At 40.9% G+C, this 69949-nt stretch overlaps 2 long non-coding RNA genes across 2 annotated transcripts in view; both read right to left on the minus strand.

The window, feature by feature from the left end:
* The window catches only part of LOC104149722 (uncharacterized), a 9386-nt gene extending 183 nt beyond the window's left edge, over window positions 1–9203 (minus strand). Inside the window, exons 1-4 of the long non-coding RNA XR_695387.2 lie at window positions 9147–9203; window positions 8705–8810; window positions 5560–5612; window positions 1–2216 (exon numbers count right to left, since the gene is read on the minus strand). The exon at window positions 1–2216 is cut by the window's left edge and continues 183 nt beyond it. This is a non-coding gene — a long non-coding RNA (uncharacterized lncRNA). The remainder of the gene's footprint in view (window positions 2217–5559; window positions 5613–8704; window positions 8811–9146) is intronic.
* A 14993-nt stretch (window positions 9204–24196) lies between these two features.
* On the minus strand, window positions 24197–59126 carry LOC104149721 (uncharacterized). Its single transcript, XR_695386.2, has 3 exons — window positions 58824–59126; window positions 38424–38555; window positions 24197–24697 (listed from the first exon to the last, which is right to left on the minus strand). It is a non-coding gene; the product is annotated as an uncharacterized lncRNA (long non-coding RNA).
* Between the last annotated feature and the right edge of the window lie 10823 nt (window positions 59127–69949).

A 69949-nucleotide genomic window follows, 5' to 3' on the forward strand; every position in this document is an offset into this window, starting at 1 on the left:
GGCTCTCTGCGCAAGAGGCAGAGTGAGAATAGCCAGGCAGAGCACATTTGTCGCGGGCAGCCAGGGTGGACAGACAGGCTCAGAAACGCTTACGATCAACGAGCGCTGTTAGGAACTGCCTAGGAAGCGGTTTCCTCCGCAGCCTTGTCAGAGTAGCTGAAGAACTTCAGGTTTTGTTGCTTTCAGAGTAGCTCTTTCACAGCGGCTTTCGTGGTCTAAATCCCCAAGTCCCCTTTTCCAAACGGAGTTCAGAATTGGGGGATTTGCGTGATGTCAGATTGCAGGTGGTGGAGCGTGATGCCAACCCCCCGAGCTAGCACGGAGCAGAGCAGGACCCCGGGCTGGCACCCACTGCTGCAGCACAGGACAGCTGAGGTGGCACAGCGCTGTGCTGGAGGTAAATCCCTCGTTTACTGGTACCTCTTGGACAGGGCTTTGTCAGCACACGTCTTTAGGCTCTTAAATCATTTGGGCATATCTGAAACTTCTACCTGTCAAGTTTCCTGCTCCAGGTGAGAAACTGTTGAAGGTTTTATGAAAGGGAAAAAAAACAAAAAATAAAAAAAAAACCAACCTGCCAACCTCTTTTGAACAGTTTGAAGTGAACTGTGTTAGATGCCCTCTTCCCCCATCCTTGCCCCTGGGCTTCAGGCAGTGGCCAGGGGTCTCCAGTGGGCTGCTCGCAGTGGCTGCACTGAGCTCACTTGGTGGATGGCCCCGTGTGCAGTGCCTGGCACCGGGCACCACGTGAAGTCAGAGCCAGCCCCGAGTGACAATTAGAGGAGGTGGCTTTGACTTTCAGGAGGTGACAGCGCTCTCTGAGCTTGTTTCATGCCAGCAAGGAGGAACATGGCTGCAGCAACAGCCTGCCCATACCAGTGTGTCCCCAATCCCAGCTGAGCTCTCCCTGTGCCATAAAGCTGTTTCCTCCTCGATTAGGACAACTCTACAGTCCCTTTGCTCCACATCATCTTTGAAAAATTCAGTCTGTTGGGAAAGAGGGTCTGGCGTAGATTTACATTTGAAAAGAGAACCAAGGAATGCAGGATTGCTAATGAGATATGTGACACAATGAACCAATTAGCAATTAACTCCCTCCACAACTCTTGCTTGGGTTTCTACGGAAATTTGCCAATAAGTTGTCATGTCTTCTCTGCGGTGAGCTGTATTAGCATGATCAAAACAGATTACATCCTTGCCTTCTCTGCCTCCTAGTACAGTTTAACAGCAATTTATTATGCATTGTCCTGTGTTTTGAGCCTTGATACTTGATGAATTTGCATCTTTCAGAGATACTTATTTTAAGAGGCCTTTGCTATAATTTTTAGGAGACAGTGCTTCTGAGCTGGAACACTGGTAACCAGAAAAAAAAAACTTTTGTAATGGAAGATGTTTTGTTATAAGCCATAACCATAAAAGTCAAATTAGAAGAGTTTGGGTGAAGGAAAAGAGGAAAAAAACCCACCTTTCATTTGTTTGGGAAAATTCAAAGTGCATTTACAGGACAAAGGAGTACACAACTGGAATTCGATTCATCTCTGGGTGAGAGGTGTTCCTTGGTAATCAGAAGCACACAGGTGAGCGGCATACTTTGTCTCTTATGCTTCACCCCCCCCAGAACAGATTCAGGTGCATGCATAATGCATGAGGCAAGTACCAGAACTGATGCAGAATAATCCATAAAATATGAAGCTGATGTTATGAATAATTAAATCACAAACACACTCAAACACCTGCATTCAGCTAATCGAATGGGTTGGACTTGGCTTCTAAGAGAGACAGAGAGGCAGGTTTGAAGCAGTCACTCCATCTGCTTTGGTGTATCTGTTGCTGCGCCCCCAGCGAGGCACACGTGGTCCTCCGTGCCAGCCCAGGACCTCTCTGGACTTCCAGACAGTAAACGCTGTGACTTTTCGTCTGTCACAGCTGCAGAGAGGATGTGTTATTTATTTTCTTCTGAGGGAAATTACCAGCATGTGTCCTTGCTACAATATTGAAAAGGCTGAACTTTCAGCCTCCTGGTAGGTAAATGCCAGTTTTGTTTAGAGACAGTGAAGAAAGATTAAATATTTAACTTTTATCAATAATGTACCCTCTAAGTAACCGTGCCAACATCAACACATAATCTGTGACAAACTTTCACAGATCCCCTGATGGATTTGAGTGAAGCTCAATTTTTTTACATGTAGGAGATGAATAACTTCTTCTGAAGGTCCCTGCAGAGAAGAGAGAGAAGGGTGAGAACTGAGCTAACGGTATCGGCAGAAGAGGTCATATAAATTACTGCTGTTTGTGTGGCTTGTATGCCACCCCACTCGTGTGGTGCTAGTGTTCTTATTTAATATTTTTCTTCTTTTAGTGGAGATCTTGGGTCTGTTATGCTAGACATTGATCATAGGTGGGAAGAGAACATCCTTGTCCTAAAAAGTTTATATTTTAAATGAGGAGAGATCAAATGACGGGAAGAGAGATTTTAAATTTTAAAGATATAAAAATGCATTTTTCTATAGTTAAATGAACGTTTTTTAAAGTTGAGTAAAGGATAGAGTTGTTAGGGAAAATATAAATATTCAGGGCAGAGATTGGTCTCATTTTTACCTGAAATGCAGAGAAAGAAGAGCTATCACTTAAGTAGCTTCCAAAATGTTTTCTAATTCATGTTTCTGTGGGACTAAATTGAATGTAATGAAAAACTTTTCTCTGGGCTATGGTTTATTTTTTAAGACATTCTCCACATACGAAACTGGGAAGTTTTTTTTATGCTGCTGCTCTTGTATCAGTATTCTGGCCGTGTGCACAGCAGCCTTAGATCTTTGTTATTTAAAATATGTTCTGTGGTTTGATCTGCTGGATCCTACGGAAAGTCTGCCCGTACTCTGATTTCATGGAGAGAGACTATGTTACTGAAAGCACGTAGCTTTAAAGCTTACAAAATCACAGTGCTGCTGCTGAATCGTGCAGAGACTGGGCTGAGTGCTCAGGGGATTAGATGGATATGGTCTAGATGAAACAGGAAAAGCTGGACCCGTGGGCTTGTGAGTCTGAATCGGTTAAAGAGAGACAGCTCCAAGAGTCCATCCTCACAAACACTGTCCTTTCAGGGACAGTGTGGCTGGCTTATCTGTTTACAGGTGGGACAGTTTTCCTGAGGTTTGAATACTGTGATTCAATTTCTGGTTTTGCCATAGACTTACTATATAATACTGTGGAATTCACTTACCTTTTCTGTTCTTCAAGTGATACACCTGAGGTATCTTCCTATTTAAATCAGGCTATAGGCATGGAACAAAAGGAGCCATTTTTCAATGAATTCCAAAACTAGAACAACAGTCCCTTCAGAAAATGCTACCTTTACCAAAAGCTACTTCAATAAGCCTGGCAAAGCCTGAAATGGTTATGTATGATTCTCCAGATTATTTTACAGCTTATTTTGGGGAACTAAAAAGTTCTTAAATACTTCCTTTAGCTTTCTATCTAGGGTCAGGCATCAACAAGTCATCGCTTGTGTATCTTCTCTTGGAGTATGACTGAACACTAAAGTTTTTTAGCATGATTTATAGCATGGAAATAGCAAATGACTCTTTCCTGCTGTGCATTTAGAAGCTGCTAGATTCTGGAACACTATGGAGTTGCACACTCTGTGGAGTATGTAGCCATACACCATAGACCTCAGTCTTTGATAAGCTAGACCTTCAGAGCTGTAGTAAGCCTACACGTACCGATGAGTATGCTGTTTAAAGGAAAAAACAACAACAAATCAAAAAATGTGCTTCCTTATATATTACTATGGAGGGGGTTGAACTATTTGGAAATTCCTGCCTTGATTCTTCAATTCAGTCATAGTTCTCACTGGGAAATAAATGTTCTTAACTTTCTTGGTACTTATCCCTATATTAGGAGCTAAGGAGCTGCAGTGCCAGTGAAGCATGGGTTGGGCTAATTATACATCCAGCTCCTTTCAGAGGTTGTGGCTTCTTCCTTTACCACTGGCAGATTAAGGTCTGGCTTTTGTTTTCAAGCACTTCCCTGTTTTACGTATTATCTTGTTAGGGAACAAAAGTGTCTTGAGGTTTTAGGCTACTAGAAAGTCACTCCTTTGTCACAGACGCCTGAGAACATCTCAGGCTTCCAATGAGCTGAGCTGAGAGATAAGATGTTCTTCACATAAGGGCTATGTTTTTTTTTATGATAACTGTGGAGTACTTTAGGTAGTAAATGACTGTAAACAAAACCATGAAATATAGCCACAGTTATCCAGTCACAGCAAATGCTAGTACACAAGTAATATGTCCTGACAAGAATAGGGTTGTTAAAAATTATTTTTCTGAAACTATTTTAGTCTTAAAGTTTGTTTTTAATGATGGCTTTGGTGGTTTCACATCCATTTCAATAACTGTTTTCTCCAAAACTACTTTAAAAAGAACTGATACGTACTGATGAATTTTGCTTTGAGCACTTTAATATTAGAAAAGTAATTGCTGTACATACAGAGCAGCTGCTGGAAGGGCAGATAAAATGAGCACGTTTGTGAATTATTTTGTCTTCTTCCAAAAAGGAATTGAAAAATGACATGTTGGAGTTCTGTGACCACGCAGCATGTTTCTGCATGCAAAGAAAAGCAATGCTTATTTTAGCTGTCACAACTGCAGTACTCACAACTCTTTAATCTAATCTGTAGCATCAGACTGTTCATACATTGCATTGATATTCTAACGATTTTTCACATTATGTCGTCTCCATGGAGTGACTTCAAAGTCACTGGAAGCACCACTTTTTTATTAACATCTGAGATCTAATGGGTGGGTCTCTTGGTGAGTCATTTTGTTTGAAGGACCGATGAACCTGCTGCAGTAGGAATGAAAGGCTCTTATATAATGTTCTGATATTAATACTGTGCACATGGTTCCAAAAGAGACCTTGCCAGATCATTAGAAGGATTCTGTAGCGCACTGAATTTTAATTGCTCTGGGGATACTGAGAGAGAATAGCACTGAGTGGCTAACTTTATATAAGTTTATTAAGAGTTGTTAATCTAGTATCAAATTGCAGGAGCTTATTTCACTTTTTGCAGGATATTTCTGTGATTTTATTAATGCTATTTTAGAAATCATTTTTCTAATGATTTACATGCAACAAAAAAATTAAAAATATTGTCTTGAACTGGAATGTTTTCTGTCTATAGCCAATTTTTCAAACATGATGTTTTGACAGACTGCTAAATTCAGAGTTGAGCACCAGAGCAAGTCACTGTCGGATACAGAAGTTTTGAAAGGAGTGAGCTTGGCTACTCATGGAAAAGGTGAGTTTGCTTTGCATAAGAGGTAGGCTCAGGAAGCTGTGGGTGATATGGGTACTTTTTTTTTGTTGTGGTAAGCCTTTGGCTGTACAAATATCTTTGTAGATGAAGGTAAGTTAGTGCAATATAGGGTAGCCTGAAGAAGAGGAGGTTAAAGCAGAACAGACGTGGAGTCATGTTGAGGTGGTAGAAGGATCTGAGTGTAAGATCTCAAGGGACAGTTGCAAAAGTACTTTGAAAGAACAAATTTATAGCAAAATTACCTCATTTCCTGCAGAACCTCTGCATGAATCTCAGGCACATACAGATTCTTCTCCTGTGAAAATGTGAATTTTAACATCGGTGTCAGCAGATGAGGATTTATCATCACACTAACTGTGTGTGTCTCTGTGCGTGTCTGTAGGGCTGAGGTTCAGGAGTGGGACAGAGCAGACTAGAGAACACTCTGAAGATTTCCTTTTTTCACACGTGCCCTAAATCAGAAGGTCAGTTAGCTTTCAATTTCATTCACAAATGGACTCCACAGACTAAGGGAACATATCTTTCTCTAGGAAGAGAAAGAGCTAATCAGGTAGTATAATAGAGTATATCTTTTGGCCTTGGAATTTTTCTATTGAAGATTTTAATATTACTGGGCATTCTTGGAATATAAGTGACTACTGTGATGCCTATGTCATGGATAGTCACTATGTTACACTACATCTGCCATCACTTTTTAATGAAAAGGTATGAAACAATATACATTTCAGACGATGTTCCTGAGAGGATATTTTCATGAGACAACTGTAGTAAAGAACAGTGAAATGTCAGGGAGAGTGAATTTAAAGAGGCATTATAAAGCTACAGAGAACCACCACTGGCTAGACAGAGAGGGAGAAAGGACATACTTTGCATTGCCTATGGCATGAGTAAAGTGTTAGGTTAAATTCCAGGTGACAAAAAGGTGGAGAGCCATTGAGTGTTATCATGAGAGCACATAGATTTAAGATGAGTACCAAATAAACAATTGCATATGCCAGTCATTTCATTAATAGAGCTAGCTAATGGTACAGATTTTTCATAATTCATATACAGCAGTAATCCTTGGCATGAAGCATTTAGTCTATAAATAATCAAATAAGAGATTTAACAGTATTAAGAAATGCATTTCAGGTAGAGAATGGTGGTCAACACATGAAAACCGAAAACTCAAAGTTTCTGAAATGTTTCAGTTTATTTGCGCTCAGCTGTCTCATTGTGTCTCTTAACACTCTTGTAAATGCACAGGAAAATCCCCTGGTCAAACATTTTGGTAATCAGGGCATTCATTTAAGATTCACGAAAGAAGTGTTTGGGAAATAGTGTATTACTTGCAGACCAAGTATTTAGAAACTCGTTGAGTTTACTTAAATGTATCAATGAATGCAACTTACTTGTAAACCTGCTGGAAGTTTGCAATATCAGTTAAAAGCGATTACAGACCCTGCTTGAAGAAGTAAGTTCTAAAACTGTATCAACAAAATTCTGTGCAAGTTTATTCAATTAAATATCCCTAAGGAAATATGTAAGAAACCCAGCTGTGCATGCTACTAGTATCTAGGAAGGCGTTGTCTCACAAAAAGGCTTATTCAGATTCATCACGGCAGCAGCCACCATCCTCTGCCTGCCTTGGTGTGGCATTCAATTCCAAAACCTTTCTAGTTTGTCTCCACTCAGATATGTCCCTGATGACCAGACATGCTAAGGTTTGGAAATCAGTCTTGGACAAAAATAAAACAAATGTAGAAGACCCAGCAACAGCAAACTGAGTCGTGCAGTTCCTGCCATGCGAGACCGATTCCACTAGCGGTTCCAAAGGAACTTTTAAATTGTATTTGTATGCAGCAGTTGTAGTTATTATCTTTAATAGCTTTTTCTCTGATCTTTTAAGCCATCAGAGCTTTTTGATCCCAGACTTCGAAGCGATACTACCAGGCAGAAAATTTGGTCTCTTGCTTAATTAATAAAAGTTGATTAAAGCCTGCGTTGCAAGAACAGTGATTGATAGTGTCATGTGAGAAAAGATGTTATTTACTTCATATCAGCATCATGGGCAAATAGGCAATATAAAAAATACAAGGATATCTTCCGTCATCTGCAGATCGGTAAGAAGAAAAAAAAAAAAAAGGCTGTTAGCAGATTACAGTTAGGGCTGAATATATCTCTGTGCATTTGTATTAAATATTCTAAAAAGACTGTGTCAATAAAATACTTCAAATTAGTGTCTATTTTTATGGTTCACAAGTCTCACCCCCTTCCCCCAAGAGAGTAAATGTGTTTTTCAAAACAGGGGTGTCATAGCTACTTAGCACCAATTTTCATTTTTGTCGAAAAAGATGAGTTTAGCAGTACTGATTTCATATACTGCATTGCTAACATTTAGGAAGTTTTAATCATAGGCTATAAAACCCCTCTTAACTCTTGACTCCTATTAATTTTGGATACACAGTGTACAATATCTGCTCCAAATACTCCTGCACAGAGTAATGAGGCAGAACTGACAGAGTTTGCAAGATGATTTTGATAGTTTAGTATACAGCATCTTCCCCCCCCCCCCCCAAAAAAAAAGGGAGGGGGGAGGGCTCTGCAAAACTCATGAGATGAATGATATGAAATCAATTTTGTAAATGTCAAGAGCTGAGAGGGGAATTTTCCAAGGAGCCTAAGGGCATTAGTAGCTTGAATCCCATAGAAAATCCTAGCCTAAACGCTCTGTTTAGACATGGTACGGGAACAAAAGTTCTGTAAAAACTGCTGCCCTGACAGTGGGCAAGTAGTCCTCAGGCCATGCCTTTGAATTAAGGTCACCTAGATTTGGGTTGCCCAGAGGGGAACGCACAGCTCTCCAAAGTGACGGAGGTTTGTTTTTTGCATCCCTTGTGGGGAAGGTTGGGTGTAGCCAGTGATATTCCCATTCCCCACAAATCTGCGGTTGCAGATTCCCCAAAATGCAGTTGCAGCCGCTGTCTACCTTCCAGGCCGTCAGGTTTGAAGCGTAAGTAGAGTGAGAAAGATGTAATTGACCCTATATTTGAATCCTGGGCAGATAGCCAGGATAAATATGAAAATATGTGACTAAAATGAACAAGTGTCATCCTTCAGCAGACGCTCATCAGTGTTCTCTCGAAGCAACTGAGCAGCCAGAGGATGTACACGCAGACCGTCTATCTTGCAGCATTTTATCAGGCAGGAGCTTCTTAGCCGCGATACCACCTCTCTATCCCTCTGTAGCGTTGAGAGTGTGATCTGAACAAAACTCCAGGATTTTCTTTTCCGCTAGAATTTACATGAAAATAACAGGAGATTTTTTTTTCCCCCAAAATCACTCAAAAATGTTTTCAGGTTTCATGTGTTGACAAATGATGAGATTTTGAAATGCTGCTGTTTTACCAGAGGGCAATGAACTGCAGGTGTTTCCAGCTCCAGTCTCTCCTATAGGCCAGGCTTCCCCCTTTCACGGCATCTCATGGTTCGTTACAGTCTCTGCTGCGCGATGCTGGAGACAGTATGGACACACTTGAATAGTGTGCTTAGTGTAATTGGTGTAAAAAAAAATACTAGTATTTCTGCTCCCTCTCCCAATCACTTGGGAATTTTAGAAATGAGCAGGTTTACTCTTTAGATGCATCTCTATATACTAAGTGGCAACGTAGCTTTGCTCAAATTCTTCAAGCCTTTAAGATGTACTAAAACAAAAGCACGTCAGCACTTTAGTTATATTTGAATAATATCCAGATTTCAGGCCATGTATGGTAGACTTTAATTACACTTCACTGATTACTGCTGAGAAAGAATAATTGCAAGCTGCTAGAAAAGAAAGTTTTAGTCTTACCTTGCAATTTAAAGATCAGTCCGATAAGTGCAGTGCTATCTTCCTGCATGGAGAATATTGCTGTAAGAAATGTTTAATTGTTTTCACTTCTTTAGTTTTGTTCTTTTCTTTAAATTTTTTTCTTTCTCAGGACAAGAGGCTTGAACCTGTAATTCAGTGAAATGCATCCACTGAGGCTGACTGCATGTCAATGACAGCTATATTTGATGCATATTCCTCTTATTAATAAAATCAGGTGCCTGGATGTGTGCCAAAGAAATATTTTATGCAATTTGTTTAGTGGTTCCACAATGAAATTCTGTGTATACAGGTTTATACAGGTTCTTCATTCACCTCCTCACCATAGCATCTGAGAGATGATTGGAGTATGGCCCTTATGATTTGTGGTGCAAATAAATACATATATATATATTATATGAACTATATATACTCTGCCTCCCATTCACAGAGTGATAAATTACATTTTTTGGTTTAAAAGTATTATAGGATTAATGTTCTTAATACTTTTGTTGCAATGAGCAACTTTTTTTTTTTTTAGATTTAGAAAACAAATGGCACTGAAACATTTAACATGAAAAAGGAGCTTTTTCCTGAAGTTTGTATTACTGTTGCTTCCTTCAGATCACAATCTGTTCTGAAGCAAATTTACTGTAAGGTAAGATCCTATGTGTGCTAAGTAATGAAGAGAGAAAAATGCTGTTTGTATGTACTGAATGTTTTATAAAAGACATTAAATGCAATGAGTAAAGGCAGAGTACAGTGGTAGCTGTACTGTAAAAATATTAGCAAATGGTATAACTGTCAAATTCATTAAATTCAGCATTATATAAATCAACGTGTAGTTGTAGGCAAAATAGGACTTCAGGCGTTTAGCTGCTGAGTTTTAACTAGTATATCCAACTGATATGCAGCCACTGTTTCAGCCTATAGAGCATCTTTGGTATCTGCTGTAATCTCAGTGAAGTTAACAACTGTTATTCTGTTCCTGGGAATTCAGCCTCAGTTGCCTATATAAATAAAAAATACCTTCCCTTCATAATATAACTCTTGTTCTGGATCTGCAGCTTCTGTAAATCAGTGGAACCCTGTGGAGATCACTATATATCCTAAGAAAAGAGCGTTGGATCTGAGGAATGCAGACAGACAGTATCTAGCACTGGAAAAGACGTTCCAGGGGATGAGTATATGAACATGTGAGAGGTACAAATGGGGAGAATTAACAGCAATGACAGGATGATTAAGTATTGACAATGTTGTGTTGGAGGTTCAAGAAATTTAAGTTATCTCTGTACTTACTAATTCCTGGGTGGAGATGGCTGTCAAATTGCCCTTGGAAAGTTTTGTCTTTTGAAGCTCAGATGTTTTATGATTTTGGAATGCATATCAGTTGTGTTTTTTAATACACAGGATAAAAACGGAGGTGATTCAGGACACAGCTCTGTAGTGCTCCCAAATGCTTAAAAAGAAGTTTTGAGCAGGGAAACAGGCTAACTATTTGCAAAGCACATAAAAGTCAATAAGAGCTTGAGTAAAAGTCAACATAGATTTCCTCAGAACAAAGGGTCTTCAAACCCCTTTAGCTTCCTACTGTAACAAGGAGGCAGGAAACGTCACATACCTTGATTTAAAATTTTTGACACTGTCACATGTGATACTTGTAAGCAAGACAGGGAAATCTGGTTTGATAAAAATATGATTAGGTGGGTTCAAACTTATTGGAAAATGAGTTTCAGAGAACAGTTATCAATGATTCACTGTCAAAATGGAAAGGCTGTAACAAGTGAGTTCTGCAGTGGTCTGCCCAGGGCCTGGTGGTACTCAATATTTTCATTAGAGGCTTAAAATAAGAAATATAGAGTTTCTATTAAATCTGCAGGTTATATTAAGTATGAGGGCTTGTAGGAAGAGGCTTTAGAGTTCAAAATAAGCTTGATGAGTGGGAGAAATAGTTTGCAATTCTGTAAGGACAAATAAAAAGAGCTAGAGTTAGGTATGAACAATCATCTGTGCAGCAGGTTGGGGAAGAGCTAGGTGGGCAGCTCCCCTGACGAGGGGGGGCATGAAGATCATGGAGAGAATTGCAGTTGACAGTTGACCAGTCTTACCAGCAAACCTTAGAGTGGGATAGTCAAACAGGAAATCACACATGTGAAATCACCCTTCCTTCTCCAGCCGGTGCTAATAAGATCGTGGTGCTCGACTACTCATAGCATTTTGGGTTCTCTGCTACCAAAAGATACAGACTAACTACAATGTTTAAAGCAGCTCAAGAGATGGATAAAAGTCTAGAAAACATGATGTGCAAGGAGAATTTGAAGGAAACTGTTGAATCCAGGAGACGAAAGGCTGAATGGAGATCTGATAATAGTCAGCGATATCTGCAAGATACTTGAGGAAGAGAAAGGCAAACAAGGATATCACATATTGTTCTCTAAATTCACCAGGGATAGGACAAAAAAAAACCTTGCTTGAAGCGCATTAAGAGAAATTTAGTGTAGTCCCAAAGAAAACTTTCTAACAGTAATAGGTGATGGAATACAGTGCTAGGGAGGCCATACAATTTCTCTTCAGTTAAGTTTTTTGGGCACATGTTAAACAACCCTTTGCCTGGGTTGATGTAAAAATAGTAAGTTGGCCTGGGGCACAGAGATGTATTAGATGTAGAAGTTTGCAGATTACGTGGTCAGGCTGGTTGTCTAGTGCTTGTTTTTTTTTTCTTTTTTTCTTTTTTTTCCTAAAAGATCTTTGAAGTCATGAAAAGAGTGCATTTGTAAAAGGGATTGTATGTTCATGTCCAGATTTCTACCGAATACTGCCTTAAACTTCATTTATCAACTGTTTTGTAAAAGACTTTCGCAATGACCTAGCCTGCCAGGAAAGAGAAGCTGAGAGTTTTAAGCTATGATGTGTTACGCATTCAAGAATATGCTACTGAGGTTTCACAGAGATATTAGGAGCCTCATATTTCAGTATGACTCAGTTTTCTAAATCAAAGAGACTTAAGGCTCCTATCCTATCTACCCAGGACACCTAAATAAGACAAGCATTGGTAAAATTTACCATTGCATGGGCACAGCCTTACATGGCTGAGAATCAGCCTTGTTCTTTATCTTACAGTCTCCAGGTTCATTTCTGAACCTTGCTTGCGCTCAGCTGAGGAACTGAGCATTATTTTTACTTCATTACTTCGTATTAACAATTCTTTGCTTGAACTGATGATTTCATTATTCAGTTTTGTTCGTAATAGAAATTATAACAGGCTTTACCTAGGGCTTAAAATAATATTTTAACAGTTTTTTTGCATGAAACTAGCTTTCTTTTCAAGACTTTGGTAAGACTCACTGATGCTGGAGAGTCGAAAGTATGCTCAAGCCATATGGCTGTTTTCAGAGGTGTTCCTAAGTCCACCAAAGTGTGGGCACAACTGCGTTCCTCAAAGGTAACATCAAAACAAAGTTATATCTCTGCCCACAGTAGACTTTCAGGGTTTGTCCCCCACAGGTCTTTCTGCACTATGCTGTAAAACACACGCGTGCTCCCTGCCTGCCTTCATCAGCTGGATGACAAGTGGTCTGTGTCCACAGGGAAGTACTTGCTTGGGAACGCAGGAATTTGGATCTGGGGCTCTGAAAGAGCCAGCCATTTTCTGACAGAGAACATACTTTAAGTATATTTGAACTCACTGTGACTTTAACTATGGAGTTGTAACCTACACCTCAAGGATAGCCCCCTGTGCAATCTCTGTTCGTGCAGAATAATACTGATTTCTGGGAGTTGTCAGGTAGAGCTGAACAGTCAGTTAAACATCTCAAGCCAGTAGAAACATGACCCTAAAAGCTGAAATAATTCAATAGTCAGCGATACTGCCGTGGGAATGAGTTGGCTAAGCAGAGCTACAGGAATTGTGGCTGGTGTGTCACTGCAAGGGTCACTGAGCATATTTTTATTTGTGTTGTCTGGCTGGGGTTTGGATTGGGCTCTTTGGGCTAGATGCACAAATGGGTCAGTGATGGGGGCGTCAATTGCTGCAATTTTTTAATTTTTATCTCTTTATAAATAAGGTTAGTCTTTATAGGACAAAATAAGGTTTCCTGAGGAACTACCTTAGAATGCAGGACTTGGCTCTAATTTAACACTACGATCTTATTCATTCTGTGTGCGGTGTTTGTTGCTTGCCATTGACAATTTTGGAAAGGAAAAACATAGTTAAGTGCAAAGGAACCAGGAGATTCCTCCAAATATTTGTAGAAGCTGAGTTGTTTGCAGGTGGTAGTTGAGGGCCCTGTTTGAAGCTGTGGCAAGATGATCATGGTTAGCCCAGTTTAATCTATCTGTTTTCACACGTCATGCACCAACCACAGACTCTGTCTGCTGACCTTCTCTTCTTTATATGACAGAATCAAAAAAAGAAAAAAATCTGGGAATACTGTCCAGCAGAAATAATATAGTAGCAGAAAAGGTGGGCCTCCTCCTATCTCTGCCACTTGCCTGGTGAGCAGCCTTGGGTAAACGAGCTGCTTTTTCTGAGCTCTGTGTATTCCCTCCTGATAGCTGGCTCTTTAAACTGGCAGCATCCAAGAAGCAGGGACTGTGCGTGCTTCTCTAACAGCGGACCCTGTGAAGCCTACCTCTGAGTTTTGCTCTGGAATGACATACATGAGAATAATCCACTGTCCACTCTTTCTTTGCAAACTGAAATGTAGCTCAGTAAAGCTACAGTAGTTATTAAAACTGGGAGATAAATATAGAAGTAAACACTTCTATTTCTCAAAAAAAAAAAACTAGGTAAAATATAGTATTCCATTCTGAGTTTATAGTTTATAATATATATTGCCGCATGAGAGTAAATTTATGGTTGACAAAAATGTAGACTTTTAAATATGGTGCTAAATATTTCAATAAGAACTCTAAATTGGGGCTGTATAAATTTAAATTGAACTTGCTTATCTTCTCTTTCATGGTCTGGTGAACTTCATAGCCTGACGTTTCTTCCAAAATACTGGAGCTGCAGCCAGCAACAGCACAGTGCTGCTTCGAATAAAAACTATCATCACTCTCCAATGAGATTTTGTTGTCAGGAGGCTCTGAAAGAGAAAACTCAAGAAAAGATAGAGAGAGAAAATGATTGCAAATGAGAAAAAATTGAAACAAGGGAAGTAGTGTTGTTGCCAAAAATTAATTCAGTCATTATAAGTAACAGAAGCAGAACACCTTCAACACTGTTGAAAGATTTTCCTGCTTAATGGTTCATTATTTTATCATTGTTTGTTTTGATTGTCAGTGCCGCAAGGTGTATGGGAGCTCCAAATCCACTGGGTGAGGTACGTTATATAAGCAGTTCACCTATATTCCTGAAGCAGCAGCTGCCCGCTTGTGCAGAAGAATTCAAAGCTAAGCCCCAATGGCTGACGTTTAGAACAATTTCGCTTTGTGACTGATCTGTAAACCACTATTTATCCTTGGCAAATGTACACACGTGCAGCCAAATGCAAATCTGCCAGAGTCAATAGAAGAAAATCCCTTTGCCTTTGATTGACTTTGGATTCAGGATAGAATTAATTTTAATGTATTATTATTGAAAAGACTCAAGACTACAAGATAATCGGGATTCTGGCTTTGATCAGCAAATGTTCCTGCGACTGGTGCTTCTTGCTCTGGTCAGCTGTCTGGGCTTCGAGCTGCGACTGCAACCCCTAGGGGCTCCCCAGAGCTGCAGATTTGGCCCAAAGCCTCCTGCTTAGCGTCTCCTGAGCTCAGCCCTGTGGCTCAGTGGGGCTCAGTGCCCAGCTGTGAAGGAAATGGGAGGCTAAAGCTCAGAGCTCTTCTACGTGCATTCAGATTTGTATTAAAAAAAAAAAACTAAAAGGTAATTGATTGGAACATCTTGATGTGGACAAGATGATTTTATCAATATAATGCCCAGAAGAAACTATGAATTGTTTGTTGTATACATTAGGGGATGACTGGTGGTAAATGCCCCCTGCAAGTCTGTAAGGGAAATAACAACGTTGTCTGCTTTTCTGGCCAGAGAGCAAATTACTTTTCTTGGATCATGTATAAAGTTTCAAGAGAGAGAGGATGAAGAGAGCCTAGGCATTACATGCATATAGGCCCATAAATGCTACTAGTCTTTGTAGTGTCATCACGTTGCTGATGGGTGGATAATGTCACCACAAGAGTCCTAGAATGACTCTAAAGTCAGATGCTGGAGAGCCGAAGCACTGGGGAACAGGGGAGACTCAGCTACGCAGATTCGAATGAATACTTTGTAGAAGACAGCAGTTCAGGAACACTAACATTTTCAGTCAGAGAGAAATTTTCTCTTCTGGACTATCATGCACCTCATCCTAAGATACATGTATAAAATGGGGAAAGAATTATTTACCAGAAACACCTATTTTTCTCTAATGACTTCAAAAACTACACAGGCGGTTGACCTTGTAGGACTCAGTGTTATGAACCCCATCTCCCGTTCTGAGTGGGCTTGGGGACACTGGCTACGAATCCCCTGGGGCTAGCAACGGGGGGCACAGTGCTCACCTGGTTGTGCTCTTGGGAGTTAGTGGAGCTGGAGACGGTCACGGAAGTAATACAGCTGAGATGCTAAAATGAATGGACAGCATCTGTTTGAAAACTGGATTTAGGTTTAGAATGTATTATGCTGCATTTTTTTCTTTTCCTTTCTTTTTTTTTTTTTTTGAGATTAGGAGCAGATTTTAGAGCAAAGTAATTGGTAATCATAGTAGATGTAATGCATTACTAGCACTAAGCTTGGCACCCCTTTTCTACACCCCTAGCTGCAGGAACATTTTGGTGAGTAGGTGGAATTTCCTGTAATATGTTTTGATCACTTGTTTTTTTTCCATTTTTGTAGCTGGAAATGAGACTAATACACAGATTTGGCAGATAGAAATCTATTAAGGCCATTGCTATTTTAGGCCCTTAAAAATTACCACTTAAAAGTAAAACCACAAATTAAATACACGTCTTCTCATTTGGAAAATGTATAAGGTTCAAAGACATACAAATGCATAGCACTTGTCCATGTGGATTTTGTAAGGCTTGTGCATATTTTGCTAGCAAAAGGAAAATTTAGGAAAGAAACTGTATGTTTAAGTGATGTCTGTCTGGGAGGCTCCATAGGAAGTTGTTTGCATTAAGCAGTTTCTATTTCTGAGAATTCAAAAAAAAAAACTTAAACTTTTAGGTTTGAGAAATACATTCAATTTGTTTTCTGATGGATTTTGATCCTTTTTTTCTGCTGATTGAATAGCCATGAGCATGTTAGTTTCAAAAAAAATGATTTTTTTAGTCAAATGTTTTCAAGCAATGCATTTCTGGCTTAATTCCTTGTGTAGAAAGAGCCAAAATTCTAACTCTGCTGTCTAAATGCTATTGATTTCAAAAGGTTATGCTGAAGTGTCTCAACTGAGGTTCAGGTTAAAAACTGAATGATTACAATTATTTAAAAATATGGCTGTTCATTTTTATTTCTTTATTGGATGCTACAGCATTTTTAGTGAAAAACATTGCATGTGGAAATGTGAAATCTAGTCTATGTGAGCTGCCATTGATTCAACTGCTACTTTTCATTTCCACAAAAATTGCTGTCAATGAAATTACATTTTCGAATATTCAAATGAAGGCTGCATACAGGCCAGACTCTCTTAATTCTGTAGCTGAACAAGTTTTTTTTTCTCTATTTCAGTTACTTACAGAAGAGGTTAAAGGAAGAACTAAATATTCCGATGCTTCCTGATATTTTTCCAACAAAATATGTGCGATTTTCTTATTTTCAGTATTTGTTATAGTTCTAATGAGCAGTGGAAGAAGGAGTAGTCAGGATATTGCCCTCAAGATGTATGCTAGCTTTATGCTTACAAACACTTGTTAAAAATAAGCTTAGGAACAGTCTTGTGAAACATGCAGGTACTGTGCGATGTTTCGATTGCGTTGACTCTTTCTTATTCTGTGGGATATAAACTTTCTGAGACCTATCAATTACCCATATTTGTCAGAAACTGATGCTCACTGTACATCAAAAGAGGTATATACTGAAATAAATTTGCCTCTTCTAAAGTCGGGGAAGGGAGCCCACATTGCACCGGTTCTCAGGGGACTGAAGCAGCGATCAGTTGTTCAGACGACGATGCAGAGCCAGCTGCCATGGGTACCTGAGGGTTCCTCCTCACCGGGAATCCCCAACAGGGAAATAGAAGGTAAAAATAGCTTTTCACCAACAGCTGCTTTCCACCTTCATGTTAATGCTGCATGATGGATCTTGGGAAGAGACACATGTGAGAATAGGGTTGTGCTCTTTTAGAGACATGTCTGATGTTCAGCTGTGGAGCCGTCACCTAGGACCCCTCTACCTAGAGAAAAGGCTGATCTGAATTTAAGAGGCATTTTACCCCATAGAAGTGCCAGAGTAGAGGGATACATATACTACGAATGTGCAGCTAAGCCTGGGACCTAGCTCATTGCGGTATCTTGGTGTTGTTTGGAAATACTACAGCGGTAAATCAGGCCCTTTAGTTTTTAATTGTTATGTTTCCAGCTTGAGCTGCCATTCCTCTACAAGAAGTACAAATCTAGCTGAGCCAGTCAAAAAAAACCCTCAGGCTGCTGGTAACTGTAAATAGCTGCCACTTAATGTAGAACGCTGCTGTTGAATGCTTGCTAGCATTTGTACGCAACTCGTGTGTTTAATTAATGACATAATAAAAACAACAAGGAATTCAAAGTTCTATTTTAAATATACGGTGATAAATAGAAGCATATGAGCATTGAATAACAGAGCTATTTGTGGACTGCTCAACAGGCTTTCCTTTCAAATCTGCTAAGACTTATTGTTCATTATTTCTGCTTTCCTCTATTCAACTGGCATCTCCTTGTTTTTGGCTTTAAACAGGTACCATATGCTCAAAGGGCTGATGGGCTTCACTGTGCTTGTCTCTGATGTTATTGGTTCACATAATTTTAAAAGAGCAATGCTTGAAGCACCAACTTGCATAAACTTAGTGGATTTTAATTTTAGATAGCGGTAGTTCTAGCGTAGTTGTTAATTTGTAACAGTATCAATACCTATTGGAGACAAAAATATGCAGGGATAATATTAATTTTGATACTGAAAAGTTTGAGTCAGTAAGATTAAAAAAAAAAAAAGAATAAAATAGTCACGCAATTATTGACATTATTATTGCTAAGGTAGGAGCTGTGTGCCCCAGCTCTTGCGTGAGCCCTTGTCCCAGCCCTGCTCATGGCCTCTTCCCACGGCCATTCCCATGGGAAGAGCAGTCCCAACTGGGGCCCGATGCTGGGAGCTGGAGGGGCAGTCGAGATGCTGAGGGGTGACCCTGTGGCTATGTTGGACTTGTCCCCAGAGGCTCGCCGTTTCCTGGGGTAGAGGTGGCTAAGAGGACACCTAAGGGAATGTCCTGACCTGGTGGAAACCGGCACGTCTGTGAGCCTGAGGTGGAGGTGCGCCAGGGAGGCCTCTGCCGGGAGGAGCACGGCTCCTCCTCCTCCAAGGCTGGGCCGCGGTTACAGCCGGAGCAGGATGGGCATTTGCACCAGCTCCAGCACTGAGCTTGGCTCGGCATCCGCTCCTGCTCTTGTTGTTGTGCCAGGACACCTGTTTGCAGGGCCACATGGTGCATGAGGATGGAGAGCAGATCCGGGATAAAAATAGGCCTGATCTGGCTCATCAGGCAGTAATCGTGTGGGTTGGGATGGGAATAAGAGGCTAGAGGCAGGGGCGAAGGTAGAAGCTGCTTATGATAGCACTGCCACTGACAGAAAAATCCATTATCAGGTCTCAGCAGAAAGGTGACCTGCACTGGGGAGCCAGCTGCCTGCTGCACATGAGCCCTCTCGGAGAACAGATCCACACGGACACAGGCGTCCACTCTCCCTCTGCAGCAGAAATGAACAATTCTTAACAAAATATACTGACTTGGACCATATACTGAAAATGGCCCTCTACAATACTTGCACTTTTTTCTTTCCACACAGATTGAGAGGATTAAGCTGGAAGCACCTCAACAGCTGAAGGGTGAGGGATTGACTTTGCGAGACATTAGGGCACTCTGTAACTTTGAGGCCCTTCCTCTGAATTATATTGCATAATCCTGCAGGCCAGATATGAGAGGGTCGCTTTCTCTTAGGGGCTCAGTATTGTTAGCATTCATAACAGCTCTACTAGTAATCACAGAAAGCAGCTAAAGAAAATGAGCAGGAGGAGAATTTGCATTTTGAGATAGTTTAGGTTGCCCTCACTGAATTAGCATTTAAGAAGTAACATTGGGATAACTCATGTGGTAGCCAATTTCAATGTCTTACTCCTGTGGCAGTGCAAATCCTAGTAAATTAATTTCTAATACTGCTGGAGACATTTTTCAGGCATTTCCTTTCTCATTCATATTTAATGAACTGTGAAAATTTACATTAGGATATCTATGTAACTTTCTCAGGAGTTTAGTGGTGGGCCAAGGCACTTGGCTATCTAATGTTTAAGCAGAAGCTACAAAAACATTAATGGCACTTTGTCAACTAGATTTTTAATGTAACTGACAGACCTCTTTTCCCCGAATGGATTCTATCCGCTTCTGTTTTCAAAAAATCTACTGTTCCACCGGAGGTGAATGTTCATAGCCAAATAATCTAAATCTTGAGGGGGCATATATTTTGAGAAATACTTTGATGTAGTGATGGCTCTTAGTTTGCTTTCTTTGTGATTTAGCAGATCAGGAATTTTGCAGAGATATAAGTTAGAAGAAACTCATCTTCTGAATTCTCTTCACACCCTCTTAGTACAGGAACCTGCAGTCTAGGGCTGGACGTAGCCAGGATAGCAAGAGGAAAAGAGGGAATTCAAAGACATACAAGGGAATGTGTTGCGTACATGGGTGCACATGAATAGGTGCACATGCAGTACCATAAGTGGTATATTCTACTTACACCCCATTCGTCTTATAAATTTGCCCATGAAGTGCCAGTAAAGAGGCAGTAATAATGTAAGAGAATTACCCAGTGAATTTGCATCCAGTATCTCTCCACATTGATTTTTGATACTTACATTTCAATCTCACAGCTCAGGCAAAGGGCAGAGCTATGCTTTTGCATCACCCTGACCTTACCAGCACTCAGACAAAATTAACAAAATATCAAAAAGAATTTTGGGGTAAAATATCAAACTACGTGGATGTAAATTATCTGTAAAGAAGATGGAGTAACTGAAAGTGGAAGGCTTTAGGATGAATGTTTACAAATTAAAAAAATTTCCGTCTCTTGCAAAGTCATAAACTCTGTATTTTCCTTTCTTAACTTCATTTATGCAAGTATTGTAGCTGGTAACTGCTAAAATCTGCAGAGAAACATTAAAACTTCATCTCAGATTCATTCCTGTGCAACGCTATTAAACACTGACATACCCTGAATGTGAGAATTGCACAGCGTTTTTCTGCAGAGAATGACCAAACCTCTTGAGATAAGAGTAATTTCTACTGATAAACAAAGCTCCAAAGTGCTCCATCTTCACAAGATTATAGTCTTTATTTTTTCATTTATTTTATCGAGAAAAATATGGATAACAGTCATTCTACACACATGCCCCTATAAACTCCCCCAGGAAAGATGTCAGAGGGAGCTGATGTCTCTCCAGGGGTGCAGTAGAGAAAAGCATATGAGCAAGAGAAAGCAAAGCGAGAGGGAAGGCATGGAATAAAGAGAGAGTGGGAGAAGGCTTTGATGGCGATTGGTTAGCAGGAGGAAAGACGGCTTGCTTTGGGGAAAGGAGGGGAAAATTGGTTCACGTAGGAGAGAAGTTTGAAGCTGATGGGAACAGGGTAGGAGAGGTGGAGCAGTGATCTTATTGAGCAGGATTGGACTGAGGACATTTAGGGAGAAGGAAAAATAAATAATCAAAGGGATTTCAGGGGGAGAAATGGGAAAGAAGGGGGACAACTGTAGCTGTCAATGAATGAATTTGTAAGCAGAAAGGAAAACAAATCACAACAAGAAGTAAGCCTTGGAAAGCGCTTAGGTATATTTTTTCCATCCTGAAGTAGATCAAAAATTATTTTTTTTAATGAAAAGTTAGTTGTAATTTTGACTTTTATGCTCTAAAAATTGAGACATCATTTAATGAATTTCCAAAAAGGATGATAGACTAAATAGTTCATCTAATTTGTCAGTAATTGTCAGGTACTATAGATACTACACACTGAGAGCAACAAGCCCTTAGAGATGTAAGAAACTCTTTACCTATCATGTTCTGGTTAGAGAGGCTGGCATCTCTGACTCTCCTCTATCAGTTGCCTCAATCAAAGCCCAGGCAAGGAAAAACAAGCATGGGCAGGCATTTCTGAAGACTGAATATTCACTGAAGATTGTCTGCATGCGTTGCAATTTACATACTCTTAGTCAGAAAGCTCACCAGAGGGGACTACTTATATTCTATTCAAAGAGTAGTATAATAAAGCACTGTCATCTTTGTAATGCACCTTTTGAAATGTGTTGTCAAAAAGAATAATTGTTTGGCAAACCTGCTGAAAAGATAATATTCTCAAAAATGTCACTTTCTGCAGAGAGTTTAATGAAACTCTTGATATTTGCCTTTATTGACCCAATTTAATCAAACTTTGTACTCCCCCCTTTTATTGATTCAATTTTCAATAGAAAACCTTACAGCTGGTGATCAATGGTTGTAATTTAGAAGCGAACTCTTCCCAAGATACATAACTGAAAGCTGTCACTGCCATGCATACTGTCACTGTCCACCTGGAATGGTGCTTAACCAAATGTAACATTGTCAAAAGCAACTTTAGAAAAACTGTGGTTGCTTTGTAAATGGGGAGGAGATTGTCAGGCCCCTGAGGACACTAATGGGCCTTAACAGCCTTGCCTGGCCCCTCCTACCCATTGCTCCAGGAGCCCCAGTCAACCCAGCTGTGTGTGGGGCTGTCGCTGGGCCCACCTTGGCCTTGGCTGTTCCCTGACAGAGGTGACCTGCTGGCAAAAAGTGCCTTCCAGAATGGCTTGGCAAGTGTTTGTAGGTGGAAAGCGGAAGAAAAAGAGTCTAGGTCCTAACCTCATAGATAGGGTATACAAAGAAGCTAAAGGGAAATGGGAGGAGCTGGAGATATTCAGCATGAGGTAAAAGCAAATGGGAAGAAGCAGCAACTGATAACCCAAGGAAAGAGTTTTCTAAGGATTGATATGGAGCACTGTGGCTAGGATTCAAAATGGAGATAGGAGGAGGACTGGAAGTTCATGAAGAAGTAGCAGTAACTGTGTATTGCAGTACTTCATGAGATTGTGTGGAAACAGAGCAGAGAGTGATGTGCATAAAGCCTAGAGAAGGATGCTAGAAATAATTCCCAGTAGGTTTTGTGAGGGATAAAATCCAAGTCCTGGGGTGAGGGGTGATGCTCAAGAAGTTATGAAGTAGATACTTAGCCAAAACAAATCCTATCACCTTGAGTAAGAGCACAGTGAGCACATGCTATACATGGCTAGATATCAGTCTATATGAAGGCATCAAGCACAGATCATTAGAGATACAAGAGATAAAATGAGAAAAAGGAGAAGATTAGAAGAAAAAAGTGAGTGTTAGGGAGAAGGGGAAGACTCGAGAACAGAAAGAGAAGCAGGCAGACATACAGCTTGTGCAGAAGGACAGACTGTAGGACTGTTGTAGCACAAAAGTCTTTGCTTGTGTGACTCACTTGGGTCTTTCTTTGCAGGTAGGTTATGCTTTAATTATATTTTTGTAAGTCAAATAGTGGTGAGCTGTGCATATATGAAAGATGCTATATATCAACTAAAAGCACGTAATTAGGTCACAGTGTCCTACAAACAGCCATCCCTTTTTGTCTGCTTCCCAGTGTGGTATCTGGTGTACCTAGAATGACTCTCGGTCCTTGTTTTCGGTCCTAGTGACCAGGCAACAGTGAAGTGCTGGCCATGGCGTTTCACAGTCGCAGCATTTCCAGAAAACCCTTTCTCTCTTCCGTTGTATTATAGAAAAAAATACTGACCAAAACCTTAACCTGCACTGTTAACTTAGGCTTAATAGACTTAATCCCTGTCACTGTACATTCAATGAAACATCTCTTATTGGCTTCAACTACTTGTTTCTCGTTATATTTTCATGCACCTTTATTTCAAACAAAGACATCATTTGAGGGGGGGAAAGAAAAGAGTAAAAAAAAAAAAAAAAAAGTGATGGATTTTCCCTGCCAAAGCTCAGGTACTGCACGACCAGCTCTGGCAAGACAAACCTCTGTGGCTGATTTCTCAAAGTGTGTGTTGGATACTACCAGATGTAAGGGGAAAGGCTATTATATTTGCTGAAACATCACATTAATTGTCTGGTATAAATCATTCAAAGATCCATGTGTGAAGGTCTTTAAGTAGGACTCATGTCAAAGGAAAATATTGAAAAAAAGATTGATTGCAAGTTTCTAATTAATGTTTTATTTATGCACACAAATCTTGAAATATTAATAGAAAATTCATAAATAATTGATGGGATACATATAATTTTTCATTATCTTAGTGTTAAAATCAGCAGGAAAGTCCTTTGGCACATTATAAACCTCAAAAAGGTTGGAAGTTAAGCCTAGAAATAGCCTAGTTGCTAGTAGTGACTGAGAAACTCTTACTTACATTTTGAAAGAAACTAGCATTGTCCACTGCAATGACTTTTATTGAGTCTTATGGGTTCTTTCCTAGTCTGAGCTACACTAATTTCAAATGACAGGTCAGTTTCTCATCTCCTGTTTAAGAGAATAAACTTGAAGATATGATTTCTAAGCAGCCTGACAGCTGAAGGTGAATAAAAATCCATTAATATGTGGTATTTAAAAAGTTGGATAGTTTTTAATGCCTGACTCATGTTTTCCCAAGTGCTGGGGTTTACAGTACTGGCAATACTTGTCTGCACTGTGAAACAGACTCTCCGAAGTGTGCGGGAAATGGTATGTCTTAGCAAAGCAGGTAGCAGTGTATTGAACCCTGAATGCATGAATAAAGGGTTTCTCTTTTTTTTTTTTTTTTTGGCTTCTAGGTTAATAATTGTTTTAGAAAAGGAAAAAAGAACAGAAAAGGTGTGAAAATGTAGAATTGTTAGGAATACAGTCTTAATTCTGCTCCTTTCTAATTCGGTTGACTTTTGGAAGGGAGTCAAGTCAAAGCAAACTATCCTGCCTGTGCCACGTTTGTTTTCCTCTGGTTTTTTGAGGACATTGGTGATGATGGTATCAAGACCCTCTCAGCTGTGAGCATCTTCTTTGTATCAGTTTTCAAAAAAGTGTTTCTGTTCCTATACTTACTGGACTGGCAAAGAGAGAGACAACAGCAAGTAGAGAGAATTTTCCTGGGATATATCTTCCTAGGCAGTAACAAATCACTTCATGCTCTGCTGCCTTCTCTTTAGCTTTTTTGCATTGTTGTCAGTGCCCATTCTGGCACTGATCAATCTATACGACTCTTCTCCTCAGTCCAGATGTCCCCCCTTCTGGATGGGATCCCAGCTTCTCTATTTCCAGCTGAAAGAGAGCAAGAAATCCGTTTAATTCTCCTGCAGGCTACAGTCCCTGTCAACCTTTCCAGTTTTTGAATGTTTAGCTGATCCTATTCTCTGATGCTGGGTATGAATAATTAAAAGACTGGGGAGGAGGGAACACAAGAAAATCTATGTGTTGATTTTAAATATCACTGCTTATTTGATGATAACTTTTAAAATTTGCATTTCTTGTGGGTTTGAGTTCTTTTGTTTCTTAAACTATTTCATAGACAGGATAATTAGGACGGTGAAATGGTGCTCAGGAATTTCACTTCTTTCCAGTGTCATATCAGCCTGCTGGTATGATCTTGACTAGTCGGTCAATACCTCATTTACCTTGTTGATAAAACTGTCTAGCAATACCGTACCAGACCTTACCATGAGTGGCCTGGAGGAGCTATGATATTAGAAGCTGTATCCTCTCGATAACACTCTTAATAGTGACTTATGTGAGGCCACAGGTCTCACACTTCTCGTGACGGCAGCATCAGCAGCCTCTGCTGGCTTCCTTCCCCAAAGTGCTGTGCCAGTCTAACTCTGAAGGCAATTTGTTTAAAATACAGGTATTTATTTCAGAATACCTCTTCAGTCAGTGGAGGCAGACAAGCATTTCCTGAAGGCAATTCATCCCAATTAATCCCTGACAGTGATTAGTTTGTTTAGGCTAAACATACAGTGTTTTTAAACATTTAGAGTTGGTTGAGATTTGTTTCTGTTTACAGTCCTGGCATGAAATTAAAGTACGACATTGAGATATTGACCCTATCCTTCTTTCCTTCACTCTATCCTGAATGTGCATGCTCTCCTGGGCTTGAGTGGAGAGTGCACCAAAATGTGTAGCTGAAAATGGCACCCTAGTATTTTGAAAGTTGTCTCCCAGAAGGAGATAGTCAACCACTTCTGAACAGGGTAGCTCTTCTTCTGCTTCCACCCTTGCTCTTGTCGGGAGTGAAGTGAAATGACAGCAGCAGCTTCTTTCTTCCCGCAGTGTCATGTCATATACTTGAGAGGACATCCCACCAAGCAGATGGCAAGCCTCCATCACCCATCCTTTTCAGGTAAACTACACTTCAATTTGAGCAGCTGAGGAAAAATTGCTGTTAATTCCCCAGTAGCCTTTAATATAACTGTGAGAGCTTTCTTTTGCTTAGTTCCTTGGCTAGTTCCTTCAAGCTTAAATTCCTTCTCTCTCAATCTTGTTCCCTCTATCTTGCTTTAAGTTATTAAGATTGTTATGTCTCTCTTGCATGTGAACTAGATCAAGAATCCCTCCAAATTCAAAGGTCTCATATGGTATTTTACTCTCTAGGGACGTTGCCCAATTGGCCCTAAATCTGCACTATTTAATTGGACTACTTAAAAGGCTAACCATTTTGTAAGATAGGTCACCTCTGTGGATCACTTTTTCCTCAGCTGGGGGTTGGGGCTGTCTCCACAGCACGTTGCGCTATGGAGCTAGAAGCGAGCTCTGCTTCTACCTGCTGATTCTTTGGAGTACTCTGCATCCAGTGGAAATGCTGACTTAAAATTGTGTTTAAAAACATGCGAATTCTGGCCCAGCAGAGCTAATAGGATTTTTTCTATTGACTTAAGTGGTCTCAAGATTGTAGCCCTTTATTTCAGAGAATGTTAGACCGGATGCAAAGTGATTTTACATCCTGGGCTAGTTAGCAGATTCAAAAGCAACTCTTTTCCAGGCCGGACTGACCTCACAGGCACCTTTGCACAATACTGTGTAAATACAATAAACTATTTGATTAGAAAATTGTTTTAATAAACAGAGCATTTTAGTAAAACTAGTGGGCTGCCCTCTGAATCCTGACTAACAAAAAAGTAAATCTTCATTACCCTCTCCCTTGGCCTTTCCTTCCTTTTCTTGGTAGAAGAAGAATTTTTTTCAAAAGGGGCATTAAAGATTCAGCTTTTACTTGGAGTCATTCTTGTCCATTCCAAATTTAATAGACTTGATGCACAGCATTTTCCTTAGAATAAAAGCCAAATGCCTTTATTCAGCTTACATAATCTGTTCCTGAAAGAGCCCTTTATACAGCTCGTGTCATGTCAGCAGTAATCACGGCCTGAGTGATGGTGCATGCAAATCAGTCAGCAGCTGCTATTTAATTGGGCTGGAAGAGTCAAATAATGAATTTGCAAGTTAAGTGCAAGGGCAGATCATATTTAATGCTCACGGTCTTTCAGGGTATTTGAGTTGCTCAAGCCTTTGGGTGCTGTTGGCGACGACAGACCTTGCTGTGTGAATCTGTTATCGTTGCTTTCCTTGCCTTGTCCGGCCACCTCTGGGCTGTCCCATCTCTGTTGCGCCGCAGGGGCACGCTCCTGTCCTGTCCAGGAGCGCGTGACAGGTGTCGATGGTCTGGGAGATTTCTGGCAGGTGGTTTGGGAAGTAGAAGGAGAGTTCTGCTCTTTCCCCAATATTCACACATTCCCCAAAGCTGCAGCCTGGGAAAGGAGGGAGCTGGCTGGCCATGCTAGTGTAGCTATGTGTCTGACTCATCTCTTTCTCTTAACCCCTACATTTTGTATCACATCACTAAGGAAATTAAGCTAATTAATGATGCTCTGGTAGTTCTGGTTTTTGTGTTCTTCCCTCTCCTTGCAATTTTTGTGGAAGCCATGTTAACAGCAAGCACTTAGATACGATGAGAAGCAGGTTAGAAATGCAGACCAAGACATTCAAGCTGACCCACATCTGGCTCAATCCTGATATCCTGATAAAGCTGGTGTCTTTGGGAAGGGCGGGGAGATAGCTGTAGTGTGACACACTTCTGTTTTAATTGTAGATACAAATCTGGTTTCATGAGTGGATAAAAGTCACCATTCCTCCTGCATACCGTCCAGCTTCATGCTAGTGAGGAATCGCTGTGTTCATCTTCTTTTAAAGAAGCAAGGGATACTTAAAGAAACTGTTTTATCAGTCTCTATACTTTGATAATTTTTGAGCTGCTTGTCTGTGCTTCTCTCTTTTTACTGGGAGATTCTGTCATGTCCTCACAATGCAGGTTTCCAGAACAGGGAGAAACTACAATATGTCTCATAAAAAACAGTAGGAGGAAAAAGATTAGTTATGCTTAGCAAAATTATGCACTTCAAAAATCTGAGAACCACCACATTGCCTTCCTTATCTGCTACCAGTCTCCTCTCAGACAAGACCTCTGCTCATTACTTTTTTTTAATTCTGATCAAAATTGTTTCCCTATCTTCTGTACCTGTTTGATTCCAGGTATATTGTTTCTCTTATCATATGCTTATTCAAGGTTGTAATAAAATAACTCCCTGGACTGATAGTTCTAGATGCAACAGTATAGTAACAGTGAATAATTCACCATAAATGAGGCTTTAATGATCTCAGCAATTTCTAGTTTTTCCCAAAAGAAAGGAGATGGTGAGGAGAAGAGTAAGGGTCTGTTGCAGTTCAACTTAAGCATAGCTTTAGTCTTGTTTATCTGAGGTCTGAGTTGCACGTTGTCAGGTCCTCGGCTATACTGAACTGCACAAGAAGAGAAGTAGCACTGTGGGCTGGTGCGTTGTGTTCTTTCCTCGGTCATGCTTTGAGATGCCTGGAGCTGCTCAACACATTAAGAGGAAGGTGTTGTGCTGTCTTGCTGACAAATCAGCAGGAAGCAGAAACTGTTTCAGAGGAGATGAAGGTTGGTGGAGTGGGGAGAGGAGTAGAGGAAAGGCCCCTCTAGGTGGGTGTGAATCTCCTTGCCTGGTTTCTCTTTTGGATCCTGTTCTCTTTGTTCTCCTGAAGGATTTCCTCAGTGGCTGTTAGAGAGAAAATATCTCTTCAAACTTCACAGGCCGGTAATAAATCACAAGCAGGAAATTTTACTACTGAAAAATAAACTAAGAGCAGTGTAAAGGCTGCCTGGGTGTTCCAGATGGTGGCTGCTGCTTTATGTTTCTGTCAGTGCTCTCCCAGCTTTTGCTTTTTCATCTCCTTTCCAAGAACTTTGGGGAAGATATGCGGGCATTGTTCGTCCCGGAAACGGCTTCGGGCTTGCAGATACTTTCCCCCCCGTGGTCCTTTCACATCCTGCCAATTTTTTGCTTAATCCCAAAGAACATATTTTTGCTACTGGCACAAGAAATAAAAAGAAACAAATTGATTTCCACTCCTTACCTGGGAGATTCACTTGCAAAATGTAGTACTGCTTCACTGACGCACAAGCAGGAGAGATGATCCTATAAATCTGACTTCACTGTATTAAGGCTGAGACAAAAGGCAGTGGGAGGATGGTCTAAGTTCACCCCAGGAAATAATATTGTAGGTAACTTATTGTTTCAATCCATGTTTCACTGAGTTTTGTTGTCGGTTTGAATAAGCCCTTGCGATGTCAGGTACCCACTTGCAGTTTCTCCGATCGTACTTGTCTCCTGTGTCCCCGCAGCTCAGCTGCGCTGAGCAGGGTGGGCAGCCTCGTGGCAGATGGGGCGAGTGAGTGATGTCCCCATGTTTTAGTCTTTATTTGCACGCACGTGCACAGGCTGAGCCCAGGAATTCAATTAGTTCTAGTGAGGGCAAAGCTAATTTCTTCCAGTTGTGTGAGGTGCATCGTCTTTGTCCTTCCCTTGCTTTTTTTTTTTTTTTCCCTCCTTTTGCACAAGAAGGGAGTTGGAAGTCAGAAGTCACCAAACAGAAAGACTCATTGTGAAAACGGCTCTGGCCTGGCCCTGCCTGTGGCCAGTGGAGAAGCTCCATGCTCATGTAGCTCTTGCCCGGCTGTGGGTGTGAAGAGCCGATGTCCTTGCCTGTCTTGTGGTGAACACACCATCCCACTGCTGGCATGGCAGGGCCCATCAGAGGTGCTGGCAGTTGGAGGGATGAAAGGCCAGCCCTGATTGCCCTTGGTGCCCTCAGCACTTAATGAAATGTCTCAGCTTAAGGACAGGTGCAGTAATCACCACCAGGCCTTCCCACATAAGCGTCGTGTAAGTGTCTCTGATGCCCCTTCAGGCAGTTGTCTAGAAATGTTGAGATTTAAGGAAACATAGGTCTTGGGCACCTAGTCCTTGGAGTGAGCGGGAGGTGCAAGACTGGCAGTCGAGGTGTCGATATGCTACTCCAGGGAACAGGTGGCCTTTCAGAGCCCACTTCTGCACCACCTGCTGTGGCAACGCGACTGCCCTGTGCTCTCTGGGGCTGACCTTGTTTTCCATCAGTGTAAAAGAAGAAACGGTCTCTTAGCTGCTGTATGCTCATTGTCCAATGCTCCTCTGGCCCCTTTCCTTCCATTCTGCCTGCACCACCATCTCCTGTGCTGCTTACTGCAGCCGTGAAATTGCAAAATCACAGACTGGTTGGCGTTGGGAGGACTTCTGGAGGTCACCTAGTCCAGCCTCCTGCTCAAACAGGGTCACCCAGAACAGGTTGCTCAGGGTCTTGTACTGTCAAGTCTTGAATATCTCCAAGGATGAAGCCTCTCTGGAATGTAGTATCAGCTCCTGTGGTAGGGGATGTTGAATTTTAGATGATCTTCATCTTATATATTTCATTTCTGTACTACACTCCTTGATTTTACTCTAATTCAAAAAATGGCTCAGATTCCCTCTCGAGGGCTCCAGGAAACAGACTGCTGCTCGCTAGCCATGTAGTGTCTTTGAAGGACGTTAGTGGTGTTAGGCTGGTTCCAGGGCGAGTACTCCAAAGTCATTGCTGGATGCAGGATTGTCTGTGATAGTTCTAGAGCCAGACAATGGAGCAGACTAACTGCAATGCATTTTCTAATTTTAATTTATCCTACATCTGCAGAATAGTTCAGTATTTGGCCTTGAATCTGAATAACCTTTTCAGAATGGCAGAACAATACATGCAAGTTAAGCCACATTGACAAGTCTATTGATGAGAAATTTATAGTGTGGTGCCTGGGAACTTGATTTTCCAGTTTCTCTTGGTGTCGGTCTAGCAATATAGAATTCATGATGTCATATCTAGAGAACAACAATTTTTAAAGTTGCATTTTATGGATTTCTAACTCGATTTTTATAACATATTCAAATATTCAAGAGTTCAAATATTGATTTGAACTCTTATTAAGGCCAATGAATAGAAAAAAATAGTTTTCAGTTTATTTTAAAATGCTCACTTTGTTCGTGAACTACATGATGACATGTTCTACAGTTTTTCTGCCAGTGAAGTGGTAACCTATGTTATTTAGAGAGATTTGAGAAATGATACACTCAAGAAAGAGATTTCATTAATTCTACATTGTTCGGCTTTTCATAGAATTAAGCATTCTATGAAATCTAACAAGTGGCTGTTGCCCCAGTGATGCTATTTTTGTCAGTTCTGTCCTTATGCATGTACAGCTATATTTTTGTTATGACACTAGATTAGCGTAGTCCAGCTGGACTTCTCTGGGTAAGGTGTTAAGAAGGAAAAGGCGTTAAGAAAGAAAAAGTTTTAACTTATTTTTAATATTCTGAATCTTCCCTTTATTTTTACACTGAGTTTTTGAACGGAAAGGAGATGCTTTTTCTATTTACAGAACATGGTAGACACAAGACTTGATCCCCTCTGCTTCCTCTTCTAAGCCCCAAACCAGTTTAGGAAGGAATTTTCTGTAGTAAGTCTACATTTTAAATTTTTTATCTTGTATTTTATCTCCTTGTACCAATGTAAATGGAATCTAAAAATATCTCATTTACAGAGATATTTAAAATAAAGTATATGATAAATGCAATATGCAAAATCTGACCATATTTCAAAAGTCAGATCCGTGAGGTGTTGGAATCCAGCCTTGTGGAGACAACCACCAGATTTGGCCTGTGTCGTGCAGGTGATGCTTTCAGTTTCAGCTCTGAGTAAACGGTGGCACGTCCTGTGCTCCACCCTCTGGGAAAAGCCATTAAGGGGATGAGTTGCAGAGATGCTTCCTGAATCATAAATCCATTTTTTACTCTTCACTTGCTCCAGGCATACTAGATGCAAATTGAGGTAACTTTTTCTTTTGTTTTTAACATATGCAGATTGGTATTTTCAGACCTATGTTTGGCATTTTGTGTGCAAACTTATGAAGTTTACATTGGTTAATATGGGTTGGATTTTCTATAGAGTATATTCTCCACATCGCATACGTGTGAGACGCAAGGTGTCTGACAGCCCAAAAGGCTCCCTTTTTTGATTATATGCACTCTAAGATTATAAACAAAGCCTTTTCAAACAACTGCTCCACTAATTTTCCAAACTTCCCAGGAAGCGTAATATGCAAGCATAGTACCTTGACATCCCCATGAAAAAGAAGTACCTTGGAGAGACTGAGTGATAGGTTAGAACTGTTGAGTGTTTTAATCAATAATATATGAGTTGGATGAGCAGTATGCTGTACTTTGCAGTGCACAATCAATAATACATTTTTATGCTCAACTTTTTAATCCTCAAAAAAACTACATCAAAAATTTCATGCTAGACTGCCCTGAGAATCAATAATAGAGAAAGGTTCCCTCTTCCCCTTAGTACAACTTAATGAGAAGCATAATGAATTTGTTTACTAAGTGTTGCTACAGATCCATTATACATCTACCAGAAATATTAAATGGAAAATCTAGTTTAATGTAGTATTACAGTTACGAATTTTCCAAAACTGGAAATGGAAAGCTATGTTTGTCATGGTAATGCTTCAGTTAGTCTATTGAAAGTATAAAATCCAGGAAAATAGATTTCACTTATTTTGACCTGGGTTTATTTATTATGTTTAAAATTTTCAGTAATATTTTCAAAAGTTTCAACTTTGGTTTCCTTGCTGAATCATATAGCAAAGTTTTACACAGAAGTTTTTGTGCGTTCGTAGAGCATTTGCCATTACAGAAAAAGGATGATCAAACTTTTTTTAATGCAAGCTGACCACATTTCTATTTTGGACTTGAAGTCATTAATTCCTCCTTGCTGAATCACAAAGTGTATTGCTTTGTTTGCAGTACTTCAGATCCCCCTGGACTTCTGCTACTCTTTTACTGCATCACCAATTATTTGTGATGTATTATTAATTATATGTGATCTTTACTTGCATCAGTTCCATGGTCGTTAGCTGGTAGCTCATTTAAACAAGAAGTAGGAACATCTGTAAACGGTGACTTTTCTTCCTTTGTGGCCGGTTGCCACCTATGTAAGGTAAAATGTTTTTTATTCAAGCCCTCAAGAAAACTTTGGAGCGTGCACATCCTCACCTGGCAGGTGCAGGCAGCGGGATATGCTCACCAGTTTTGGACAATTCCTGGGAAAGGAGATGGGAAAGGTGGAAGAAAAACCCAGTATTAATAACATAGTATTATCTGATTTTTTTGCCTTCTAGAAAAGAAAATATTGCCTTTTGGTACTGAGCAAAGATAATTAAGAAGAGAACCAATTTAATTTTCCTACAGGGGCTGTTATTCTTTCAAGCTAGGATATATGAAAAGATAAAAAAACAGATTCTAGGAGAGCTGGGATAGGGAAGTGTAGCAGGAATAGTGTGCTTGCCCTTTCAGTCTAGTTATTACCTCCATTTTTTTGGTGTGATTTCATAAGGCGTAGTATGTAGCTATGATATTTTAACTCGACTCACATCAGTGTCACATCACCAATAGACCTAAAAATTCCCATTGTGTGTGATATGTGCGTGTAATAGGATGGAGGGTTTGGGCATGATCCTGCTGTAGTGACACAGGAAGCTGTTTTCCGTATTAAATGAAATGAATCAAAAAGGCAGCTCAAGCAAATATGGTGACGTTATCATTGTCAAAATCCCCAGAAATCGTGACGCGAGAATCCCTCAGCAGCAGCGTCTGTGAGTGGAGATGGAGGTCGATTGTTTAGAGGTTTTGTTTGGGTTGTGTCCAACTCCTGTGGAAACTTCCCTGTGGAGAACTGAAAAAGAAGGTTCATCAAGTGATCTCTCAAACGCAACAGAACAGTAAACACTAGCCTCTGTGTCTGGAATTGGTACCTGAAGATAAAGTTATATTTCCTTATCAAGGGAGGCTTAGACAGCCCAAAGCCGTTTGATTTCCCACATGCAATAATTTTTGCCCTATAGCGTAGAACAGGCAGCTCAAATACTCAGAAAATAAATATGAGAATAGCTGAAGGTAGGAAATAAAAATAATTAAGAATTTCTCACGAAGCAATTTTCTGGTTTTGCAGTCAGCTTAATTGTTGCCTCTGCAATCCCATTGTGGGACCGTGATGAAAATATGGCTATAGCCATTTGTGCTTTTGAAAATGTATCCCCGATTGGGACACCAGATGTGGATAAGTCCCAGGCAGGCCTAGTGTTACAGCTCGGATACCAAGAGCAGTTAAATGCTGATGACAGATTCGGCATGTCCCGGGTGCCAGATGGTTCACCTGGATCTGGCGTGGCGCAGCACATGTGCACTCTGCTCTCCTGGAGGTCTGACTGAGGTCGTAACTGTGGGCCCTGTTTAGGACGAAACTCTTAGTTTCCTCATGTCACTAGAGAGAGACAAACACCTCCAGAGTATGACTCAGTCTCCAATCTGCTAATTTTCTGGAGGTGTCTGCCTATTTGCATTTACTATTGAGGGAGTACAAGATGACTGTTCTCCTAAATTAGGCATTCTGGTTAGATGTTTAAAGCTGGAAGAATGAATTCGTATTTAAGTCCTGAACATCCTGCTGTTGTTATCCGAGGCAGTTGGTTAAAGTCAGCCCCCATGTGCTTGCACATCTGGTCTCAGGTCCCAATCCCAGTGTGGGAAACCGAGGCATTAGCAACTGCATTTCCATGTGGACATGGCTGAACGCAGGTGATGGTGGCACCCATGAAAGACCATGCAAAGTTAAGAATAGATGTGTCTTATGTCTAATGACAAAGTCAGGGTGGGGGCAAGTGTCTGACACTGTCTGACACTCCCACAGAGGCAAACAAAGTAATGTCTAAGAGTGAGAGTCTCGTATAAAATTACTGCAAACAGTTCATTACTTGTGTTATTTCTATTTGGTAATTAAGATCTTGATCTTGTTTGGTGCCGAGTGTAAACCTGTAAGCCCTGAAGTCAATGGCAGCTAAAGTCAGCTGTCACCTCGCAAGATCAAGCCCTATGTTAGAAGCAATGAATTAGCAGTGATTCTCCCCAAGGATGTTAGGCTTTGTTATATGCGTGGTTGTTCATGGCACATGTGAGACTTTCTCCTCTCTTTTCTGTAGGATAATAACAATCGTTAATCACCAATCCAATCCTTTTAAAGCAAGCAAACAAAAAAGAAAACCAAAATATCCTTGATCCTTCTCCTTCTAAAGTAAGAAGGAGAAATATATGTCTTTAAATACTGTAATACAAAGAGTCCTGCTAATCTTGAAGATTAATAAAGCAAACTGGAAGTTTTTGCCACTCTTGGTTCTGGTACCAGTTGTAAAGCCTGTGGGAAGAAGAATTCAGTTTGTACAGCTGAGTGGAGACTTGGGAACCATTGCTGCTTTGCAGGGAGCATCACGTGAGCGCTGCCCCAAGCTTTGCCTACTGAGTAATCATAGCTCTCTACATTTAATTGCCTTCTTTCCTCTGTTTTCTTCTTTCCCCGTTGTAGTTGCTTTCTTGACCTCACTGGTTATTTGAATTCATTTTTTATCTTCTTGAAAATGCTGACAAGGGAATTTTGCCTTAATTGATATATTTCTCAAGTGAATTCCCACAGTGATTATCATGGAATTAATCATTCGACTCCATCAGCAGAAAGACCCCTGTGTTGGCTCTCAGCAGATTCGTGCCTCCCTTATTATTGCATGGCAACAAATTTATTTGGGGCTGAATGACAGCAGTAGATGTCATCCAATAGAACTAGTCTGCAGTGGAGTTGCTTTTGTTTGATCATTATAGCGTTGGTTAAAATGCCTCTCAGCAGCACTATTGCTTGATTGCTGGGTACTGCAAATTCAGGAGAATTAAAGCTGTTTGAGTGTGGTGGATAGACTGTGGTGATTCAGCAGATATTCTGCCTTTGTTCTTTTTGCAGCACCCCCACATGAAAACCTACTTTTCCTACTTTGCCCATGGAGAGCCAACCTATTTTATTTCTTTTAACCACCTCCAAATGATGTCTCCTGAGACCTCTTGGAAAAAAAGACCTATTGTTACTTATAACCCACTCTCTCTCTGACGTATTTTATGAAATCAAGGGCTGATAAAGGCAGATGACTTCACTTCTGCTTTACTTTTCAGTCCTAGCTTTAAATTCTCTAAATGTAAGTTTAAAAAAAAAAAAAAAGTTGAGTAATGTTGCTTAAATACTTGGGGAAGTAAAATGTGGCATTGCTAGATCCAGAAACTTTCTGTTGTATTTAACCACATGTGCACTGAAGCTAGCCCTTCAATACAACGATGGGTTCGAGTCTTGCTTCCACCAGTGCTTTGTTACCCTGGGGAGAGGTAGGTACTCTGTCCACCTCCAGCCGCTACCTTTGAGTGTGGTTAGCCACTTTGAGCTGATTTAAGTGCGTGCTGCTGTGGAAGGGGATAGCCCTGTCCAGCTCTACCCTAACTGTGTTTCCTATTCCCTTGTTTGCGTTGCTCTTCTGACCAGGGTGCTCTGCACCAGGTCCGGTCAGCTTGCTGGTTTAAAACTGATCTGACTGGAAGCAGATCTCTGCTTTCCTTGGGCTCATTTTTGGGTAAATCAGTGGTTGCTAAGGCCCATACAGAAGAAGGGTGGGAAGCTGTGAAGTTCTTTCTGTGCAGGAGCAGAGGGAGGGCAGCACTGCCCCTTGAGCAGCACCGTGGCCCCAGGTGCGCTGAGACCTGGTATGAGATGCCACACTGGGTGCCTGATAGGGGACTCCTGTCCCTTAAGTAGCAGCTGGCATAAGGAGTCCTTTCAGAGCTCTTCCAATGTGACTGTCTTCAGCAGGAATCTATTAGTAGTCGCTAACTTAGAGAAGTACCAGGGGCAATTAACATTGTGTGGTGACACCCTTCCAAGGGTGAAAGTCCTCATTCCTGTAGTGATTATGCTATTTCACAGCCCAGCTTTTGCTGGTAGATGTTCGTTCATGCGGCATGGCACTTAATCAGAGCTGTGTAATTCATATCAATCAAGTAGTTTTGTTAAAGCACTGGAATTTTCTTTTTTGCGATGCTTTGCTTGTCAGTGTCCCACAGTGAAGCGGCGGGGGCAAGGGGACTGGGCTGCTGCGTGACGCAGGGCAGCGGCCCCGTGGGAACCTGGCAGCCTACGGGGAGGCACCCGGAGAGCATGAACAGCTCAGGGCCTTCTGCACTGATTGGCAGGCTGGAGCCGGATTACAGTCCTCCACGGACTTTGCAGGCCAGATTAAAGTACTTGGAAGGATCAGTCTGGCTCATGGGCTATATTTTTGACATTCTTGTCATGGAAAAGTATTAGGAGTTGTAAGGAGGACTAATGTGAGCTTATATTTTACAAACGATGTAACTGCTTTGTTACAGAAAGCAGAATTTGAAATAGTTATGCTATTTTTATCTGTTGGTTGCACATGCCTGTTATATCTCTTGCACTGCAGAAGCAAGCCCCTTTCCCCCCGTCATTTTAACCATTCAATTAATCTCATCTCCTCTGCTCCCATTTTCCAAGCAACTTAACAAGATGAGACAAATCTTCAAATTGCGCTTGTATTATAAATGCTATCAATGAGTCTTGAGCAGGCAGGAAAGCTAATGGGACAATCTCAATTTAAAGAAAGCCAGTTAACAGCAAATGCATTTCAGTTTATAAATGAATAATGGCAGGTAAAGGAATGTGTCTGCATAATACTGTTCTTGCCTATAAAATGTTTTCCATCTAGAGATCTCAGTTTAAGTCACAAAGTGATGTTCTAATTTTGTGGCACAAGGAAAGCAAAGGGCAAACCTGAAGTAACTTGCTCAAGGACACGCAACAGTCAGTGGAGGAGCTCTGCAGCTAGATGTCAGGTCAGTTTATCTTGGGCTTCTTCCATCATAACCACTACTAGTGAATCAATCTTGAACAGATTTATTAAACATGGTGTCCCCTTTGCAGTAGGGGGCTCCACTGGGCAGATGAGGTATAAAGAGAGCCTTGGGTAGGGTGTGGGTGTCAGAGAAAGCAAACTAGAAAGCTTCCTCTCCAGGGCCACCTAAAACTGGACTTCCTTGTCAGCCTGGAAACATGTTGTGTGTGAGAGAGCAGCGTCTGGCCCAGCGGTGCACCCCTCCCGCCCACCTACCATGGCAGTCCATGAAACGTCTCCTTCCCTGCAGGCCTGGTCTGAGCAGGCCTGAAGCTTGGAGAGTCCTGAAACCTGATTTAAGCACCAAGGGGTGGGAGCCACAGCAGAGCTGCTAGAGTCGCGTTCCCTGTTTTGGCAGAAACGCTGCTCTTGCACTGCCTGTGCTCAGGACTTGGCATGCAGCAAGGATAGTCAGATACTCCCTAACGCTATGAGAGGTACCACTGCTTTGGGGACTTTGTTAGTACTTTTGCAGAAATAGGTTTCTAGATTAATTGCCCAAGGAAGATTAGGGATGACAAGTCTTGTGCAGGCTCTGATAAGAGCATTCACACTTCGTACAGCATAGTACAGAAACAGGATAGGAACAAGAGTGTCCTGATGCTCCCTATCAAAATAGCTTTTGAGGGAAGAGCAGGCACGAGGAGCAGAGTGCTGGGCAGCATGGCTTCTGGCATCTCACTGGTTTGGTAGGTAACGTGCATGGATGCATGCCCACCCCTCCTCCCTCCCCCCAAAACGTACCCCTCCAGTTCATCTTGCGGTAACATGCTAGGGCATGGCAGAGATGATGCTGACACCCGAAGTTGACTTCATGGGATCCAGATTTTCACCTGCCAAACATTTCACCTGCTTCTTTTCATTTCAGTGGGAAGCCTGATGGAAAATGAGAAGAAGTGGTGGAATTTAGTTCTTTGTTGAAGGACGAAGTGGGGATAAATAACACCCCCGCCAAAACTAGGTATCCAACAATTCTTGTCGTTACCTCTCTCATGCTGAAGACTCCCATTTCTTCCTTTACCTCCTCGCTCTGTATTTTCTATCTGTAAATTACAGCTTCTTGGGTGCAAAACCTCTTCTTTTTAATGTCTTGCAATATTTCAAATGTTTTGGAGTCAGCATATGTGTGTAGCTTGGAACCATCAATAGGACATGCAGAACGTGCCCTGCTTGTAGTTAGGGTCAGTGGAGGGGTGGAGGTGGTGGAGGGGGAACATGGTGCAACTAGAAGTATTAGAGGATGCCATAACAGCCAGGGAACTGCAATTATTTTGGTGCAGAAAGGGCAAAGTAAACTGATACAGAGCAAACCCTACAGGAAATCTAAGTTCATTAATTCTACTGTTCTTTTGCATAGGAAGGAAAAAAGTTTGGAGCTGACCTCAATGTCTTTGAAAGCCAGGAAAAAAAAAAAAAAGAATTCAAACCCAGAAACCTAGGCTGCAGCTTGAGAAATGGCTATACCACCTGCAAGTTTTGATTTTCCGTTATTAGTTCTTCTTTTACTTCTTATATGTAAATGCATATGGATATTTTGAGCAGATTTTGTAGGCTGGGTCAAGCAGACAGAATAGCATGGGCAATGAGGATAAAATACTATAAAAAGGATGTTATCTTGATATTTACATCTTGGTCTTATATGAAACTTGGCATTCCGCTGGATTTCATCTTTATCTGGTCATTGCTTCAGTCCTCTAATTGCTGTATTTAAAAAAAAAAAAACTTGGATGCGAAGTGGACATTTAAATTTAGTATTAGAGGTCATTTAACAATATTTTTGAGATTTCAGCTGTTTACATTACTGCTCTTAAACCTTTTGAGATTCTGGCTCAAGGAGGCCTAGCTGCAGACAGTTGGACTCTGGATGGGTATGCAGGGGTTGTGTCATCACTTGATTTCTCTGTCCTTGTACTCTTTGCAAGGAAATCAGTGTTGGTCACTGGTACTGGTTAGTACCGGTTTTATCTGTACAATGTTCTGGAAGAGCCCTTCCAGATCACAGTTTAAATCTAGTCATTAAAAACAAGGAGGAAAATCCCCAAACTGATCAAGAAATTGCCAGCCTTCTCCAATCCTTTCCGGCCTCCCACCACCTCCTTCTCTGTGTTTGAGCCTGATCCCAGAGCTAATGCTTAGAGCTAGACAAGCAGGAGTAGGTACCCACAGCCTGATACCACCTCTGTTGGTGTCAATGGGAAGTCACCGATTTCAGTGCAGTTTGGATCAGGCCATAATGCAGAGAGTCACTTTTCATTTGCAAACTTTCTGTTTACTTATATATTTTAAACCAAACGCTTGCTTTTCTGGGAGGAGATTGGGTTGAATAAGATGGAAAAGTCCACTGAAAAGTGCTTGCTGAAGTGTGGCATTGCTGACTTTTTCAGAACTCGTTTTCCAGATTTAATTTGAAAGAGCTGGGGTTGAAGCTGCTAGAAGCCTAAAAAAGAACCGTAGCCTTTCAGCAGGGACATGCTAGTCTGATCATTTCCTTTTCAAAAACAACCTCCTTTGATATGTTTGCCATCGCAGAGTTAAGTCTTTGCATTTAGTATACTCTTGTGATTTAAGGGCCCTGGATACTTTTTTTCTATCTTACAAATGAACGCTAAAAACTTGTGAAGCTCATAATCTCTTTGCACCAAAAATAGCTTTGATCTTTGCAGGATACAATTCGAACTAAAATGTGCATGATATTAGTATCTTTTTTTGCATGTCAATCTTAGCTAGAATTTCCTTGAGCAAAGTGATTGGGACATCATTTTTCTGTGTAATTTTCACAACTTACAGGAAAAAGTGAGGAAAGGCACAATTTCTGCATATTAGATTAAATGTTTAAAAATATATACTTAAGAAATTCTTGAGATTTTAAACTGGAATCCTAATGATTTGCGTTTTCAGAGTGTAGTACAGTCAGTAACAGAGTCATCACAGCAAACCCTATGGAAGTGCACGGCTAGATAGGTCTTTTATTTACAGTATGCAATTGGGTTACTTATGTTCTGTAAATATTGTAGCTCAAATGTTCACTCTCTCAATTTATGGAGTAATATCAGCAGTTACTTGCAATTCAGTGTGTACTGGATTGAGATCCACTTTGAAGTCAGGGCCATAACATTTTCCTAGACATTTTCCAAGGAGACTAAGGAAAGTCTGTGATGTGTGGTTTTCCTGAAATAAGATGCAGGTGGGGTTAACAACAACCTTTAGGCTGATGCCTCAGGACTTGTTTAAAATGTGTGCAGCCACTTGGCAGCTGCAAGCTTTACTCGGAGTTATTCCCTCTGATAATAAGAGGCAGTTTGTGTCACCTGAGTGATAAATGGTAGCCCCCTTAGTAAGCAAAGAGATTAACAACACGTAGCATTAAACACAAGTTCTACAAAACGGAACAGAATGTTCGGTAACACCTCTGAGCTTCATTTTAGCTCAAAATATAAATTTTGTTGCTAATGCAACTCTATGTAAGAATTAATTAGGGAACTTCAATAGCAGTCAAAACTCTTGTAAGCCATTATAAATTTATCATTGCTGAAAGGACCTACCTCTGGTGTCACACATCATGCTTATCTGGCAGTCTGCACAAAGAATATGGAATAAATAACCTTCCTGTATAAAGAACCCAGGAAAATTATTTTTTAAAAGTCAAACATTGTATTGATTGATTAGAAGCCATTTCTGAAGAAATGACCAATTTAGTGTTGAGCCAATCAGAACATTCAAATAATTGCAACAGATTCCTCAGATTCCTCAGGCCAAAATGCCTTGTACAGTGTCCTGTTGAATGCTGCAGTGTGTGTCTGACTGTACATCTCCCCCATCTAAGAAAACTGGAAGAAACATTTTCTACTTTGGTATATTGGAAGTAAACGCTTATGATGAGAGCATGTAGACAAAATCCTATGGATTATAGGACTAGCCTGTTATTCCATCATTTTTTATTTGGATCGTATTAACCACAAACATTGACTCTCCTGTAATTTTCTAAGCCTATGTCACTCATTCCAGCATCACAAATGCACAGTATAATTATGCAACTAATACTATCAAGAATAATTGTGAAGGTTGGTGTTCTGTATTTGCTGGCTGTTCTATACAGTTAGCCATTCTGGGCCTTTACTTATTTCAGTATCTCAACAACTTCCGTCCCCAGAAGTATCAGAATAAGTGCTAAATAAGTGCGAACAAGTAGGAGTTTAAGTATACTTTTCGTGTTGTGAGTGGCATTCAAGGACCAGCCAAAATAAATCTGAATGCCTAAGGAGTATTTTTCCCCACAGTATGTTCTTTGTTAGTGATGTTACTTTGCTTGCTACTGAAGAAAATTCTTTCTTCCTATTCTCTCTGCACCGTTAGGCACCTTGCATAGCTCAAACACCATCACAATAACAAGACAACAAGATTATGGGAGATTGCACAGCATTACTGAGACAAGCAGCTCTGTGCGCTGCCTGTGTTGTCCCCCAAAGAGAGCTGACTGCTCTCCAGTGATAAGCAATAAGGCATGAAGGGAAAGGGCTGTATGTGTTATATAGCACAGGGCACCAATCAGAACTTTCTCTGAACGCTTCTGCTCAGCATTTTTGTGATATCTGGGTGACATACCAAATCCACTCTGCCCAGAGACTCAACCAGGATACAGTCTTGTCACCAGTTCTGAAAATAAAATCCTCAGCTTTGCTAAGAAAAGGAAAAGGTAAAAATGCTGCTTTCAAAGTCTGCCCCACAATTGTGTGCCTTGATAATGGCTTTAATTTTTCCAGTGCGACACAGTAGGGAGTTATTATCCATACGAGGAGTGCTATAGAGCTGTTATTGTAGTACTCATCTACAAGAAGCTGCAAAGATATTTTGTTGAGGAAAGAGACTGTTGTATTTGGAAAAATTCATTTCATCAAAAATGCCCTGAGGAATATGATTACATTGGACAATACTGTGACTAAATGCTACACATTAATGATGAGACCAGGGCTTTACAAGGCAAAGAGTAAGACACATTTCTTGCTTCAAAAGTTTTCATAGTCATGCTCTTACGTAAATGAATTAATTGTTCAAGCCAATGTGGCAACTCACGGTGTGAGGTTGAGCAGAGGTTTAAGTGTTTGCTCACAGGGCTCCTCGGCGGCTGGAGCTCAGTGAGCTGCAGAGCCTTGGCCACCTCCTCCAGGTCAGCTGCAGGCCATCAGCCCTCACCTGGGGCTGCTAACATGCAGCAGCACCCCGCAGATATGGACGAGGACGAAAGCTGCCTGCATTTCTCCCTGTCTTCTAGGAAATTCTGAGGTGCTTAAGCACCCTGTTTCTATCTGGTTTTGTGCTGCCAGTCTAAAAGCTGTCAGATGATAAATGAGAGCTGAGAGGTGCTCCAGAGACCAGGAAAGGCAATGGGAGGAGGAGAGCTTGGCACTCCAGGACTCTGTGGCTCATCCTGTTGTCATCAGGTGAAGATGGAGAGAGTCTGTTGTGGGGAGAAGATGGAGATGGGCAGTAGCAAGACACTGGCATGTGAGGAGTGGCATGAAGTAGATCTCAGGGCTGCAGACATGGGCAATGGTGCAAGCAGGAGCAAAAAAGAGATGAGACTGATGAAGAGCTGAAGTCCACCCTTGTGAGGGCTGACTTTGGGCTGTATGTGGTGCAGCAGGGATACAACTGGAGGTGTGTGGCTGGACTGAAAAGGAGACTTGTCAGCAGAGGCACAGGTCTGGGACCCCCAAGCAGAGAGACTGCCGGTGGGGGCCAGGAGAGAGGGAGGGTGGCAGGTGAGAGATGGAGCCCAAGGAGGGTCCCAGTGGATGCTGAAGGACTGAGGAAGGATAGAGTGAGGAGGCACTGTTTGAGCAGCTGATGGCTACGAGGGAAACCAGCGTGCAGGACTACAGAATCAAGATGGTAGATAATAAAACAAGAAGAAAATATTGCTTTAAAGCTTACTGACGAGCAGGAAAGTTGAGAAAGTAAAGAAAGCAAATAATGCCTGCGCCACTTCCTCTTTAGATTTTGGAGGAAGCCCTGCAGAAAGGCACCTCCATGAAATGACACTACTGTTACCAAAAGGCTTCACTGACATGCTGCTTATGATGTTTTCTGTATCAGTGGGGCTGATACTTGGCCTTCTTATTTCCAGTGGCAGGGATGAGGGTATTTGCATTTACATCAGCAAGTTAACTGAGAACAGCTGTGCTCACGCACTGCTGAGAAAGTGATGTTTTACTTTGGATCTTGGAGTGGGTTCTCTGTTATCTTCATAGTTATGTCACAGCAAATTAAGCTTTGGGAAGCCTCTAACAGATAATGGCCAAACCCAGTAAAAGCCTACAGGCTTTCTTAACTTTTGGATCATTTTGCAACCAGATCTCCTCATGTTTAGATTGTAGGATTTTGCTGACAAGCCAGACTTGCCAGAAAATCACGCTTTACTTTCAGTGCATGTCACTGGCAGTAAGATGCAGAGCACAGTGATTTTGATAAGAATAGGCTTTTATTCCAAATGCCACAATTTCCGGTTGTGCTAGTTGAATACGAATGTAAGGAGGTCGTGGGCTGAAGCTGTCTTCCATTTACGGATCAGAGATGTGGCTGGCTCTGATTTAAGTGGGATTACTTCCTCTTTAGAACAATATCTGTATAAGCAGCATTCCTTCAAATCTGTTTTGCTTACTTAATGCAATATTATTATGCAGACTAGAGATGCTTTTTTGGTAGTATTCCTCACTGACTATGGCTAGAGATGTGTTATTGGGCTGGAAGAATTCTTGATTTGTTTTAGAATGGCAAATTAGCTACTTCTGATGATATATTCAGACTTCAAGGCAAAATATGCTTGACAGGGATTCCAGGCTACAGGCCAATTTAGAACTAAGGCATATTTCCTTTTTGCTATCCGGCATCTTATTTGTAGTTTTAATGGGAGCTCCAGAATTTTAAGTCTCGTGAAGATTTCTAAAGAAAGACTTTGCATATTTACAGAATGTGTTCACCTTCTACTTGATATATTTGTCCTAGATTTCTTTTGTTTTAAATACATAATTTTCTACTGTTTAATCTGCTTTTTTTCCCTACTCTGAGTTAGAACATTTGTTTTTAAAAAAGCCCTTTATTGCTGTGAGGAGAAGCAGATGCAGTGTCTACTGTATTGGCTCAGATTGAGGTCTGACCACCATCATACTACATTGTCTGTAACAATGGCCATTGGCCAAAAATCAAATGCCATGAGTATGAAAAGGTAAGGCTTTTGTAGCGTGATCCTTCCTTCTGATTAGTAATATAGATATTCTGTTGGCTGATAGCGATTTTTTCAGGAAAATCAGGGCTTTTGAACTACAGACTTTCTCAGTTTTCAAGAAGCAGTAGTTATAGACTTAAGAAAGAAATTTGTTTAATCACTCAGAACAGTTTCTGCTTTGGTCTTCTACAGCTTCTGTTGGGAATGTGTTCCACGTAGTTATTTTTAAATATCCCTAGGGTCAGAGTAGGATAAATATTCAGTAATGTTTGTCTTATGCCAAATTAACGTATAGATTGTAATTTAACATGAACATGAAGCCTGGTCCATACAGTCTGCACACGCTGCATGTTCTGGCTCCAGCATGTTGCTGGAGCTGCAGCCTCTCCATGTGAAGCGGGTGGCAGAGCCAACATCCGCTCTATTCACTTGTCCCAAACAATCAATTTATCTATGCAGCAGCACTGATGCTTCAGCTAAACTTGCTGCATTAATTATGTCTGCCCTGAGCTTACAAGCTTTTAGAGTTATTTTAAACATAAATTTTGCAAGCTTGCAAGTCAGCCAGGATTTTTTATTTTTCCAAGGTACCGAACTTGCAATTACATTAAACTGCCAAATCCTGGCCATTATCAAAACTCTTTCAATTTACTGATTTAGAGTAAAGGAATGAATGATATTTCTAGGTTATTGAATAAGTACCAGGCAGTGATTATGTTTTAAGATACTCACTGTGCTGGAAAGTTTTTACCTATCCCTCTCAAATGGGACAGCGTTCAAGCATATTTTTGCTGAGGAGTGGGAGAAAGACAGTTCTCCAACACCTTACTATTTTTTTTCAAGTTAAAAGCATGGACCACAGTGCATTACACACGTTGAAAATGACCATTTGGTCAGCCTGCATTGTCTTGGTATTGTGAATATCTAATTATGGAGTACTTTGGGGCTATGACAGAGCTGTACAGTAAACAGTGTCTACTAATCACATTTCACAAATTATATATTAGAATATAATTGGCTACTTAGCAGTGTCTTAGCATGCTTTGTAAGTTCTTAAGGCCTCTGCTTTCTTCTTTAGGACAAGGTAAAATATGGAATCCAGGAAATCTGCATGTAGAGTTTGCAGTGAAATGAAACGCAGAGATGAGAATATGTTCCAGTCCTCCTTAGTGAATTGTTCCATGCACTCTGGAAGTCAAAGATAATTCTGTGAGCGTGAGGATGTTTCTTATCTTGTTTCTTCAAATCTCGCTCTGTTTGTGGATATCTTTCAACATTAGACACAACTGCACCTGAATTTTTATATTAATAACCAATTGAAGGCATAATTATTCAGGCAGTGATGAGTAATTAGAAGCTTAGCTTTCGGTATCTTTTTGCTAGGCATTACTGATGTAGTGTGAAGCATAGCTTTTATCCACCACATATTGATTAGAGTGAATAATTAGCTTGTGACCCACCAAGACTAAAAACTTAATGATAGTCTATTTGGCATGAGATTTGATGAAAGATCTCATTTCTGGTTTAATCTCTATCCGGGTTCTGTTGAGTTTCTTTCACTGGTTCGGCAGGTGTGCGAGCAGAATGCAGTACATGCTCACTAGTTACACATATAAATATTTGAAAATTTTAGTGTTCTAATCCTGTCATAGGGACTTCATTTTTAAATGCATCTTAAATCAAGCCACAGTGGATTTCCTGATGTTCTTAGCAAAATAAATGATAACAGATCTTTAAACTGAGCCCAGAAGAGTTACTTTTAATAGAAATCTTCTATCTTAAGTTTTTGGTATAGAAGTCTTGGAAGAGATTATATAGAAAATCTGGAAATTGAGCCAGGCAGGAACAGCATCCCAAAGTGACTGTCCAAGGACCTACAGCCTGAGAAATGCTGCTGCCGCCTATTATAAAACATCTAACTGAGAAAGGACAATTACACCAGCAAAGCGCTTCCAGCCATGCCACCTCTCTGTGCGCCCGAGCGCACAGCATGGAGATCTTACTCCTACGGGCATGAGAGTTGCCTCTCTTTTTAGGAGGTGGAGTTGTTAGTAGGCACTTTCCTCTCAGACAGCATTGCTTTCAGAAAGGCCAACCTTTGCAGACTAGGTCATCTAGGTGTGCTGGAGGGGGTTACTTCCTAGGCAAAAATGAGCAATGGCTCCTTTTATCTCAGATTTTTCTTCCCCTGCCTCCTCCTTCACTCCCAATATAGATCTGATTCCTAAAGCAGCGGCTTGACTTCCAGAAATGCTCAGCCCTCCCATCTCCTACTAAGAGAAGGAAATGGTTACTATGGATTCAGCGCACAAGAACATATATATATGCCAATATGCTAGGTACTAACGACACTATTATCTAGGGATATGTGGGGGGAGATTGTTGTCCTTCAAATTTTTTCTAAATCTGAGAACTTGGTTAGCTGATGGATAGCCCAGGCAGGGCTGCCCTCACTTTAAATTCCTCACTGTTTCCCTTCTGTCTGCTAGTATAGAGGACATCACTGGGGGGAAAAACAGGAAATATCTGAGTCCTCCTTACCTCTAGGCATCAAAATATATTTCTCTTAAGATACCTAGCATTACACCAGGCTTTGCATAGGTTAATGCCCCCAAGATAGAATAGGAAAAAAAAAAAAAAGAGGAAAAAAAGAAAAAAGGGCTATATTTAGAGCTAACTCTCCTCCCAGTATATGAAGAAATCACCAATGGGTATACATGAATTAAGAAAGAAAGAGCTGGGAAGCTAAGACAATGTGCAGCAAGAAGGAAGGGCTTTCAGTGATTACGGCATTTACCCGTTAACGTTGTGCTGTGTCTATTGCTGGTAAGTGAATGCGGACTGTCAGCTGGGCTTGACAGAAGCTCATTCTCAAACTTTGGGGAAGTTTGTGGATCCGAATGTTGGGTACGTAACGGTATGTATGTATGTAACAGTAGCCAGTGAATCACTGAAAACATTTTGACAATCTGCCCATGCAGTCCTATTCACTTCAGGTTATTCCTAAACTTGATTCCGTGCTCTGGCGTAATAAACCTGAAAAGAATGGTGGGGGAGTGGGAATAGTTTCTGGATCGTTTCCTCCATCACTAACTTCTGTAAGTGCTCTAAATAGAAGTATACCATACATTGCAGAAGCATACGAAATGTCAGTCCTATAGTGCTGTCATTCATGAGAAACTCAGTGATGTTATGGTAGTCATGTTTCTAAAATTGCACTCGTTCTGGCATTTCTCTATTTTTCATCTTTGTAGAAAACAGTACCTCTCAGAGAATCACCCTGCACGACTTGAGTGTGACCTTCCATTAAATACATAAATAAGGTCTCCCTTTTTGATTTAGCCTCAGATCATGAAAGGTTTTTTAAAGTGTATATTGTGTGTTGTAGATTTACCCTGCCTATGTTAACATCAAAAGGTCTTGTAGGATAGAAAGACAGCCTAGCACTCGAAGATTCTCTTATATTTATAATCTAGAAATGTAAATCTTTTGCACATCTGAGCTGTCTTATTTTATCCCTCTTTATTTCTTTTGGAGTTTCACTTTTGTGTTTTCATCAGGATTCATTTCTGTGATATATGAAAATATGTAAAAAATATATCACTTTGCAAAGATCTTTATTTTGTAGGCATCTTTATAAATCAAATCAAATACTCTAAACACAATGCAAGGTTAATTTATCATTGCCCTCAGTGGGATGCAAAAGCATTAAAATGAATCACTGAATTGCTTAAGACTGGAGGTCAGGCAGGGAGTAGGTTACTGCAGTGATATCTCTAAGTGGAGAATTAATAGAACTATTTCAAAGTATACAAAAATAACACAGCTGGTGTATGAGAGGTGCATTACAAGCAGCGTGATCTGTTCACAAGAAGCGCAGTGAGGACAGCCTCTCGCTCGCCAGCGTGCTTGCACGTTTGGCCCTGGATCACGAGTATTGGCAGAGACTGGGGCAGCTGAGCTGCAGAATAATTGTGGAGGAGATTCACTTCTCATTCGCATTGCACCTGCAACACCTGAGACGGTATAACTGAGGGTATTATAAAGCTCTCAGTGAAGAATGAGTGTTTAAATGCAACACTTCACTACCCTGCCTTTAAGACAACGGCTCCTGGGCCCACACAGATGCAGCCCTCCAGTCTGAATGGGCCGCACAGCCAGTGCACAGCATCCCCCACGCAAAGCGCCTGTGCAGTGTCCTTGTGCGACTCTGGTCTTGTGCCCCATGCAGTATATCCTAGTCCTATGCCTGAGAGGTATGCGTTGCTCTGAGCCAAATTCCTCCACCCGCCTAAGCAATATGCCCACTGGAAGGCTGTGGCAGAGCAAGAATATGAATCTGAATCTTCCAAGTTTTAAAGTGATGTGAGATACCATTTAATTGAGGCGGAATCATTTTTAACTTTATATACAGCCTCACTTGCATGTGCAATTTTCTCTTCAGTTCTTGCTCTGACATGAACAGGATGGGATGTGCTTAAAGCAATATCTGAGGATATAGAAACACAAAGGAAAATGTCTGAAAAATATTAAATGAAAAGAGAAAAAGTTCAGAAGATTTAGCTGCAGTGAAAAAGCATCTCATCTTCCTACCTGATTCCTGGCCTCCCATGCTTACGAGCAGACGACAGGAGGCATGATCAAAAGTAGCCCTTTCTTTGATAGTCAAGACTTACTTCTGTGCATCCTAAAGTCCTTTCCACGTTAATGCCCTGGCACTGTCTTGGTCTCCCACTTTCTCTGGCTTGCACAGAGAATAAAATCACTCTTAGAAAGAAGCGTTGGTTTCTTTATCCTTCTGGGATTGTGAGTATATATAGTAAAAGCAAGTTCAATGTTCCTTACTGTCTACTTAGGAGATTATCCTTCTAGAAGGTTCACTTCAGCAAAGCACTTGAGCATATATTTAACTGTAAGCACAGAATAATGTGGGAACCAGTTGTTAGATCCATGCTTTTCATCTCTCCTAGCTCAAATTATCTTCCTTGTTGCTGTGACCTGGACACACACATTCCTAGTCCTCTATGGCTTCTTATTTTACGTCACCTCAGTTTCATAAACTTTGTTTTCACCTTCCGAATGCCACTTAGGGCCTCTCCTCTGCATGGTTTTGCCTCATACCCTGTCTTACTGCCCCACAACACTGGCAAATTTCCTCAGGCTGCAGAGCCTTCCTCCATCCCCTCTCCCATGTGTCACTGTGGTCTTACTCCTCTTCTCCTGTTGTCCAGAGCAGCCTTTGACGCTGTTCTAGCAAGGACCCCTTGGTGGGCTGTCACTAGCGCTTGACCATAGTTGTGCATCTTTGACACTCATCTCTGTGTCCTTTCTTCTAATTAACTTCAATTGTATGGCACAGTTTAAAACCTCTAAGGCAGCTAGCTTTCCAAAGAATGTCGTTCTTAAATGACAGGCACTGGGGGTCTTATCTGGGGCTGGTGAACTACTTGTCTTGTCTAAGAAACAGCAGTTTCTTCTCAGCGGGGCATGGGAGTTTTGTATGTGAATCCAGACACAAAGAGCAGAAGTACGGAGCTGAACTTCATCCAATTCAGGACAGTATTGCATCAAAAGACAAGTGTGTGATGTTTCAGAAAAGGAGACCACAGTGGAGAGATACCTGGAACAGATGTAAGTAGTTTATTTTGTGTGCGTTATAATTACTTGTTAATCCTCATGGTTGTTTATTAGAGTTGATTGGAAAAACTGATTGCTTCAATCTGTTAATGAAAGGGGAAGAGTGAAGCGATAATGAAAAAGAGCTTCAATACGCCAGACATCTCAAAATTGCAAAATATTTCACACTTTAAGTCTTTTAGTCATTTTTAGTCTTCACACTTTTAGTTCTTCCAGTTTTAACATATTAAAAATAGCAAGATAGCACTCTGTGGCTGTTTCCAAAAATTCTTATAGCTTTGATGCAAGCGTTCAGAATTTGGTCCCTCACGAAATTGTGCAGAAATTTGCCAGCATAGGTATAGTGAGCTAGTTATCTCTTATGATTTTCTTTTTCAACAAAGTTAATTTCAAATCATCTTTATTTACCTGACCAGCCTTTGTCAGGTTGTGTATTGTTTTTCAATAAGTGCTGCTGGGATTTACTGTGACCTGTTAACTACTGCATGCAGTGTCAAGGTGAATGCTTGGATACCAGTTAACTGTTGGAGTTGTATTATTATCTTCAGATTGTTACATAGATGAGCTTAAAAACAGACCTTTTTTACTTAGACTAAAGGCCTGAAAACTGTAAAATAAAATGCCTTGAATACTGGTTAAAAACATGGATTAAAATTAATTGTAATATTAATGAATAAAACAATGTACCTATTAATGTATCCCTCTTGGGAGATACTAGTTGTACAGGTAACTCTCCAAGGGTTTTTGAAAGTGTTGCCGATAGTCATTTCTAGGGACCACCTCCATGAGGACTCCACAGAGTCCTGTCCTACTTGGGAGACAGGTCTAAGCTCTGTGAGCAGGACAATTTCCAGCGATTGCCTTTAGGACTCTGTATCTGATTATGATGGAAAGATGCTATGGGGAATTTGGGAACAAGGGCCAAAAGCAGCTGTGTTATGTAATCATTAGTAAAGCCTTTTTATATCCCTTTTCATAAGTCAGCTCTGACTACGTTTCCAAACATGCTACTGCCATGAGCAACTTATTTTGTTTGTGAGAATGAATTCAAAGCCAGTTATGAACTGCCTGAACGGTTTTATCTGGGATTCAGCCTCTTAAATTTGAGAATATCCCATTTACCAAGTGATCAGTTTTACCTAAATATTTTTCAGTCACAGCCTTAGAGAGCTAGGAAGACCTAGGGAGGGAAAAGAATTGTTTTTTCTGCTTAACCCATGTGGGAGATTTTTAATGATTGCTAGGAACTTGCCAGATCGATTTGGACAAGTGCGTTCATTCTAACATCCTTCTGCCCATTTTCTCCTCCTAATTTAGTTATATTTTTTTCCAAAAGGAGAGCTTGATTTTTTTTCCGTTAAATTCTCCATTAAAGTAGCGCGAGAGACTAAGTGCTGTGTATCAAATGGTCCTTGCTAAGCCTTGTCTATAGCTCCCTGAGGGTGTCTTTGTATTGCAGTAATGTGCTATAAATTAGCTAGGTTGGCTACATGAAGCCATGGTTTTGTGCTGTTCAATGTGTGTGGTAAAAGTTGCTCAAGAAGCAAAGGAAAATGTCGTCAGTGCTATCTCGCTGAACTTCTGCCGCAGTAGTCTTACAGCTACTAGAGCTGATTGCTTTAAAGTCAGCTCATGCTTGTCTATAGTCCATTTCAGGCACTGTGGTACTGCCCAGAAAATACCCTGAAAGCTACTGGTCATGTTCTTCGCTGTGGCTATGCAGAAAAAACAATTCCCTGCCCCCCCCCGCCCCAAAAGCTGCAAAACTCAGTAATGCAATTGAAGTGGCTTAATAGTTATGCAGCACAGGCAAAAAATTACCATTGTGCTGTTTGCTGTTGTATCTATTACTCTCATATGAAAAAGGCTGAGATATTTTGATGACAGAATATGACTGAGCATCTTGTCTCCCCTTGCAGAGGAAGCAGCCAGGTGCACACGACTTTGCATTTGCTCCTCTTGCTTGTTGAGCTGGCTAGTCTCGAAGCAGCTCTGATCCAGAAGCCCAGACGTGGTAATGCAGGAATGAGCATCACCACCTTCAGTTTTACAGATTACAAAATCAAAACACAAAAAGGTAAAATGATTTAGCCTAGCTCTAGTTTTCCCATGGTCACGTTGTGTATAAAACTAAGGACTGGTCCACACTAGTTCTTTATCCAGGTGTCCCTGGTGCTTCTCAGTCTCTTCTATGGGGCATAACTTTGGTCATAGTCAATATATATCCTGTGACAGAGCTTCTCAGATTTGTATAGTGAGCAAACAAAACCATAAAGTGTGTGTGTAAGCACTGAAGTGCAGCTCCTCATCACAATTAATGGGCAGCACGGCCCTGAGTTCAGTGCCCCCCAGAAGACGGTCTGATCCTTACTAGATTTATCACTGGCAGACACGAATGCTGATCCCATTGCAGATTTCTTCTGCTTTTAAATGATGACTTAGCTTTAAGGCACAACATATCTCAGTACTTTCTATTAGAGTTGTAAATGCTATTTTATTTTTTTCTAACGCCCAGTGGAATTTTCTGTAGATATTTCTGATGCCTTTAGATTCTTGGTCTTAGTCACATTGCAAAGGGAGTTTTCCGGTATATCATACAATTGCAAATATCCTTGTAGGACATTTCAGTCTGTGCAGTATTTCAGCTTAGATTTTATCAAAAGGAATAGCAAACCCAAAGTTAGGCTCCTCTTACAGATTAAAATGAAGAACATATGGTTTTAAAAAAGGACATATGGGTACAAATGTACATATTTATATAAACGTGTTCTGATCAGATCAGATCTTCCCTTTCTTTCTCTTGTGATTAAAATGTGATAAGACACAAAAGACAGTGTAGTCCCTACAGGGCCAGATCTGAACCTTGCAAAAGACATTAGAAAGATTTTTTCAGTGGTTTCACTGAACATTGGATCAGATCTTTGTTGCTGGGTAAACATCAGTGAACAATTCTGACTAGCTTAAACTACATACTTTTTCATCTTTTCAATGCAAAGCCAGTTCCATTTTAAACTTGTACTTCTTCTAAATTACTAAATAAATAAATAACCTATGCAAAATAAGCTAATAAAGTACTTGAAAAGTACAACCAGGACAATAAATTCATAGACAAATTACAATATGGTCAGAGAGCTTTGCCACAGAAATGTGTGTCGATTTTTAAGTTGCTTCTGATTTTCCTGATTCAGTTCCCTGGGAAATCAGTGGGAGGCTCACTCTATTTTAATGGGACCAGTGCTGGTGCCTTTGTATACCAGGTAGATCTGAGACCTTCAGTTAATATGTAAGTAAGTAAATTTGGTTAGTAAATACATACATTAGAGTCTTTGGAGTGACATAAGCCACATGAGCTGAAGATCTATTCCTGTAGAATCTGCCTTTAACATCAAATATTCTGATAATTTAAGAGTTTAGCCATTTGAATTATGAAATCTCATGAAGATGAAGTACTCTGGTATCAGGTTGTAAACACGGTTTTTGTTTTTCCTGTGCTGCTTGTGTTTTCTAAGAGAGAAGATCATTTTTATAGCTTAATAAAGAACAGCCAGCTCCCTGAGACGCCTTCTAACAACGCTCTAAGTATACTGAAATACCTAGTTAATGGCAGTTTTGTACTGAAAAGGGACTTCTGTGAATCATGGGAAGCACTATAAAAGAAGATATTTTCTTATCTGTATGTTCAGCTGCTAACTAAATGGTCATGTGCATTTCAAAAAATATTGCAATTCCCTGTGTTGGTAGAGTTCTTTACAAGTCAGAATGATTTAGTTTTTTTCCTAATCTCTTAAAAAAGAATTGAAATGCAGCCGAAAAGATTGGCGGATTTGTACCCTATTACTGGCAACAAGCATCAAGGAATATTTTTTATCCTACAATTTCTAACTCATTAACAAAAAGTAAGGGTGTGGCAGTTTATATTGTGTACTTCTCATTGTATTTACTTTTTGCCTTCAAATGTAGCTATTTTTAATGTGTAATAGGTTATAAATACACCCACTTCTCAATAATAGTAAAGGGAAAAATAACAAGCATTAAAACAAGAAAAAATGTTAAGTACTTGCTGCTGAAGCAGATTGTGTTGCAAACTCGCATTCCAACTCCAGTGGGAGCTGAGGGCTCTGTGCAACTCGCCTGTTCTCCACATAGGCTGCAGGGCTCAGTGTCTCCTGTATGGCACAGCCCTGGAGATGTGGCAGCTACTGACAGTTACGTGTGAAGTGCTGACAAATTTCAGGACCCGAATAACTTCATAAGATGTCTAAACTCCTAACAATAACCACAATACTTTTGCATAAGGATGGTCTTAGCTACTGGTCTCATGGTCATGGGGCTCATCTTAGCACTTCAGCTGAAATATGCATGAGTTTCTTGTGGAAAGAAACATGAGTAGAAAGGAACATATGAATGATGTTGTCTGTATGTGAGGTGTGTGTGTGTTTGTTTTTAACTGAGTATAGAAACTGTAGTTGCCTGCCTGGTCACTGTAGGATAGGGAAGTTGTACGGTTGGAGGCTGGCAGGTTGATGAAGGACTTCCTCATTAGAAGGTCACGAATCTTCCCTCTCTGTTCAGGCGTGAGAATTGATGACTTCCAAGGGTCAGTAGTGGATTTAGGGTAAAGCAGCAAAGGAAGGAAAGATTAGGAGCTTCCTACAAGAGGGTGCTTGCAATTTGAGCTTTCCCCCCAACTAGCAGCACTGGGTGAGATGCTCTTAGACAAGACAAAATGATTAAATTCCAGACTCTCGAGAGGTCACCCAGTCCTCCTACTCCAAATGGTATAACTGCATCAGTCCTGATAGCTGTTTAGCTCACCTGTCCTCCAGGATCTCCGCCGATGGAGACCACACTGTCTCCAGGCAATCTATTTCTTCCATACCCCTTTTTGTGAGATCTTTTTCTTAACACGTATGTTGAATGTTCTCTATACTACTACTTGTCCTAGTCACCAGGGACATAGAGGGGAAAAAAAAAAAGATTATTCCTTCCTTCTCTCATAAAGAGCTCATAAAGAGCTCATGATTTAGCATACTTGATCTTTTTCTATGCTTGATCTTTCTTCTGCAAAGCCTTATGTATACCAATAAGAGCACTAATAAGAGTTCGGAATTTTAGTATAGGAAAGTGATGTCTGAATCTGCCAGACAGCTTGGAAAGTGTCAGCCAAGGATGGTAAAAGGCCTGAAAGTTTGGACTTGAACTTAGATTAAAAAAAAAAAAATTTGGCCTAGATTCAGCTGTTGTTAAAATCCATTCTGGTGTACAGATAGTAGCTCTAGCAAGCTAGATTAACTGGCAGCTAGCCAAGATGTTCTTGGCACAGGCAGAAACCTCCTCCTCGCTTACTGAAGTTCTGCATGGCGTAATATCACCAAAGACAAAAGGCATGGAAACGCCTGGTAGCTGGGGGCCCTCGACCCCCTCCTGAACACACAATCAATTCATTTCTGGAGCTTGGAGAAAAGACGACTAAGGGAGGATCTGATATGTACAAGTATCTGAAGGGAAGGTGGTAAGAATATGGGGCCAGACTCTTCTCAGTGGTGCCCAGTGACAGGACAAGAGGCAATGGGCACAAACTGAAACACAGGAAGCTCCATCTAGATCTGGGGAAAAACTTCTTTAATGTAAGGGTGACGGAGCACTGGAACAGGTTGACCAGAGAGATTGTGGAGTCTCCTTCCCTGGAGATATTCAAAACCTGCCTGGACGTGATCCTGTGCAATGTGCTCTAGATGACCCTCCTTGAGCAGGTCCTGGTTGGACCAGATGATCCCCAGAGACCCCTTCCAACCCTGACCATGCTGTGATTTCAGGGTCAGGCGCCTCCCAAAATGCTGAAAAATGTTTGATAGTCAGGAGGAGGTGCAGTGCCCTCCTTCAGGCACAAGGATACAGTGTTGGGGCCAACCATGCTTTAATACATGAGAAAATGCTACAAAACATCCCCAGATCCAAGAAATTCTTGAGAGGTGATCTTGGCCTGCTAGGACTCTACTCTAATGCATGACAGTCAGTACCAGTCCCAGCTCTTGCCAGTCAGGTATGAATGTAAAATATGGAAACATATTGTCTGCTGTCACAACTTGTCTATGAAGCAGATGTTTCTTTTGGGGAATTATTCATGCTAAAGACCACACTTCAAAGTAAACAATAATTGTCATTTGTTCCCTTTAAAAAAAAAAAAAAGAAAGCTGGATATCAAATTAATGAGTACACTTCCTCGGGGGAACCCACAGAACAAGGAATATGATCCTTTTGGCATATTTGCAGCAAATATTTTCAGGCAAATATATTAGCTCCATGACATATTCATGTGGGTTTAGATAGGGGAAGGGAAATGGCATGAAAAGTGGAATAAGAGACTAAGTTGTGTGTGTGTGGGCGGGGCGGGGTCAGGGCCTAAACAAAAAGAAACAGATATTTTTAAAGGTAGTATTGGAAACATGATGCTGAAGGACTTAAGTCTACAGTGTCCATCATCTGTAAACCTGGTTCTGAATCTTGCACATCTCAGTTCACACAGGCTGGTAGGTCTTCAGAAGTAACGACAAATGCATTAAGCTTTCTGATAGGTCAGTGCTTTGAAACTTTGAAGCTTTTCTGATAGGTCAGTGCTTAAGATTTCCTTTCAGTGAGCTCCTTTGGCTTCCCAGAAACCAAAAACAATTGCATTTCAAATTATTACATGAAATATCCTGCAGATCTGCTCTCGGCCACCTTGAGTCAAATACAGGACAAACGGCAGTCCCTCAGTGTTTATGAATAACCTAGAAATCAAAGTCCTGGGTCAAATGTCTCTTGGACTCAAAGGCTGTTTCTCTACTAATAAACTAAATGGTGCCAGTGAACATTTCCAGGCACTAGAACCGCTGTCTTTCGGCATTGCTGGAGTGGCCCTTCTGGCAGCTCTGCCTCAGAGCTGCAGGACCTTCTTTGGGCTGTTTTGGATTTCCCAGTAGTGTATCTATCTGGAAATCTTCCAGATGAAATATTTTGGACTCACTGAACCATGTTTTTCAGCGAACCTTTTCCACTGGATAATTTTTGACCTCTATTAGAGGTCAAACCTGACATTTCAGAAGATGAAAAATACCTGTCTTAATTGATACCAGCTACATGGAGAGTGCTCTGTGGACAGGAATGCAGCAGGAATTTTTCAAATCCTTTTTGTTTACCATCACTGAAATTTAAGAAAGTATTTTGAAAAAGGAGGGAAAATATCATGATTTTTGTTACCTAACTTTTCCTGGAAATACCTAGGATCATTAATCAATGATGCTTTTTTTCTTCTACCAAAGACTATTTAAAAACCTATGAGGATGTTCTCAAGTCACACTTCATCAATCCTTTCCTCATCAGTTCAGAAACTCGTAGCCAAAGCTGATGCAATTACTGTTGCGAACTTTGAGAAAGAATGCTATAGCCTGCATTAAGTTATAGTAAATATGTTCAGTGGAAGTCCGTATCCCAGAGATGATGTTTTGGTTTTACTAGCTTAAGCAAAAAGGCTACGTGTTGGAGTTTTCAGGATGAGTATCTTATTTGGAAGGTAGGAATGAAACTTTGGTGTTATTTCATGTTTTTTTGGAGTGTTAGAGCTGACAAGTCCGGACATGTCTGTGCTAATTCTAGTTCTTAGTTCCTGAAAGGACCCTCCCTTCCCTGGGCTGATTCAGGATTTATGAGCATGGTATACTCATTGTTATGGGCCAGAGCATTGGATAATTAAAGGTCTGCTTTTCACAGAGCTCCTTCATTTTTTGATGAAGCAGATGTTGCTCCATCTTTTTGCTGATCCCAAGAACTCGTAGATAACATACTGTATACATTAGCATTACTCACATTTGTAATATTTTGATACCTTCCTAGTCAAGGATAAAAGCTCAAGCTCCATTGTACTGTGCTCTGCACAGGCAATTTGCAGAGAAGAGAGTCCCTCTTACAAACCAACCTGAGATCCTACACGAGTGTCAATCAGTGTGTCTCCGCTGGGTCCAGAGGAGCAAAAGCAGCTCACGCAGGCTGACATTTCAGTGGCAGATGACAGACATGATGCCCTGATTTACATAGCAATAGTGGTGAGTGGGAGGATAAAGTAACGCGATGAGCAGAGACGCAGAAGTCAGAGCTTGCCATTTGCCTTTCTGCTGCAGCTGCCTGTGCCAATCTGGCTTATTCATCTCCATCCCAGCCCCTTAACAGCAGTCTCCCCTGCACACTTGTGATATCTCATGGCCTTTTGCGTACGTTAGCAGAGAAACTAGAATCTTTTCTGTACTTACCTTCCGTGTTGTCAGAGACACTGAGCAATTCCCAAATGGGAGATGAGCCGAATAAGACAAAGTAGCAGGTCAAATGATGTATGTTCCTTGTCAAGTTAGCAAGATGTTCGTGCATCATGTTTCGATGCCCTTTGTTATCCAGGTACTTGATTGGGGAGTGGTGCAGGTGTGCACAGGGCTGTAGCATGCAGGTACCGCATCTGCGGTGCAGCCCTCCCACTATGCCCCCACTTTGTTCCTTGCAGGCTTCCTTGGCTGATGCCGAAGCTGCTTCCCAGGGCGAAGTGTTGAGCAGCCGGTGAGAGGCTGTGAAGGAAAAAGGGAATACTATAAATATCAGCAAGTGACAGCAAGAGTACTCCAAGGATATGTATGTAATGTTAGCCAAGCAAGACAGCCCCACTCCATCACCAGTGTCTTCAATCAAACACTGATTTCCAAAGGTCTGTTCAGTCCTCATCCGTATATTTCCATGTACTTATGCATGTCACTGGGATAAATTTCAGGTAATGTTGGTATCTTTGGTCTTGCAGATCTTTTTGCAGGAATTAATTGGTCCTGTTGGGAAGTATAGACAGTTCCTAACCCTAATTTATATTATACACATTTATATTTATTCCTAGTGTATTTATAATGGGAATAAAATTTATGCTTTAATTCGTATCTATTCCCAGCAGGTAAAAAGTCCATGAACTGCTGGGAAGTAGATCTGTTCCATGAATTAACAGGCATGGTAATGCATGGTCCGTATTCTGGATTTCGTATACTGGTCCTACTCCTCAGTTATTTCAAGTATGCAGACCTCTGTGAAAGGGAGTGAAGTCGATGTGCCAAATTCAGAGCGTGGCTGAGAGTCTGGGTTATTGGCTAGAGGTGTTGAATTTTCTAAGGCTGGCACTTTACCCTGCACTAGGGCAGAAGAAATGAATGCCTTAGAAAGTCTCTCTCCCTTTCACGTAAAGACAGATTTAAAATTATTGTGTAACACACCCTTCTCTCCATCATATGGCCCTCATTTTGTCCACCATTATTTTCAATAGACCAATCTTCTCTCTTGTTTTTTATCCACTAACCAAGTCTCTGCTATGATTAAAGTGTTTGTGGGCTGCCAGAATTTGATATTTTGTTTCACTGATTTAATTATATTTGTAGCTTGTTTTGTGGCTGTTAGTTTTTATAGCTCTCCAAGTCCTCTTCTTTACCAAATTGTTTACACCAGAATTCTTTTGTTCACTCTTTATGTGATACTTGGCAATTGTGTCCATTTATATTTTGCATTTATTCCTGTTTGCTACATATGGGGGGGGGAAGTTAATTCGTTCAAATTTTACAATGTCATGAAATAAACATAGGCAGACAACTAAGACAAAAAGGTCTTCCCATAGCTTCTTTATTGCCCCTAATTTTTGCAAGCATAAATGAGAGTGGGGCATGTCTCTTGTGAAATACTGGTAATTGCTTGCTCCATGCCAGCTGGGTAGCGGATAGGCTGAGGAGGAGGTATTAAACGCACACTGCCCCTACAAACAGGGTACTTACTGAGCGTAGTTCAGCATTTGAAGCATGAAGGATGCAGATGGGGACAAGACACAGCAGTAAAAACCAGAATACCTTCACTAACATCAGTGGATGTTAAACTGGTTTAAAGCTTCTGATTTTATCTTTTGCATATCAGGACCAGCTTTTTAAGTTTGAGAAAGGTATAGAAAAAATGGTCTCTGTGAGACCCACCAAGTCTGGAGGAGTTCTCATTGCTCCTTCTGCTCAGCGTTAAACCCTTCCATAGGTGATGATTGTGGCATCCTGTCTGTCGTGCTCTGGGAACAAAACTTTAGGAATTGTTGCATGAAGCTCCCCATCCCTCAGGGTGACCCTAGTCCCCAGGAGAAGTGAGATGTCACACAGGCTGTGTTCAAACAACTATGCTGGGACCCGCATGTCCAGCTGCGCTGCCGCAGGGATGCTGTGCACCCTGTCTCCTTTGCCATGCCCAAGATGGGGATTTCCTCCCATTCCTTAATGCACCCATCTTTTATTAAAATGGATGAAGAAATTTCTCTTGTGACACATCCTCTTGCCTGCCTCTTGGGAAAACATCTGTTGTGGCCACATTAGAGACAAAATCATTCCAAGCACGTGGGCCCCTTCCCTCTTGCTTGGGCTCGGCTATAGTCAGACGCTCCCGTCTTGTCCAGACTGTCAGTATCATCTGTCAGCGGCCACCCCGGCTCATAACGCCATCTGCCAAGTGCTGCTCTGCCACAATCTCTTCTCTTCATGTTACTTTGGTAGTCTCCTGTGTTTCAAAGTGCTTCCCGCTCTGCATCTTCCAAGCGGAGCGTTAAAAACATACAACCCACTGTGAGCCTGTAATATTTCCACTTGGACTAGAAGCACAGATAAAGCTAATTATAGCCTTAGCTTTTCCTCATAAATTAAAAAATAACTAGTCTGCTTATTTATTGTAGAGGGCTGCAGAAGATGGCAACAACAACACGAAAACAAGAGTGAGATCTTGGCTCTGCTGGGTTGTGTGGCACAGCCTCCCTTCGACTTTGTGACCTCAGCTGGAGGTGAAAGCAAAGCCAGCGGGGTCCTGGCAGGGAGCTGCTGGCACTGCTCCCGGCGGCTGGCACAGCACAGGGAGATTTGTGGACTTGGGGGCAGCGTGCGGTGGTGCCACAATGCAAGCAGATCTGCTTTTGGGGCAAGGATGCCGCCTCTAGTGCTGGCATCAAGGCATTTCTGGCAGCGCTTTCCAGCTAATGCTGTGTGCGTCTGCACTTGGAATTCGCTAAAAAACAGGCCTTTTCCCTTCAGTCATCCTTCTGTGATCAAGCTGCTTGGGTCGCTGTGGTAGCGTGGCGTTCCCATGGCCTATACTGATGATGGCACTCACTCATAAACCTTCCAAAGTCAGAGGACTTGCATCCCGCAAGAGAAAACACACTATCTGGAAGAGACTTAGCAGGAAGCTGAAGGTTAGTTTGCACATTTGCTTCTTCCAAAACTTCACACGCCAGGGTAGAAGTAGTTTAGGTTAAAGTCACTGACATTGTGCTTAGAAATCTCTTGCTACAACTTTCATCCTTTTTTTCCCCCAGTCAGCTTCCCTCAATCATTGCCCTTTTTAGTGTATCTTTATGTGATCAAGAATGCTGACTTTATAAACTCTTTCGTGGCTGGTCCTTCACTCTTCATTCCTCTAGACAACCTGAGCCAGCCACATGCCCTCCAGAAAGCACTTGTTGCTATTGAGCTTTCAGAGAGCTTCAGGCTGGCTTTTGTGTTTTGCTGAATGTCCTGTTATTACCACTGCTTTGGCAATGATCACAGATGCGTGCAGGCACATGCACACGCATGCTCGCTCACTCACTCACTCGCTCTAGTTCTATTAGTTCCTCGGCTCTAAAGGCCATAAATAAGTGCTCCTAATGCACTTAACTAAAGAAAATAATTGTTGTTTAAACTCATAATTTATGAGTTAAATGCCCAATAGGCAAGAACATTTTATGAAAAGTAACTTAATTCAATAGGCAGGTTTTTAATGCTCATTATTTGCCTGCAATGTATCTAATGCAAAAATTCCATAATGATAAGCTCTAAGTGATGTTTTTAAAGTATATTTATTGTGGATAAATAGCTATTTTATTGCACATACTTTTCTTCCTGTCTTTCACATGCACCGCTTCCTAGCTGGAGGCCCCATTCTGCTTTATCAGAGTCTATTCTTAAATTTCCCTGCTTTTCAAATTTCTCTCACTTATGCTGGTGGAATCGTCTCATTTACACTAGCATGAAGAAGGGAAACGAGCAAACAGACTGAGGGATCCACTGACTTCTCCAGAAGCAGAAGGTTCTAGATTTTAACTTCATTTCACTGTCCAGCTTTAGGTTTTGTCATCATCTTGGGCGCAAGGCCAACAGAGTTTTTCTGTTTTCTTTCCCAGTCAGACCTACAGTATGAGCCAGAGAAACCCTTGGAGGCATGGCTTCCTCTGGAGATTGAAAGGCAAGGCGAAAACCAAAGTAACAGGGTAGAGCAGAGAGTCTTTTTTTGAAATAACCTTACTACTCGCAGATCCCAGAAATCCAAAAATGGTTCCCTCTGCCTTACCTTTCAGGAGGGAATTGCCTTATAATTAGGGTTCCCCAAAAGGGAATTTTTGAATACATGAGCACGATCCCCAGTGAGGGTGCATGAGCACAGCTGGGAACCCCTGCAACAGATAGCTTCTCTGTCAGGAAATGTGGAAGGTGCCAGTCGTTCATTCTGGAGTAAAATGATTATGCAAAAAGAGTATGCTTTTCAGCTGTAAACCTGAAAGTCCATTGGTAATGAATTTCATTTTCAAAGAAGGACTCTTAAGAATGGGATGGAAGAATGAATGTACTTCATGCAATGGAGCAATGTGCCAACTTTCTTTGACTCAAATACCCTGAAAGAAGTTTGGATTGGGCACAAGTACTATCAGATTTAAAGACTGGGGGAATAGTCAACGGATTCTATTTCTTTGCAAAAATATTGTGAAAAAGCCTACATTGACCTTTCCTTAGCGCTCACCTGCTGTTCATCTTCACTTGCCTTCATTTTACTGTGATTCGGTGGTATCTCTTGCCATCCGTGGCCAATGACTGTTCTTATTTTGTCTTGAACTTGCAGAGTGGTCCTCTGAGACTAAGCAGCTTAGGAGACCGAGCAGTGGACAGAGCGTGCTCCTGTCAGTTGGCCCAGTGGCATGGTGGTAACCTTTAAAAAGGCATTACACGTCCCTGGGTTGCTTTCTTTCCCATCTGTAAAATGGAGTTAACTGTGTTCATTTCCTTCATGAAGAAGCTTAGTATCTCCTGATAAAAAGTCCTATACCTTAGTGTTTATTTTTGTCATTAAGACGCTGATTTAGAAATTTCTGGAGTACACCTACATATTGCTGCCTGTTTTGAGAAGCATGCTTATCATGAGAATGAGACTATTCAATTCCAGGGCTGAATCTAACTAATTTGACAGTGACATATTTTTCTAGGATGATGCTTCAGACAAATCTAATACAAGAAAATGAATTGCCTTTAGAGCCAGAAGAAGCCACAATATTGTAAGATCTTACCTGCCCATTTCATCCCAGCACTCCTGTGTTTAGCCAAGTATCTTGTGTTTGATTATGGCAGTGTCCAGAAAGCTACTGTATCTTCCTGTTCTCTTGGTCGCTTGCACCTATAGTTAATCAGCTATCCATTCTTGTAAAAATTGTTTCCTTGTGTTTGCTATGTTTCCTGGAGGAGGAAAAAAATCTCGGGCACTTTGAGTCCCTCAAGTCTAACACCCCATCAGTCCTACAACTCCTTCTTCATTCTTCTCACTAAGAGGAGATGTCCTTTTTATGTCAACAAGAATGCTGCTGAGGTAAGTCCTTCAGTATTTGATATAATGAAGATGATGCTCATTCAGTGAAGGAGATGACACTTTATTTAACATGTGCTAACCCAATGAAATAACTAGCTTGACTTTTTAAGAGCCACTACTAACAGGAGAGACAAAACTGTCATGAAATGTCAGAGAAAGTTTGATCAATAGTATCATAATCTAGTCCTAGTCATACATCATGATCACAATTAAATAATAATCTACTTGTGGGCCTCAGAGGCCATATTCAAAAGGCTTAGTTTCAATTCACATTTTATTAATCAGTAGGAAAACTTCGGAAGGTCTCAGACTGCAGTTCACTGGGCCCAATAACGTCACTGAGCAGGAAGCCACCTCAAGCTAGGCAAGAAGAAAGAGTGGGCACAAGAATATAATTAGCACTTAAGCCATTGAATGTAGCCTGCATTGTCAAAGAATAGAAAACAAGAAGGCAAGATTTCAAGAGAGAGTTAACACCTTTTATTCAACCAACTGATAGAGTTTGGGAAAAATGGGCAGGCTTTCAAATATACAAGTTCTTCCTCAGGTCTGACATAGAAACAATAAAGTTCAAGTTTAGACCAACCTGTGAACAAATTACCTTAGAGTTTAACTTAACTTATGATAATAAACGAGACAATTAGGTAGAAAGAAAAGGTTATCTCCTTAGCTGTAGTAGAGCATCTAGGGATGCCAGCAAAAGGTCATGAGCTAATTAGCCCCAGGAGGCCAGGGAAAGAGAATTGCAAGTCTGAGCAAGAGCTTGCTGGAAAGAGCAGGTGGGGAAAGCTGAACCGCCACAGCAGCATCTCTACCGAGTCCGTGGGTGTTAGTGCCTCAGAGTCCTAGCCTTTAGCTCCCAGGTATTTAATTAGTCTCCTTTGGCAGGACTAATTCTGATCAGGATTCAGAAAATTAATTGTTAGACCTTCAGCTAATTGTAATCAGCAAAACAACAAAATGCAAAGGAGGTTGATTTCTTCAGAAACATCTATCATAGAATATGAAGAATGTTTCCATCCTCTCAACTGCAGATTCCTCGCTTAAATGTTAAGGAAGAAACCATAAACTTTTCTGAATTACATGTGAAACTGTCTGTCTCCCCCCCAAAATGGGGGGAAAACTACTTTTTAATGCTTATGTATTATAGAATATATACACATACATCATTTATAAAGACTTCAGCAACTTCCTTGTTTCCTCATTTTGGAGATGATGCATTAAGAGTGAAAATGCTACTACTGCAGATTTCTTCTGGCATAAAGCAGACTTATGTCCACAGTGCCTGTACTCCGCTCTTCAAGCCTGGTGCACTGGAGGAGCAAATCCTCCTGGATGACAAGTGAATTTCTTTGCTGTTCAAAAAGCTGATCCAAGCCATTGCAATCAGCTCTTGGGCAGTGTAGACAAACAGATAAATGAAGATGGCACATAAGGAGCCTGGTGGGTTCTAGTACCAATTTCATCCACATGCCTGGGCTGGAGCAAAGCAAAGGCTGTAGGTCTTTTATTCAAAGGCAATTGACGCTAATTTACTTCTTGTGGGCAGGCAAAGCTGCTCTCACTCACATTCCTTTTGCACAGCAGTGAATGCAAGCAGTCAGAACATGCATACACACTGATTTAGACATCTTTGAAGTATCCTTAAAATGCAGCAGAAATAAAAATCTGGTGGCATGGAAGGTCCGGTTTGCTAGTTGGAAGCCAGCATATTTACTCTCTTACAGAAAGGTATTGATTACAAAGGGTCTGTTAAGGAATGCCCTGACTTCATTTGCAGAGTCCCCTTCCTTTAAAGGCTAGAACCTGGAGCAGTGAGTTAGTATGGGATGCTAGTAAGGAACTACCTTGTAAGAAGTTACATGGAAAAGAAACATTTGCAAGGTGCTAAAAAGGTTTTAGTGCAGCAACACAGCCTAGGAACTATATCACATCCCAGCATACGATATATTAACACTTATGTGATCAACTCTTTACACACATGTGTGTTTTTCAGACTACTACTGTATATAGCCAAATATTTTGCACTTTCTCCTAAAGATGGTCAAACCACTCTCCAAAGAAGTTGAATTGTTGAATTTATTGTGGTCTAGGGCCTCAGGCTTGGCTGCCTCTGAAGCTATTGCAGAAAGAAAAGAGTTAGTGGCTCTTCTGGGTACTGTAAATATCTATATACATTTAGATATAATCCACACTAGGAGACTTTCAATTATAATTTACCATTCACCTAGGATGGGATTCTACTTCGGAGTTTTCTGTACAAGAGGTGTACCTAACAGGCGTTACCATTTGTATATTGGGGCAAAGAGGGTGTCATAATTCTGCACCAGGTGGTCTTTGATTGCTTTGGAAATTATGAATCTAGGTATTATCTCCTCAGTGTGCGAGTGGCCTCTGTATAACAGAACTGATATATAACTTGTTATAGTGACAGCATTTAGGGACCTCTTCTACCGTGAGAGGGGGTGGGTGACCTCCTGAGAACGTGGCTCCCCATGTGTGTCTACCATGCCTGTGGCACCTGTGGGCGTGGAGCAACGTGAGCCGTGGTGAACTGAATGGTGAGGAAATGATGGCCATCTATTTAGCACGGAGGCTTTGGCTTCATGGTAAGTCAGATCTGTGAAGATTTTTTTGCCATATTTTTTAAGCTTCATATTTAATTCAGGTCAAATCTAAGCTACTAAACAGAACTCTTATGTAGCACACAAACTCAATAAATGAAGTGTTGTTTTAGCATTGCTCTGACCCAGTTTCTTCATACACTGTTGTCTAAGAGCAAAAATTGAAATCTCTTATCTGAAGAAATGAGCCTTTGTTCCCAAGCATTTTGCATGTTTTGGTTTCAAAAATGGATAAAGCTTGCAACTTTGAATCTTTTATGGGTATCATGAAGGCCTTTCTTTACTCCACCCAGTAGTGTTTTGGAGAAATGAATGTCGGCCATCTGAGATACGCAGAACGATGTCGACTCATCTGATGACAGAAAGTGAGAATTAGAGATGGTAAATGCTAGAAATACAGTAAAGTAGCTTAGAAGTGTTTAAAGAATAATTATGGTTTGTGTTACTGTTGTCAAAAACAAGAGATGTGATGTTGGCAGGGAAGAAGGTACAAACCAAGGAACGAAATGGCAAGACTGATTGAAGGACGTACCAAACACAGACAGTCTCTTCTAATCTTTCTGAAATAAGATCCACATTTCCTACCATCTACATCTCTCCATACATATTAAAGAAAAAAATATTAAGAATCTGAGAGAGGCAGAGAGAAAAGAAAAAAGGTAGTTAAATTTTTTTAAAGTGTTAATTCAAATTTCAATTTCTGTTTAGTTTTTAAATGCATTCATTTTGAATTATTAAAAAATGAAATGAAATAGCTAGAGGGAATTTTTCAAGTTTGTAATCGAACATGTTTTGTAGTAATTTTTTTCATTATATTTAATTTTAGAAATTCTGCTAAGTTCTGATTATTATTAAAATGGGAAAAATGAATGTAAAGTGAAAGTGACAAAAAATGAAACAGAATTTTCATCATTCAGACCCCCTAACTGAACTATCAAGAAAATTAATGTTTAATTTAAAACCTGATTTTAGAGAAATAGCTGCTTTTTGTTATGAAAAGAGTATTAAAAATTGTGAAATATCTTTATTAATAAGTGATAAGAGAAATTTCACATAGATGGCTAGGCGCTGCTTGTTACTGACTTGGCAGGAAAAATGCTAATATCCTAATGGGTTGATTTAAGAAGTGCCAGGTAATTTGTAACACGGCAGGGATGTCCAGTGATTGCACTTAAAAGGAATACAAATGGGAGTTGGGACAAAGTGCTGAGATACATGGTGATGTTGAGGATTCGGTCAGTCCCATTAGGTGAGTCATCTGGGTTCTGGAGTCATGGCAGAAAAGTTTGCTGCTTAGCGAGATGCTGATGTATACTGAAGTACATTAATCCTTTCCAAAATTTCCAGGCCATGCTTTCCATTTGGCCAGGCTTTTTCCCATCTTTTTGTTTTCTCATCTTGTCTCGTCTTTCCATCTCCGTCTTCCTGTATTCCCTATTCCTCTCTGACACCCCCTGAAACACAAACCATGCTGTTCCAACATATCAGGTGCTCAAAAACTGAAACCAAACCATGCTTTATCTCTTTTATCTATTATTTAGCAGGGCAGGCTTTTGAAAGCAATGATTGCTGTTAAACATGGAGACTGCTGAATGTCTCATCACACAGCCCAGTTCAGACATGCACCTACTCAGAAATACGAAGGTGTCGAAACATGTATTTCAGAAGTAAAAGAGAGAAAAACAGGCTATTGAAAGTATAAAGCCTATAAAATCTGCTCTGGGACAGCACTCTGAGAGTTTCCGTGGCTCAGACTAACAATTGTTTGGGTGAGGGGTTGATTGTTTTCCTTTAAAAACTGAAGCAAAAAAGAAACAAAAAAACTTTACTATCGAATATTAGCATTACATTGGTCAGTAGCGCAAGATCATTTCTATGGTACCAGTCAATTTTTTTCAGATTTACCTGCTTCCTAGAACTTCCTTCTGTAAATAGCATGTGGGAAACTTTCGGTTGTTCTAGTTCAGACCGAGACCAGCACGTAGGAAGCTGTGGTATGAGGAGCAGGTGCAGAGACCCACCATGGGGGTTCACCGCAGCTTCTGACCCCGTCTTGTTCCCAGGGATGGTACCACAAGGTGGTCCTTATCATCACTTATAATGGAAGGTATCAGAGCTTGGAGAGGGATCCTCCAAAAGCCAGTCCCTTCCTGAGCTGTCTTCATCATGCGCAGAGGTAGCTCGCGCTATAAAATCTCAGTGCAGCCAACAGCAACTAGAGAAGAGCAAGACCATTGCTCTGAACGTGTCCTCATTTGAGAGGTTGAACGACGGGCTACAGCTCCGTGCTTTACCAGCGTGTCCTTAGTTTGCACTGACATTCCTGCATCTCATTTTGAACAAGGCAGAAATTAGGAGAGCGTACACGATTTCCTGAGTGATTGAGCAGAACCTAGTTTTGATTTGAGCCCTAGAGTGGAGTAGAAGCCAAATTGTCTTAATTACACCTCCTTGATTCCTTGCTTATACTGCTTTCTGTAACTCAGAGGTATGTCTTCGATACGTAAGAAAGAAAGAATAAGAGTAGATGGGAGACTACTGCTGTTGAGATTCTTGTTTGGCTTCTAGCATTTCTGGTGAATACTTAGCAATTAGTCAAGTTGGATTTCTGTACTTCATATGTGATTATGCTGGACATAATTCTGCTGTCACTCATGCAGGAATAAATACTGAAACTAATGGAGTTAGAGGAAAATAAGACTGATCTAAATGAGAAGAGAATCAGACCTCCCTAAGGATATGAGACCAGAATTACTTCCCCACTCTTATTTACACTGAAACTCCTTTGTACCACTCTGACAGTGAAAAGTGGTTTTAAATCGGTGGAGCAGTGATATCCACTCATTTTAAAATGCCTTTATGCTCCCAGAACAGTGGTAAAGGCTTTAGTGTAAATGTGAATTATGATTTGACAGAGTGCAGCAACCCATGCCAGTGCTGCGGTCGGCTAGGTCCCTGCCCCATTGCTCCATGGCAAGCTGGTCCCTGGCACGTCCAGTGGCCTCTGTATGGGTCATGAGAGAGGGACCCCAAAGTCTTGCAGGTGTTTTTGGAAACCCATGATGCATGCAGCTCCAGAAAGTCACCAGTTCCCTGCCTTT

This window comes from Struthio camelus, chromosome 15 (assembly GCF_040807025.1).
Source record: "Struthio camelus isolate bStrCam1 chromosome 15, bStrCam1.hap1, whole genome shotgun sequence".
Taxonomy (NCBI): domain Eukaryota; kingdom Metazoa; phylum Chordata; class Aves; order Struthioniformes; family Struthionidae; genus Struthio; species Struthio camelus.